At 35.4% G+C, this 72089-nt stretch overlaps 4 protein-coding genes and 1 long non-coding RNA gene across 5 annotated transcripts; 1 reads left to right on the top strand and 4 right to left on the bottom strand.

Annotated features, from left to right (window-relative positions):
* Nucleotides 1-3535: 3535 nt before the first annotated feature.
* LOC112037430 (probable galacturonosyltransferase 4) lies at nt 3536-9061 on the bottom strand. The gene is given in 13 exon segments (XM_065782925.1): nt 3536-3989; nt 4089-4424; nt 4884-5459; nt 6102-6459; nt 6623-6710; nt 6713-6846; nt 6848-6912; nt 7412-7512; nt 7591-7662; nt 7805-7925; nt 8037-8078; nt 8191-8225; nt 8344-9061. Coding segments are annotated over 12 exon segments (1974 nt in total). The 5' UTR covers nt 8450-9061; the 3' UTR covers nt 3536-3989; nt 4089-4148.
* Nucleotides 9062-20350: 11289 nt separating this feature from the next.
* On the top strand, nt 20351-31217 carry LOC136071508 (nudix hydrolase 23, chloroplastic-like). The gene is made up of 8 exons (XM_065782924.1): nt 20351-20398; nt 20639-20770; nt 28771-28847; nt 29074-29209; nt 29301-29441; nt 29539-29597; nt 30442-30509; nt 30835-31217. The coding sequence occupies exons 1-7, from the start codon at nt 20351-20353 to the stop codon at nt 30500-30502; spliced, it is 654 nt and encodes a 217-aa protein (XP_065638996.1). The 3' UTR covers nt 30503-30509; nt 30835-31217.
* An 8676-nt stretch (nt 31218-39893) lies between these two features.
* LOC112009854 (probable polygalacturonase) lies at nt 39894-43865 on the bottom strand. The gene is made up of 6 exons (XM_065782923.1): nt 43827-43865; nt 43285-43623; nt 41710-41830; nt 41432-41606; nt 41275-41345; nt 39894-40662 (listed from the first exon to the last, which is right to left on the bottom strand). Exons 1-6 carry the CDS (start codon nt 43863-43865, stop codon nt 39971-39973), a joined length of 1437 nt encoding a protein of 478 aa, XP_065638995.1. The 3' UTR covers nt 39894-39970.
* Nucleotides 43866-63527: 19662 nt separating this feature from the next.
* On the bottom strand, nt 63528-65099 carry LOC111985974 (uncharacterized). Its single transcript, XR_010632810.1, has 3 exons — nt 64969-65099; nt 64131-64236; nt 63528-63828 (listed from the first exon to the last, which is right to left on the bottom strand). It is a non-coding gene; the product is annotated as an uncharacterized LOC111985974 (long non-coding RNA).
* Nucleotides 65100-65725: 626 nt separating this feature from the next.
* On the bottom strand, nt 65726-68906 carry LOC112009853 (probable polygalacturonase). The gene is made up of 5 exons (XM_065782914.1): nt 68801-68906; nt 67839-68156; nt 67132-67252; nt 66789-67034; nt 65726-66556 (listed from the first exon to the last, which is right to left on the bottom strand). Exons 1-5 carry the CDS (start codon nt 68828-68830, stop codon nt 65862-65864), a joined length of 1410 nt encoding a protein of 469 aa, XP_065638986.1. The 5' UTR covers nt 68831-68906; the 3' UTR covers nt 65726-65861.
* Between the last annotated feature and the right edge of the window lie 3183 nt (nt 68907-72089).

Here is a 72089-nt window from a genome sequence, read left to right as displayed (position 1 = left end):
TTGATATGTTAATTTCTTATAGGTTAAAATAAAATATCATACTAAAATCATCCACAACTAAAACTAAAACTAAAGGTATTATGGAAAAAAAAAAAAAAAAAAAGTGCTACATCCACAATTTTTTTTGCAACACTTTCACAACATTGTTCATTTGGTTTTTTTTTTCCCACAAATCACAGTACGCCAGTTTTGGTTGTGCTATTTTTGTCTTTTCTTTTAAATATTTATGTGTATGTACAATTACACTGATTTAACAAATTCTTACAATATTTTCACAATTATTGACGATTTGCACTGTTCATTGGCCCTTTTTTTTTTCACAATACGCTGGTTTTGCTTGTGCTTTTAAATATTATATTATATTATATGTACATACACAATTACGCTGATGCAACAAATTTTTACAATATTTTCATAATTATATTGAGGCGTCAATTTTTTAAAGGTCAAAATAAAATAATAAAATAAGAGACTAAGAACAATCACAACTAAAAATAAATGAATTATGAAAATGTTATAACATCTTCTTATCACAATATTTTCACAATCGCGAGATCTCAGTTCCTTATAGATCAAAATAAAATAAAATTCTATGTCTACAACATTTTCATAATAATTTTGTAACAAATTTTATGTGGCAAGGTATTTTTGAAGGATAAAAAAATGATATCGGTAGTGGGTTCAATTTAAAACCAATAACAACTTGTCATTTATAATTTGTTCTAAAAATGTTATGGATGTAGCATTTCTCTCAAATAAAATAAAAATATATCTATTCGGATCCTAAAAATAAAAGTATTGTGAAAATATCTTCTTTTTTAGTATATATAGTCAAATTGGGTGAACCAAAATTCACTGTACGTTTCATGCACAATTTTCTTGTATTGTCTTTTTTTATATTCCTAAACTTCTTTTTTGTGTGACATTTTGTTGTGTTCCTAAACTTCTTTTTTTGTTTAGTCAAATTTAGTAAGCCAAAACTCATTGTTTTAGGCACAATTTTCTTCAATTGGCTTTTATTTTATTTTTAAATACACAGTTAAAAGTGATTAGCCCAATTTAAAACCAGTAGCAATTTACTACCTAAGATTTGTTATGAAAATATTATGGATGTAACATTACTCTAAATTAAAATAATAAAATATCAGACTAGGACCCGCCATAGCTAAAAATAAAGGTATTGTAAAAATATTGTGACTTCTTGTTGTGTTTCTAGACTTCTTTTTTGGTTTATTCAATTTGTTTAACTAAAATTCATTGTTTAATGCATAATTTTTTTAGATTGATTTTTTTTTTTTTTTACACATTGTTTCAAGTTTTTTTTTTTTTTTTAATAAAAATAAGAGAGATGCTTCGTTAACAATATTTTTACAATATTTTTACAATAAATCACAGGTGGTTAGTTGTTATTGGTTCAAATTTGAAACTAACACTAAGATTACTTTTTTGCCCCAACAATAACAACCAGTAACAACCTTCCACTTAGGATTTGTTGTAAAAATGTTGTAAAAATATTGTAAACATATCATTTCTCTAAAAATAAAAACACACACACACACATATTGTTTTACACACACATAACACACAAAAATTGACAAAGTAACACTTTCCTCCTTTATGTTTGGGGTAGTTGCATTCCCTCCTAAAGTAAAGTTGAATAATTTCATCATTTATATTTTGTAAATGAGCATTTCTCTCTTAGTTAAACCCTAACAAAATCTTATAATTTCTAAAATATTCCATTGTGCAACGTTTAATATACTCCTACAAAATTTTAATGTCCCAAAAAATTTCTGTGTATTTTGAATTTTATGTAGTAGACTGGTAGTCATGCTTGAAAAGTTAGAATGATAATATATGGTGTTCTATTTGTTATCTAAAAAACACTAATTTATTAGGTTTAAATCTTCTACACTTATAATTTTATCTAATAAAAACTTTAATGATATATGTCTCTTGTTATTTTATTCTTATTTTAATTTATTTTTCTACTTAAAAGGGTATTCATTAAAAATAAGTAAGCTAAATACCATAGTTAGACTCATAAAATAAGATAATAAAGAATGAAATATGAATAAAAAATCATCATGATAAATGATTGCAAATATTAATTTAATGAAGATATTCAAAAAAATTATAGCATATATTATCATTGATTGTGAAAATTTAAATATTGTAGAAAGATGATGACATTTATTATTATTCTTTGTAGTATTTTTTGATGAGTATATATTACATTTAGTAAATAAGTTTTAAGAAATTGTCATAGTACATAGATATTCAAATAGCTATTTTAACCAACGCATACCCTTGGTGAGGGGTAAAGACCGAGGTTCAAGTCTCTAAAAAGTAACTTCACACACATACACACTTAGATTTGACTACAGTAAAATTCTATCTTATATAAAAAAAGAAAAAAAAAAAAAGCTATTTTAAATTTAAGTACATAGTACTTCTTCAATAAAAAAAAACTATATATTAATTCTCTCCCTATAAGGCAGCAACCCACGCTAGTAATGATATATGAGACAATGAGTCATGTGACGTGAAAGCGAAGCTTTTTAAGCCGCGAAATGCGTTCCGACCAATATACGTGTACAGACGAAGAAAAAAGAGTGTTAAACTAGTAATATTAACTTTAGCGACCAAAACGAAATATATATAATCTTATTACCGATTGATACGGAATTGACAACCGTGTGATAATGTAAGACAGAAGCGCATGCATAGCTCAAAATTTCTTCCATGGGGACCGCGTAAGCCATTCTACCGAAATGTATTATTACTAAATAAACAATGTGTTGGGACCACACCACAGTTGAAAGTTGACAAAATATGCTCCCACCACCACGTGACTACTACGCCTCCCTCTCTCTCTCTCTCTCTCTCTCTCTCTGTACTCTACTCACTAGTTGCCTTGCCAGTTGCCATTCATTATTATTGATTAAAGTATTATTATTATTATTCATATACTAAAAAATCTTAGTAATTGTGACAGCCTGTACCTCCTTCGAGGCCAAACCAAACCAAACCATAGTCAAAATTCAATGCCATACAAGATACAACATCCAACTTTACTTGTTTATTTGGAAAACGTATTTTGCTTTGCTGTAACACTCCCATTTTCGCTCTTTTGTTTTTTCAACTTTTTTGGGTAACCACCTCTTATCAGTTATCATGCTCTCACTCACCTCTTCTTCTTTTTATTTATTATTGCTAAATGCCAATCCATTCACAACTACCACCACCACCACCATCCCAAACACTTTCCTTAAATCACACACTCTTTAAGCATTAAAAAAATAGATTCAAAGAATCAACAAATCTGTACTTGACTATACAAAATAAACATTGCAAAAGGACGGTATTAAAGTATGCAATGCGTGCCAAAGGATTGCAAATCAATACCAACCCTATATAAAGTTATTCTAGTCCCTCCCCTCTTGATTGCTAACCACCACAATATTAGATAACAATCAAGTCTTTTAAATATGATACAATATCACATAACAAGAAAAGTTTGTCAAAAAGATACTTATCGCCACGAACCAAAAAATAAAGATTTGATAGCCCAAAATAGGTTGATCGTCTTAATTACAACATAAGAAAGCAACAAGCACAGCAATTAAAAGACAGCTGCAGACCCTTGCAATGGAAACCACAGTTAGCAACAACCAACTAACACAAATGACCTGACTATATGACAATTCGTACCTGCATTTGAAATTTATCTCAACAAACTCAAAAGAAAAAAAAAATGTATATATTCTTCATTACTGATGCCAAGAGATAGCAAACTGCATGCTGCTTTCTGCGGAAGTACTGCAAATCTAAAAGAATCTAATATACATTACCATGAGACGATGACATACTCTCTAATGACAGCCAAAGATCAAGCTTCAAATCATTTACAAAAACAGCTCCAATTCTGCAGATGCATGTGACTAAAGATCCCAAAAGTAAGTACATCATCCACTGGGGCTTCCGTTCTTCTATGCCAATATTTAACAAATACAAATAATACTAATAATTAAAAGGCGTAAGAATTAAACTGAAAAAAAAAAATACTAATAGAGAAAGAAGCAGACCTGAAAATTGTGGCCACAGTGATATTGTAGAGGAAACTTTAATGATTATGAAGAGCCATTTCATGGATTAATGTTGCACTCCCGCAAATATAGATGATCATAGTCAACATATCTTGTCCAATAATTTCGATACTTGGGTATGCTTATCTCAAGCCATGGTTTCATGTTGCCATTATAGTGTATGACAGCTGCTCTATCAATTTCCTTTTGATTTACATTAGGGTTGTAACCAAGGCCTAGCACATGCCAGGATCGATGAAGTGGATAAATGCGCTTCCAAAATGTTATGAGACCAGGAGGCAGAGTTCCCAACTTCCACAACTGTCTGTCCTGATTCTGCAAGGGAAAAGATTAAAAGAATTGATTTCAAAATCTCTTGTAAAGCTTTGAATATCGACTAACTGAATGCCATATGAACAGAGCACAAGCGCATGCTATACCTATACCCAACAGTAACATGTCAAACAAAAACCATCTGCCCTTGTTGTACTTAAAGACATAAGTGGGGCCTTTGGACATCCCATTGGACTTAAGTTACATTTAGCCCTAGTTTTAGTATATTGGAGACAAAATTATGAATCCCACCCAAATGGCCATGATATATGTGGTATTAGGTTGAAATTCATGCTAGTGAACAGATAAATGGTTATAAAGCTCTAGAATTTAGACTGATGTTTTTCATTCTATGTTATGTTTAGGTGTCACATGCACCAAGATAGCTGTCAAGCAAACACAAGTATTAAAACCAGACAAGAGCATCATCCATGACAAAGGATCTAAAATTATAATCGTTACCAGCTTTTGCCATCTGTGGTACACTCCTGTGATGTTTTGCCTCTTCCATTGATCCAAATCAAAGATATTCATCCCATATGCCCATCCACATGCATGAGGGTCAAAATTCTTTGAGATAAGAGGATTTGAGAAGTTCAGATACCGATCAAAACGATGGAAGCTCTCTCCACAAGTCTCAACAGCACCATTAACATTCCCCTTCAAATCAAGTGACCAAAGGGCAGTGAGATCCTTATTTACAACAATATCATCATCCAAGAACAACACTTTGTTGAGCTTTGGGAAGATCTCTGGCAAATAAAATCGAAGATGATTGAGGATAGATAAGTATTTTGGGTTCCGGTACTTCAAATTTGAATCAGAATTGGCTCGATGAGCTCTGAAGTAATAGTCTATCATGGACTGCGAACCCAACTGCTTGAGAACTGGACTATAACTTGCATTTAGCCATGTAAATTCTTCAATGTTCTGAACCTGGATAGAAGCTTTGCCTGGTGGATTTGCCAAAAACCACATCCTCATTGCTGCATAATTTAGCCTATCAGTAACAATGTGGAAAACATGCTTCGAAGGGTCCTGCCAGGATTCCAAACAATAAATTTGAGATGTCAAACAAAAATATCAAACATTGAAATAGCAGATTATTAAATTTTTTTTTTTTTGTCACAGTAGATTTTACTACAAAATGTTAGATGCTGAAACCCATAACAAACATCAAGTCAACAAAAGAGCACCCTAAGCACGATGAGGAGCATAGAAGTATCACAGCATTTGTAATGTATGCAATTCTATTTCTAACATAAAGCAGAGCTATCAAAAAACTTTTACAAATAGGAGCAGCAGACCAGTACAAATTTGACAATCAAAAAAAAAAAAAAAAGAAGCAAGTTAAAGGGAAAAATATATGTATCATATACCATATTTTGAGTAGACATTATCTGATGACTGGTCAGCCTGGTCATCTGCATCAATTGTATCTTCCCAATGTCTTTGTGAGTGGTTGTTTCAGTATCATGCTCATTTGAGTCATTTGTTTCCTCGAGTGAATCTGTGACCTCCCTATGGGTTNAGCAGATTATTAAATTTTTTTTTTTTTGGCAGGTGGGGAAGTTCGACAAAAGAAAGAGGGTGTGGGAACAAGAGTCTTAGATTAGCCATTCCAAAATTTCTTTCTTAGTAATTAAAGGAAATAGCAAGCATATCAAGAGTGAAAATTACCTTAGCATGTGTTATAGTTGAGTTTACAACAACTGCAGCTGCTAATACGTTATCAGAGAATAATGCATAATGGAACAACTGAGGGTCTTCTAACTTCTCTTGATTTGGAAAGTCATGTTGAGAAGAATTCAAGGTATAATACTCAGTTGTAAGGCGCAATGGAAGACAATGCAAACCTTTAGGTATTGTTTTTGCTGTCAATTGAGTCAAGAATATAGTCTGCTTTTTGTGCACTCGGAGCTGCTCTTCGGTTGAGTGGAGCATAGCTCTCAGCTTCTTCACCACAGAAGCACAGTCATCTTGAAGCTGCTTTCCTTTGGCCAATGTTTGCTCCATTGCCTTCAATTTGTCGTAGGCACTGCATAAAAATAAACCATACCAACAACTTAAGGCAGAGAAAGATGGGAGAATTTAAACAATTGCAAGCCAAATAAAGAACCTAATAATAAGATCAATATTTGAGGAAAAAATCGAGAAAATTTGGTTGTCGGCATATTAATATGTTAAAAGAGAAGACTTACTTCCTTGGCAGTTCAGAATCTTTTCTCACATCCCCAAGTGCTCGCTGAACTTCCTTCATCCGACCCCGGAGCTCCCTTGTAAAGTGAGATTGTTTCTTGTGGCTGGGAGGGATAGATAAACCTTTGCCCTGATGATCTGATCTTTGAGTTGCCGCACCCGAGCATCTGGCATAGCTGTTTGGTCATTCTGTATGCTAGTGTCAGGTTTCTGCGTTCCTTTTTTTAACCTTACTTGAAGTTTGAGTGGTTTGTTGCTCATGCTTAGTTGATTGTTGCTCATGCTTTATTTCCTAGACGAAAAATGGAAAATAATTATAAAAAAAGAAGATTAAAATGCACAATAAATATTCCAATTTTCCACATGGTAGATAGGGGGAAAAGGGACAAAAAGGCCCAGAGTTTGGCATGGATGCAGTTATTCAAGATAATATGCATGAATCAGAGATAAGAAGTTTGCAAAGAAAGCATATTTCATCAAATGATTAGGATAAAATAATTCAATAACAATAGGCAACAATAATAATAATCAAAATAAATATCAAACGTAATAGTTTAACCCCTATTTCAAGGAGATATGATATAACATGGCTAAAAAAAATTCAAATACTAAGTCATAAACATTCAAGCTAGGGATGAGCAGTATCCAAGCAATACACAAGATAGTCAGAATGACCTTTTTTTTTTTTTCTTTTTTTGTGGGTTGACTGTTAGGACATACTATTTCCAACATCCGAATGACAAGTCCACCCAGATTTTACTACAAAATGTTAGATGCTGAAACCCACTAACAAACATCAAGTCAACAAAAGAGCACCCTAAGCACGATGAGGAGCATAGAAGTATCACAGCATTTGTAATGTATGCAATTCTATTTCTAACATAAAGCAGAGCTATCAAAAAACTTTTACAAATAGAGAGCAGCAGCAACCAGTACAAATTTGACAATCAAAAAAAAAAAAAAAAGAAGCAAGTTAAAGTAGTTCTTTGATCTTGTTCTTCCTCATCTGTCGTAGATAATACTCGGGTAGACCTTGATTCTACTAAATGCATATATAAATGATATAAATACCAAGCAGAAAATTATAAAGACGAGAACAATTGTGCAATTGTGCAAATATTGGTTTTAGTAATTACAAAACAGAACAGAAATTAGAACCAGAAAAATGACTTTTTAAAGAGTACCTTGACCTGAAACTGCAATGTGGGTGTCCTGCAGGTCTAAATCATCTGAATTTGGAAGAGATTTGGTTGAGGTATCTGAATAAACAATTCTAAGCGGTTCTTTAATGGTGGTTGCCGATTCCTATGCAGCAAAAATCAAACAATTTGAAGAGTAAAGATCTGAAATTTACCACTCCAAATTAACTAATATGGATGCATCATCAAAAGAAAACAAAAAAGGAACAAGTATTACCTGGGGCAGCACATTTAGACGCTCGTTATGGCCATTCAAAGTCTGTGTAGTTAACCATAGATTTAAATTTGGTTAATGAAAAATTAAAATACAAGATATACCCAAAAGAGAAGAGCCCTTGTTTTCAAATAAAAGAAAAGCATATACTACTCACAACAGTTGTAACATCTTCAACAAATTCGTCTCTAGCTGCAGAAATTGTAAACCAAAGCAAAGAATGTTCAAATCACCAAAAGAGAAAAAACCCAGAAAGAGAAAACTTGAAACAAATCTTAAAAAAAAATAAAAAATAAAAAATAAAACTTACAAGAAGAAGAGGAGGTCTTGAAAGTGCCGAGGCGGTCGGTGTACAGAACAATCGGAGCAACCACCGTCACAAACAGCAAAACCAACACCAAATTCCTCACCACCATCTCTCTCTCTCTCTCTCTCTCTCTCTCTCTCTCTCTCTCTCTTATCTCTTTTACAAAATCTAATGTTGTTATTGTATAAAGAAGAAGAAAGAAAGAAAAATTGAAAACCACTTTATTAACTTTATTCTTTGGATACTTTTTTGACAAAAATTTAAGACCGTTGCTTTACCCTTTTATCCATTGAACACAGAATGAAACAGACAGATTTGCTGTAGAAGGAAGAAGAAGAAAAAAAAAAAAGTGTGTTGCTCGCTCACATGAGACAATTTTGTGATTCTTAAAGCTTTAGAAAAACGAAGAGGCAGAGAGAAGAAGAAGTAAAAATCAGAAAGACAACCACTCGCTCTCTGACAATGTTAATTTTTTACCTACGACAACACCTTGCTAATGCTAGTCACAGTACTAACAAGAGAGAAAACAAGAAGTGAACAATATACTTACAACGCAACAAACAGAGAGATGGGAGAGCCGGATTTGATAATAGCAGAAGGCTAATGATGATTAAGAAAGAGAGAGAGAGAGAGAGAGAGAGAGAGGTCGTATAACCCCGAAAAGGATAGGTTAAAAGAATTGTGTTGTGTTGTGTTGTGGCGTGTGTGTGTGTGTGTTTCTTTTTTTTTTTTTTGAGAGAGAGAGAGAGGGAGAATTAGAGAAAGAAGTGGCGTGATTAATTATGGTATAATCAATAAATGAAACGGTTTCCTAAAAACTAAATAAATAAATGAAACACGCGGCTTATAGCCGTGTTTCGAACATTTTGAACTCTTCTCTTGAGTTTTGAGTTGTCTTTTTTCTTTTCTTTTTTTTTTTTTTTTTTTTTATGTTGTGTTGTGGCGTGTGTGTGTGTGTGTGTTTTTTTTTTTTTTTTTTTGAGAAAGAGAGAGAGAGAATTAGAGAAAGAAGTGGCGTGATTAATTATGGTATAATCAATAAATGAAACGGTTTCCTAAAAACTAAATAAATAAATGAAACACGCGGCCTGTAGCCGTGTTTCGAACATTTTGAACTCTTCTCTTGAGTTTTGAGTTGTCTTTTTTCTTTTCTTTTCTTTTTTTTTTTTTTAACTCTTTCTAGAGTTTCTAATTTTGGAATAAAGGGTATAATGGTTGGGAAATATAATGTGTCACTTATATACAATTACTTAAGTGCAGTTTAGTAGATGTACATTTTCGAGATATGTGACATTTTTTTTACTTAGAAGAGTGATTTAGATTTTATTATTAGTTTACTGCAATCATTTGTGTTTATACTATGTTAATTAACATTATTTTACCCACATTGAAAAATGAGAGTGAGTTTAAGAAATTTAAATTCTGTGTTATGTATCTAAAAGTTAGGTCATTTTGGATATACACTACTATAAGTTTCTTTAAAAAATCTTCTCTCATTTTCTCGTATGTGTGTTAAAAAAATTGTGTTATGTTGTGTTGTGTGTGACTGTGTGTGTGTGTGTTTTTTTTTTTTTTGAGTGATTTAGAGAAAGAAGTAACATGATTAATTATGTTATAATCAATAAATGAAACGGGCTTAGCTGTGTTTCAAACCTTTTGAACTCTTCTTGAGTTTTGAGTTGTCTTTTTTTAAAAAAAAAAAAAACAAACAAACAAACAAACTCTTCTAGAGTGTTAACTAACATTATTTCATACAAAAAGTAAAAACAACAACATTTTTTTATATAAAAAAAACCAAATTTTTTTTCATTAAAAATACTCCTATCAATTAACAATATTTCACTAATTATTTAAATTAATGATAATTTCAATAATTTATTTGTTGAGAATGAATAATAAAATATTAAGCTGTGTGTAATTAGATAAATCTTAGGTACAATTTGGTAATATGTCTTCAGTGCTTCAATTTAATTCAATTATCTAATGGTGGGTTCTAATTAAATCCACTTGTTAAAATTTATTTGTAATCATATAAAAGATTTAAATTCAGATTTTGACTATTATTTATTTATATATATTAATATCTTAATTTTATAATAATAAAAGGTCCTCATATTTATATATAAATATTTCAATGATGTATTTTTTTTTTTTTTTTTTTTTTTTTTTTTTTTTTTCTTTTTTTTTTTCAACTCTTTCTAGAGTTTCTAATTTTGGAATAAAGGGTATAATGGTTGGGAAATATAATGTGTCACTTTGTATACAATTACTTAAGTAAAAACAAAGTGACTTTGTATATAATGGTTTGGAGTGATTTAGAGAAAAAAGTAGCATGATTAATTATGTTATAATCAACAAATGAAACAGGCTTAGCCGTGTTTCAAACCTTTTGAACTCTTCTTGAGTTTTGAGTTGTCTTTTTAAAAAAAAAAAAACAAACAAACAAACAAACTCTTCTTGAGTGTTAACTAACATTATTTCATACAAAAAGTAAAAACAACAACATTTTTTTATATAAAAAAAAAAAAGCAAATTTTTTTTCATAAAAAATACTCCTATCAATTAACAATATTTCACTAATTATTTAAATTAATGATAATTTAAATAATTTATTTGTTGAGAATGAATAATTAAATATTAAGCTGTGTGTAATTAGATAAATCTTAGGTACAATTTGGTAATATGTCTTCAGTGCTTCAATTTAATTCAATTATCTAATGGTGGGTTCTAATTAAATCCACTTGTTAAAATTTATTTGTAATCATATAAAAGATTTAAATTCAGATTTTGACTATTATTTATTTATATATATTAATGTCTTAATTTTATAATAATAAAAGGTCCTCATATTTATATATAAAGATTTCAATGATGTAATTACATTAATAATGAATAATGATATGGTTGAATTTATAAAATAAAATAAAAAAGAATTTATTTCAATTATGTAATTACACTACATTTGGATAAATATGAAAATAAGTTGTTTAGATAATTTTAAAAAATAAAATACTTTGAAATATATTCTTTTTGGTAAGAATATAAATTTATTTGAATGATATATAAAATGATCTACTAATTTAAAATTTAAATATAAACCCAAATTACTTTGAAATCCATGAATACATTAACCAATACTGCTCAAACAATTTTTTTTTTTTTTTGGTGGGATGCAGTAATGGGAACGACTACCGATTGAACTGTAGCAGTAGAAACTGGACAGTGCACACCCGTGATTGACGGCTCTTTTTATGATGGCGTTTTACGACTATATCTTTTCCCAACCCCTGCGGTTTTACTCGCTTTTTTGCGTACTGATTTAGGGTCCACATGTGGTTGTACCCGACAGAGTGTCTCACGAGACTATGCCCCAATTGCTCACCCAGATCTCTTTCCCATCTACGACTACTACTTTTCTATTAATTTACTATATTTTCAGATTCCTACCTTCCATACACATAAAACTACCAAATAGTTTGAATCTATTTGTCACATCATTAGAGCTATCATTTTATCAAAAATATATTACCTAATTCCTACATCAATGTTGACCTCTCATGCACATAAAAGAGCGTGTTTCTATCTGGTGCCTTCAGTTTACTGGACTCACTGCGATTATGACACGTGTTTAAAAATAGACACATATCATGATTGCAACAGGTTCAGTGTTACAGGACACTGAATAGAAGCCACACCCCATATAAAAATACTCACTAATTTGAATCAATTTGTCTCATCATTAGAGTTATCTTTTTATCAAAAATAATATTTTACTGGGATCTAATAATTAACTTAACTAATAAAGTCTTTAATAATTGAATAAAATATCTGAGATTCAATTTCTATCTTTACCAACAACCAATTGATATCTTAATCTATTAATAAATAACACAATTATCATATAAACAGACACTTTTTTTTTTTTTGGGGGAAACCTAAACAGACACTTGAAACTCTAAAAAGTTATAATAATAATATTTTTGAATTATCGTCTTTCGGTCCTTTATATATATATATATATATATATATATAGGTTATCCAAAACATGAATACGAACTAAATACCTACTACCATTTCATTGCCAATTTTTTTTGAATACTTGCCACTCATTAATATATTTCATAAGCTAGCTAGCTTTATACTCATTCTAGAGTTGCTAGCAAGAATTTTCTGGATTCCTGAAATTAATTAAGCATGCATGTATAAGAACCTTATTATTCCAATAACTGAATTTAATGTAAGCACCATCCAAAAGAACGTTGTACTAGCAAGCATAGAGTTGAGGTACATTTCATTAACTTTCATGGAGCCCATATCTGTGTGTTATGGATGGAAGTCACATCAACACCACAAAAATCAGAATCTCATGGTAGCTAGCACTGGAAAACAAAACAAAAGTGTCGGCAGAATGGCTACAACCCGCTATGGACTAGGGTTTCAATACTTAACATTTTATTGTTCTTTAAGTTGTTTGTCTTCACATAAAACCCCTGTATCTATGTCGTTTTTCTATAAAACAAGGGGTGGTGATCAGAACACTTATTAGTTTCATACTTAAGTGGGAGAGTTAGAAAGCTGTAGATTACTATATTATATTCAAAGTTTGGAATTATTTTCATTTTAACTTTTTATGTCTTAAAATTTTAGTATGACCCTCCATGTTTGATCTCTTTTTTTATATTGGTCATGCGGTCAAAATTATTAAGGAAATGGTCAAAATAAAAATTTTCAAACATAAAAGACCAAAATAAAAATAACTCTAAACCTATATTGGCCAAAATTGTACTTTACTCCATTGTTTGATGAGCCAAAGATTGGCATTTGGATCCCTATATATGGTCTTGTACTAAGGTTCAATCCTCCACTCTTACCTAAATAAAAAATGCTTCACGAAATGGCAGTCAAATTCTATGAGCAACTTCTGGGTACTTTAGTAAAGAAATATTAATGCAAGTTGAGGTTACGATTGAAGAAATTCAGAAGTCCTAAATCAGCAGGGATGGTGATAAAGGCATTTGGTCCACATGGTTTTACAGCACAGTTATACAAGAAAGCGTGGTCTTTAGTTGATTAGAATGTTATTGAGGATGTGCAATCTCTCTTCTAATTTGTTATGTTCTTAGAATGTTCTTAGGGAAAGAAAGCGTGGGGATATTTTGCTTGATATCATGATATAATATCCTCTGTAAGTGTATAACTAAAATCCTAACCAATAGGTTGAAGCCAAACTTGAATGCATTGATTGGCCAATATCAAGCCACATTTGTTACAGGAAGCATTGCTAAAAATGTGTTGTTAGCATAAGAAATGGTCATAAATTATCATAAGGATAAAAGTTACTTAAATGTGTGTTTTGAAGGTAGACATTATAAAGGGATATTATTTAGTAAAATGGGATTTCATTTTGCTATATATATATATATATATATGTAAGGACACAGTTTGGGTCCTAGCCCAAAGGATAAATGAACATAGGCCTAAAAAACCCAATACAATGAAATTGTAAAGAGTAAGTTGGAAAACTGGGCTTAAATGAGTTGGACAACAAGTAAAGTAGGTTCAGATGACAAGAAAAGAAAGATAGATTGATTTAAACTAAAGAAAAACGTCACCGGCACAATCCAAGGAGATCAGTTCTTATATATTTCTCTCAAATTTGATTACAAATTCAATTCTTGATTACTACAGTGTTTATCTTTTAATTTCTCAATCACTTTCTTTCAGGGTATCTCTTTTATTTTATACTATTTTCACCTTCCATTTCCACCCTCCACGTGTAGATTAGATTGTTGGTGTTGATTTTTGTCCCATCAGCACATTCCTGAAATCTTTGGGTAATAGCTATAAGGCTAAAAGTTACTGTTTATGTATCACTTCATCATTAATGCGGCTAGAAAATTAGCTGCAGAGCATTTAATGTGGTGGTAGCCGCTTTCCCTTTAGATATTTCATGACTTTTCTATGTCCTGTTCCTTCCTGATACTTATCCTCATTCATGGAATGATCCAGAATGTTACTCCCGATGGCAAACCACACCCTCTGACCTCAGTTTTGCTCAATCGAGGAGGTATTCTTCCTCAAACCACTTTTCTGGATGGCTTTAATTGGATTTCACTTCTTCATTTACTAACACGGATACTTATGAAAGTGTTTACCCGTCCTTAGATTGTTTAACGTCCTCAGGTTGGGCCCCTGGCCCAATATACACATAAATATGGGCTCCTGGGCCTATCACCCCTACAATAGCCCCTCGAGATTCTTCTTTCTAGCTCCTCGAGAAGAAAGGAGGATTTCGATGTAATGATAGTTCCTCCGCACCCATTTTACATCACCTCTGACGGTACAAATGCCCTTTTTAACTGCCCAAGGCCCGCTTCTGACGCTTTGGCATACGAGACTTGCCCTCATTAAATTTTTACGGTTCCATGTTCCCCACGTTCTATGGTGCAATGCAAATCCAACGGCTAAGGATTTTGCTGGGGATTTTGATATAATTACTGCCTGAATCAATCACTCATCTCACTTTAGCATTCATTTCACTTTAGCATTCATTTCACTTTAGCACTCATACACTGAACCTGCAAACTTACCCAACTCACTGGTGCCCTCACAAATACCAAGAGACTGTCCGAGGAGAATTTTCTTCTTTCTGTAAGTCTTCATAAACCTTTTCACTTTATTTTTCCATATACTTTTCTTTTCTTTGTACTTTTCTTCTCCTCGGCTCCACTTTTTTCTTTCAATCTTCTTAGCCCCTTAGAATGGGTAGATTCGCCTATTTGGTAGACTCCGCAGAGAATATGGAGAATTTTAGACCCCAGTATAGGATTCCGTCTAGAGTGTCACTTAGGTATTGTAAGGAAGGAGAGTGGCATTGTGGGTGATTAGCAGTCGAAAACTTCAACTCTGAACCCATCAAACCAAACAGAACAGTCCAAAACAGATGGACAAACAAAAAGAATTAATGCTGTGTTGGAGGATTATTTAAGGCATTATATGACTACCAGCCAGAAGAATTGGGTTGACTTATTGGATTCTGCGCAGTTTGCCTACAATCTGCATAAGTCCTCTTCAACTAGAATGAGTCCATTCGAGTTGGCCATGGGGCAGCAACCTCTCACACCTCATGAGATTGCTAAACAACGTGCAGGAGGCAGGTGTCCTATAGCATATAGATTTGCTATCAACATGCAAGAGTTGATGCAGGAGGCACAAGATAGCTTGTTGAAAGCACAGAGGAGAATGAAGAAGTATGCTGATAAAGGGAGGAGGCCCCTTGAGTTCCAAGTGCGGGACAAAGTGCTGTTGAAACTAACTCCACAAATTTGGAGAAAGTTCAAAAGTGAGGCAATTTACAGAGGTTTAATTCCTAAATATGATGGTCCATTTGAGATTGTAAAGAGAGTTAGTGCTGTAGCTTACAAATTGAAGCTACCAGAAACATTGCAGATTCATCCAACGATCCATGAAAGCTTCTTAAAACCTTATCATGGAGATGCAGATAAGCCTACAAGGAATGAGGCAAGGCGTGCCCCACCTACTGTCATGGTTCAGTTTGATAGAGAAGTGGACACAATTCTTGATAAGAAGGTGACAGGTTATCAAAAGGGAGGAAATACGATAACTTTCTACTTAGTAAAGTGGAAAGGGGCGGCTAATTCAGAAGCAAGTTGGGAGAAAGCATCTACGTTATGGCAGTTCGAGAAACAGGTAAAGGAATTTGAGGATACCCTACCGACGAGGACGTCGGCTTCTTCTGGTGGGGGTGGTTTGTTAGGAGCTTTACACGTTGCTGATGATGGCATGAGGAATTGGAGTGCTTGGACAACATCAGGCCAGTCACATGGCTCAATGTTTTCTCAACACACCAATGCCTCCTCATGCCTATCTAGTGAAGCTCCTAACTGCTCATTGAGGGGGACAAGCCCAGTCTCCCTGCTAGACTCATAGTGAAGAGCATGATAAGAGGCAGCATGTGGAGGCACCTTGCTCCATATGATGCCCCAAGGCCATGGTGCAGGAGGACCATGGTGGGCAAAGACGGATTTTGATGTTGGGCAACAGCAGGTGGTGCTAACCTTACATGATGATGCATGACACTAGTGGCTTGGTTGATGGTTGCTTTGTGTGTGGGCTTGGTGGCTTGAATGCAAGGCAGTGCTGGTTGCTATGATTATGATATGCTATGCAAGGCATTGGGCTGGTTGGTGCTGGTAGAATGCATGGACTTGAGTGAGTGGGCTGATGGCAGTAACTTAGTGTGTTGCATATGGACATGTGATGTGGGCTGTGATGTTGATGAGAATGGCTTGAGCAGGGGGCCAAACCTTCTAAAACATGATGAAACAATTGGTTTGGGTTGCTAAAGCATGGGCAGAAGCCCTATGATGATGTGCTGATACATGGGCTGGCATGTGCAGAGTGTGCAGCAACAGTTATTAGCAATTATCAAGCAGTTCTTGGCTTTCTGGATGATCAGACCTGCTGTGTAGGGGCTGAAAACGTGGAAAGCAAACTAAGACAACATCAGGCAGAGGTGTCCTAAGTCAGACCACATGTGGCAGCAAGTCCTGGACAGGGGCAGTTACTTGGCAGTAACTATTGTGACAGTTTATTCTGTATATTTATCCTAAGCTATTGGGGTTGTCAATGGCAGAGAGTGTATATTTTGCTTAGAGAATTTCGTGTGTATTCTCCAAGCTTCCTTTGTACTTGATATTGAGTAATAAAGGTTGGGGTTGGTGTCCTGTAAATACTGTGTGTGCTGTGTGTGCAAATTTTCTTAATAATTCTGTTCTAAGTGATTGCTGCAGTGTGTGTGTGTGTGGAGTGTTGGCTGAGACTAAGTTAGGGGCTTAGTGCCATCACAGGCAGAAAATTTAAAAGAAAAATTTGACCCTTGTGACAATTGGTATCAGAGCTAGGTTGCAATGTCTTCGGACACCAAGGCAAGGGTGACTGTCTTGGAGACCATAGTTGGAGTTTCTGCAAAGGGGGAAGAACTTTCTGTGTGACAGACTTGATGTTGTCTCTGCAGAAACAACTGCAGTGCGAAATGATCTTGCAGAACAAAAGGAATTGGTGTTAAATCGTGTTGAAGAGTTGGCTACTGTAATGGACACCCAGAACCAGGCAGCAAGGGAGACCCAACGCCAACTTGAAACAGAAATTGCTCTGTTGAAGAGAGCAGTGAGTGGCCTGACTAGGGAAGGGGAAGTGGCCACCAAAGTAAAGGTACCTGAACCGAAGCCCTTTAATGGTGCCAGGAATGCCAAGGATTTGGAGAATTTCCTGTGGGATATGGAGCAGTATTTCAAGGCTGCTAGGGTGCCTAGTCAAGAGATGGTAACGATTACTAGTATGTATCTTTCAAGGGATGCCAAGTTATGGTGGAGAACCCGTGTGGAAGATGATGTAGATGCTGGTAAAGGGAAAATTGACTCATGGGAAGCCTTAAAGAAGGAATTGAAGGACCAGTTCTTGCCAACCAACACTGCTTTGGTTGCAAGAGACGCCTTGAAAAAGTTGAAACAGACTGGTACAGTGAGAGAATATGTTAAGATGTTTAGTTCTTTGATGCTGGATATCAAGAACATGTCGGAGGAGGACAAACTGTTCAATTTCATTTCTGGCTTGCAGCCTTGGGCACAGTTGGAATTAAAGAGGCAAGCAGTGCATGATTTGCCTTCTGCTATGTCTGCTGCAGATGCCTTAGTGGACTACAAGTTCAGTAAGCCCAGTAGGGAAGAGGGAAAACGTAAGTCCAAGGACAAAGGCAGAGACAAACAGAAGAAAGATGGCAAGAAGAAGGATAAGCAGAAGAAAACGTGGGGTAACAAGAACAAAGGAGAGAGTTCTACCTCTTAGCCAAGTAAAGAACGGCCCAAGCTTAATGCTGGCTGCTTCATTTGCAATCGCCCTCATCGTGCAAGAGACTGTCCAAAGCGTGAGAAGCTTAATGCTATGGTTACTGAAGATGGTAGTGGGCAGTCCGATGAAGAAGTTCCCAGCAGAGTGAACCCCTTGCAATTGCTGAATGCACTACGTGTAGGAGGTACTTCTAGGGGTTTGTCTTATGTTCAAGTTGAGATGAACGAGAATGGGGCTAAGGGTATGCTTGATTTTGGTGCTACCCACAATTTTGTTGCTGATCAGATGGTTCAAAGGCTTGGTCTGAAAATGAGTAAGTGTCCAAGTAAGATCAAGGCTGTAAACTCAGAAGCAAGACCTGTGTTGGGAATTGCTTATGGAGTGAAATTTAAGGTGGGCAAGTGGACAGGAAAGGTGAATTTCGTAGTTATGGAATTAGATCATTTTTATGTAATTCTGGGTGATGAGTTCCTAGTGGCTGCTAAGGCTGCATTGCTGCCATTCCTTGGAGTATTGTTAATACTTGATGAGAAGCAGCCATACTATATTCCTATGAGGCGTGGGGCAGGAAATAGCAAGACAAGTAAGGGGAAAGAACCAATGGTTTCAGCCATGCAGGTTGAGCATGGGCTGAAGAAGGGTGAGACAACTTACTTGGCTACATTGATTGAAGTGAAGCAGGACAAGTATGTCGAAGTTCCAGATGCTGTGGCTGGACTTTTGGGGGAGTTTGCTGATGTGATGCCTTCAAAACTGCCCAAGACCCTTCCACCAAGGCATGTTGTTGATCATAGAATCGAGTTGGTTCTAGGATCAAAGCTTCCTTCTAAGGCCCCGTACAGAATGTCCCCAATGGAGTTGACTGAAATGAGGAAGCAGTTGACAGAACTGCTAGATGCAGGCTATATTCAGCCCTCCAAGGCCCCTTATGGTGCCCCTGTTCTATTCCAGAAGAAGCAAGATGGTTCCTTGCGGATGTGTGTTGATTATAGAGCCTTGAACAAAGTGACTATGAAAAATAAATATCCAGTCCCTTTGATTCAAGACCTCTTTGACAGATTGAGCAAGACTATTTACTTCACAAAGCTGGACTTGAGATCAGGCTATTGGCAAGTGAGGATTGCTGAAGGGGATGAGCCTAAGACTACATGTGTGACCCGGTATGGTTCTTATGAGTTTTTAGTTATGCCTTTTGGCTTAATGAATGCCCCTGTTACATTCTGTAATTTAATGAATGATGTCTTTTTTGAGTATGTGGATCACTTTGTTGTTGTGTATTTAGATGACATAGTGATATATAGTGAGTCCTTGGAGGATCACTTGGAACACCTTAGGAAGGTGCTGTCCAAATTGAGAGAACATCAATTGTTTGTTAAGAAGGAGAAGTGTGAGTTTGCCCAACAAGAGATTTTGTTTTTAGGGCATAAGGTCAGCAAAGGTGTGGTTATGATGGATGAAAGGAAGGTGCAGGCTATCCTTGATTGGCCTCCACCAAGTAAGGTTGCTGAGTTGCGGTCTTTCCTTGGATTAGCTAACTATTACAGGAAGTTTATTCAAGGGTATTCAAAGAAGGTGACTCCTCTCACAGATTTGCTGAAAAAGGACAGAAAATGGGTGTGGACAGATGCATGTCAGAAAATGGGTGGTAATCCCGATGATTGCCTTTGTAGAAGGAGGGATGAAAATCTCTAAGGGCATTGTCACTAGGGATTACCTTAGGGCCCACAGGTTAGCCCCCACCCAATATGCCCCAAACATATTTAGGATCCTGGGGAGAATAGATGCACTCAATGAAAAAATGCGCCTAGGGCTTACCCACCGTGATATTAACTAGGTTTACAACCTTCACCATCTAAAAGGGCAGGAGTATTACCTAAAGTTTAGGTATCCTATGGTTAGGATCATCCAATGTCTCCCCGACTCCAACAAAGGGCTAAACAAGGATTACTTAATCATTTTAGAAGAATGGCACGATGGCCTCCCCTGATCAATGAGAGAGGGGAAACTAGGTAGGGCTTTAGGTCTAGGTTGATCATTTCCAAATCATCTCCTTCACCTTTTCTTTTGTTTGTATTTGCATATAAATTTTCCTTTGATTTGCTTTGNAAAAAAAAAAAAAAAAAAAAAGGTTCCTAGTGACATGGTCCTCAATGTGTCAGATGATTGTGGGTGTGTTTCTAGGTGTGAGGTTTACCTTACTTTTGAATGTTGGGACACATGATTGTGGTCAAATTATCTACAAATCCAATTTTTCTTGTTGCCAAAGATCATTGTTTACTGATATATTTAAACTCTAATCTGTCATGTGTCCTGTAAAAGTTTTCAAAATGTAAACCATAAATCCTATATTGTTGATTAACTGTCTCTTTAATTTTCTTCAGTTGTTTATTCTCTACTCTTTCTCATTCTTCTAGTTTTTGTTATGCAGGGAAATGTTCGTAAGATCAGTTTCTGTCAGTGGTGTGGTGGCCCAACAAAGCACGAGATACCTTCTGGAGAGGAGAAGATGAGGGCTATTTGCACAGTTTGTGGGAAGATTGCCTATCAGAACCCAAAAATGGTAATGCTATTCAATTACAATTACTATAGGATGAAACTCTCTTTTGATTTGTGAAATTGCTTATCCAGAAATAAATGGACTTTTTTTTTTTTGTTTTTGTGTGTGTGTGTGTGTGGATAATTTGATAGTTACAATGGAGGAGGGGGGATACGAATCCAGGATGTCTTGGAAACAACAAGAGGTGCCAATCGTTGAGCCATGAGGCTCTTGGTATAAATGGACTTTTATTTGCTTATAACTTATAATTTTTCCTTTCAAGGTGTATGGGATCCCTACTGAAATAAAATCAATTAATTTTTTTAAGCATCAAAATAAGTCTATTTTTATTGCTTTACAAAATGGCATATTAGGATCTCTGTAAATGTTGTCATAGATACATTAGTTGTTGCTTTCTTTACATGAAACTCCTAATGTTTTCATATGCAAAGTAAAATACAGTGGATTGGTGAATTCTATGCTAGATGTCCAGATACCTAGCAATTTTCCAGCAACTTTGATAACTGTTGTGAGTCCTATAATGTTTTCCCCTCCCTTTAAGCTTAAACCAGATACCGCAGTACACTTGTTGCATGAGTAATTACATTAATTTATGCTTATCAAAGAAAAGAGAAATATAAAATTGTGATTGCTTAGCTAGATTTTAGAAAGCAACTTTATGCTGTTTGCTAACACGGTGTTAGGAGCGTTACACGTTGCTGATGATGGCATGAGAAATTGGAGTGCTTGGCCAACATCAGGCCAGTCACATGGCTCAATGTTTTCTCAACACACCAATGGCTCCTCATGCCTATCTAGTGAAGCTCCTAACTGCTCATTGAGGGGGACAAGTCCAGTCTCCCTGCTGGATTCATAATGAAGAGCATGATGAGGGGCAGCATGTGGAGGCACTTTGCTCCATATGATGCCCCAAGGCCATGGTGGAGGAGGACCATGGTGGGCAGAGACAGATTTTGATGTTTGGCAGCAGCAGGTGGTGCTGACCCTACGTGATGATGCATGACATTAGTGGTTTGGTTGATGGTTGCTTTGTGTGTGGGCTTGGTGGCTTGAATGCAAGGCAGTGCTGGGCTACTGTGATTATGATATGTTGTGCAAGGCATTGGGCTGATTGGTGCTGGCAGAATGCATGGACTTGAGTGAGTGGACTGATGGCAGTAACTTAGTGTGCTGCATATGGACATGTGATGTGGGCTGTGATGCTGATGAGAAGGGCTTAGGCAGGAGGCCAAGCCTTTTAAAACGTGATGGAACAATTGGTTTGGGTTGCTGAACATGGCAGAGGCCCTATGATGATGTGCTGATACATGGGCTTGCATGTGCAAAGTGTGCAGCAGCAGTTATTGGCAGTTATCAAGCAGTTCCTGGCTTTCTGGATGATCAGACCTGCTATGTAGGGGCTGGAAACGTGGAAAGCAAACCAAGACAGCATCAGACAAAGGTGTCCTAAGTCAGACCACATGTGGTAGCAAGTCCTGGACAGGGGCAGTTACTTGGCAGTAACTGCTGTGACAGTTTATTCTGTATATTTATCCTAGGCTATTGGGGCCGTCAATGGCAGAGAGTGTATATTTTGCTTAGAGAATTTCGTGTGTATTCTTCAGGCTTCCTTTGTACTTGATATTAAGTAATAAAGGTTGGGGTTGGTGCCCTGTAAATACTGTGTGTGCTGTGTGTGCGAATTTCCTTAATAATTCTGTTCTAAGTGATTTCTGCAGTGTGTGTGTGGAGTGTTGGCTGAGACTAAGTCAGGGGCTTAGTGCCATCACAGGCAGAAAATTTAAAAGAAAAATTTGATCCTGTGACAATTGGTATCAGAGCCAGGTTGCAATGTCTTCGGACACCAAGGCAAGGGTGACTGTCTTGGAGACCATAGTTGGAGTTCCTGCAGATGGGGAACAAATTTCTTTGTGTGACAGACTTGATACTGTCTCTGCAGAAACAACTGCAGTGCGGAATGATCTTGCAGAACAGAGGGAATTGGTGTTAAATCGTGTTGAAGAGTTGGCTGTTGTAATGGACGCCCAGAACCAAGCAGCAACGGAGACCCAACGCCAACTTGAAACAGAAATTGCTCTGTTGAAGAGAGCAGTGAGTGGCCTGCCTAGGGAGGGGGAAGTGGCCACCAAAGTAAAGGTACCTGAACAGAAGCCCTTTAATGGTGCCAGGAATGCCAAGGATTTGGAGAATTTCCTGTGGGATATAGAGCAATATTTTAAGGCTGCTAGGGTGCCTAGTCAAGAGATGGTAACGATTACTAGCATGTATCTTTCAGGGGATGCCAAGTTATGATGGAGAATCCGTGTGGAAGATGATGCTGTTGCTAGTAGAGGGAAAATTGACTAGTGGGAAGCCTTAAAGAAGGAATTGAAGGAACAGTTCTTGCCAACCAACACTGCTTGGGTTGCAAGAGACGCCTTGAAGAAGTTGAAATAGACGGGTACAGTGAGAGAATATGTCAAGACGTTCAGTTCTTTAATATTGGATATCATGAACACGTCAGAGGAGGACAAACTGTTCAACTTCATGTCTGGCTTGCAGCCTTGGGCACAGTTGGAGTTAAAGAGGTAGGCAGTGCGTGATCTGCCTTCTGCTATGTCTGCTGCAGATGCCTTAGTGGACTACAAGTTCAATAAGCCCAGTGGGGAAGAGGAAAAACGTAAGTCCAAGGACAAAGGTAGAGACAAGTAGAAGAAAGATGACAAGAAAAAGGATAAGCAGAAGAAAACGTGGGGTAACAAGAACAAGGGAGAGAGTTTTACCTCTCAACCAAGCAAAGAACAGCCTAAGCTTAATGCTGGTTGCTTCATTTGCAATGGCCCTCATCGTGCAAGAGACTGTCCAAAGCGTGAGAAGCCTAATGCCATGGTTGTTGAAGATGGTAGTGGGCAGTCCGATGAAGAAGTTCCCAGCAGAGTAAACCCTTTGCAATTGCTGAATGCATTACGTGCAGGAGGTACTTCTAGGGGTTTGTCTTATGTTCAAGTCGAGATGAACGAGAATGGGGCTGAGGGTTGCTTGATTCTAGTGCTACCCACAATTTTGTTGCTGATTGGATGGTTTAAAGGCTTAGTCTGAAAATGAGTAAGTGTCCAAGTAAGATCAAGGCTGTAAACTTAGAAGTAAGACCTGTGTTGGGAATTGCTTATGGAGTGAAGTTTAAGGTGGGCGAGTGGACAGGAAAGGTTCTAGTTATGGAATTAGATGATTTTGATGTAATTCTGGGTGATGAGTTCCTAGTGGCTGCTAAGGCTACATTGCTGCCATTCCTTGGAGTATTGTTAATACTTGATGAGAAGCAGTCATGCTATATTCCTGTGAGGCGTGGGGCAGAAAATAGCAAGACAAGCAAAGGGAAAGAACCAATGGTTTCAGCCATGCAGGTTGAGCATGGGTTGAAGAAGGGTGAGACAACTTACTTGGCTACATTGATTGAAGTGAAGCAGGACAAGTATGTCGAAGTTTCAGATGCTGTGGTTGGACTTTTGGGGGAGTTTGCTGATGTGATGCCTTCAGAACTGCCCAAGACCCTTCCACCAAGGCGTGCTGTTGATCATAGGATCTAGTTGGTTCCAGGATCAAAGCCTCCTTCTAAGGCCCCATACAGAATGTCCCCAATGGAGTTGGCTGAAATGAGGAAGCAGTTGACAGAATTGCTAGATGCAGGCTATATTCAGCCCTCCAAGGCCCCTTATGGTGCTCCTGTTCTGTTCCAGAAGAAGCAAGATGGTTCATTGCGGATGTGTGTTGATTATAGAGCCTTGAACAAAGTGACTGTGAAAAATAAATATCCAGTCCCTTTGATTCAAGACCTCTTTGACAGATTGAGCAAAGCTGTTTACTTCACAAAGCTGGACTTGAGGTCAGTCTATTGGCAAGTGAGGATTGCTGAAGGGGATGAGCCTAAGACTACTTGTGTGACCCGGTATGGTTCTTATGAGTTTTTAGTTATGCCTTTTGGTTTAACGAATGCCCCTGCTACATTCTGTAATTTGATGAATGATGTCTTTTATGAGTATGTATCCGCTTTGTTGTTGTGTATTTGGATGACATAGTGATATATAGTGAGTCCTTGGAGGATCACTTGGAACACCTTAGGAAGGTGCTTTCCAAATTAAGAGAACATCAATTGTTTGTTAAGAAAGAGAAGTGTGAGTTTGCCCAACAAGAGATTTTGTTTCTAGGGCATAAGGTCAGCAAATGTGTGGTTATGATGGATGAGAGGAAGGTGCAGGCTATCCTTGATTGGCCTCCACCAAGTAAGGTTGCTGAGTTGCGGTCTTTCCTTGGATTAGCTAACTATTACAGGAAGTTTATTCAAGGGTATTCAAAGAAGGTGACTCCTCTCACAGATTTGCTGAAAAAGGACAGAAAATGGGTGTGGACAGATGCATGTCAAGAAGCTTTTGAGAAGCTGAAGGTTGCTATATCGAGTGAGTCTGCATTGCGTCTGCCAGATTTTGCATTGCTCTTTGAAGTCCATACAGATGCTTCGGACAAAGCAATTGGTGGTGTGTTGGTGCAAGAGAAACATCCTGTTGCCTATGAGAGCAAGAAGTTGAATGAGGCAGAGCAGAAATGTTCAGCTCATGAGAAAGAGATGATTGCAGTGGTATATTGTTTGTTGGCATGGCGCGTGTATCTGCTTGGGCCAAAGTTCGTGGTGAGAACAGATAATGTGGCAAACACCTTCTTTAGCACACAAAAGAAGCTGTCACCCAAGCAAGCTAGGTGGCAGGAATTGCTGCAAGAGTATGTTTTTGTATGAGAGCACAAACCAGGCAAGCACAATGAAGTAGCTGATGCACTTAGCCGCAAACAGGTACAAGAATATGTGGCTGCCTTGACTAAAGTGGAGTCAGATTTTGTGGATCGGATTAAAGAGTGTGCTAAGCTTGATGCTACCTATCAAAAGCTGGTGCAGGATGTTAATGCAGGCCTTGTGAGGCGTTGCTAGCTTGAGGATGGGTTGTTTTATGCCAAGGGTAACAAGTTGTTAGTACCAAGTGGGAAGATTCGAAGAGAGTTGCTGAAGGAAACTCATGATCCACAATGGGCAGGACATCCTGGTAAGGATAGAATGTATACATTACTGTCCCGTTCTTATTATTGGCCTAAAATGGAGTTGGATATTGAGTTGTTTGTGAAGACTTGTCTAGTTTGCCAGCAAGACAAGGGATTAACTCAAAAGGAAGCAGGTTTGCTGCAGCCTCTTCCTATACCATAAGGTTCTTGGGTTTCAATTTCCATGGATTTCATTACTGGTTTGCCAAAAGTTAAGGGGATGGGTTCAGTATTTGTGGTGATTGATCGATTCTCAAAGTATGCTATTTTTATGGCTGCATCGAGTACATGTACAGCAGAGGTGACTGCTGATTTGTTCTATAAGAATGTGGTGAAATACTTTGGGTTACCTAAGGATATTGTAAGCGATAGAGACTCAAGATTTACTGGTCGGTTTTGGACTGTTCTGTTTGGTTTGATGGGTTCAGAGTTGAAGTTTTCGACTGCTAATCACCCACAAGCAGATGGACAAACCGAAAGAATTAATGCTGTGTTAGAGGATTATTTGAGGCATTATGTGACTGCTAGCCAGAAGAATTGGATTGACTTATTGGATTCTGCGTAGTTTGCCTACAATCTGCATAAGTCCTCATCAACTGGAATGAGTCCATTCTAGTTGGCCATGGGGCAGCAACCTCTCATACCTCATGAGATTGCTAAACAGCGTGTAGGAGGCAGGTGTCCTGCAGCATACAGATTTGCTATCAACAAGCAAGAGTTGATGCAGGAGGCATAAGATAGCTTGTTGAAAGCACAGAGGAGAATGAAGAAGTATGCTGATAAAGGGAGGAGGCCTCTTGAGTTCCAAGTGGGGGACAAGGTGCTGTTGAAACTGACTCCACAGATTTGGAGAAAGTTTAGAAGTGAGGCAATTCACAAAGGTTTAATTCCTAAATATGATGGTCCATTCGAGATTGTAAAGAGAGTTGGTGCTATAGCTTACAAATTGAAGCTACCAGAAAGATTACAGATTCACCCAACGATCCATGTAAGCTTCTTAAAGCCTTATCATGAAGATGAAGATGATCCTACAAGGAATGAGGCAAGGCGTGCCCCGCCTACTGTCATGGTTCAGTTTGATAGAGAAGTGGACAGAATTCTTGACATGAAGGTGACAGGATATTGAAAGGGAGGAAATATGATAACTTTCTACTTAGCAAAGTGGAAAGGGGCGGCTGAATCGGAAGCAAGTTGGGAGAAAGCATCTACGTTGTGGCAGTTTGAGAAACAGGTAAAGGAATTTGAGGATACCCTACCGACGAGGACGTCGGCTTCTTCTGGTAGGGGTGGTTTGTTAGGAGCATTACACGTTGCTGATGATGGCATGAGGAATTGGAGTGCTTGGACAACATCAGGCCAGTCACATGGCTCAATGTTTTCTCAACACACCAATGGCTCCTCATGCCTATCTAGTGAAGTTCCTAACTGCTCATTGAAGGGGACAAGCCCAGTCTCCCTGCTGGATTCATAATGAAGAGCATGATGAGGGGCAGCATGTGGAGGCACTTTGCTCCATATGATGCCCCAAGGCCATGGTGGAGGAGGACCATGGTGGGCAGAGACAGATTTTGATGTTGGGCAGCAGCAGGTGGTGCTGACCCTACGTGATGATGCATGGCATTAGTGGTTTGGTTGATGGTTGCTTTGTGTGTGAGCTTGGTGGCTTAAATGCAAGGTAGTGCTGGGCTGCTGTGATTATGATATGCTGTGCAAGGCATTGAGCTGATTGGTGCTGGCAGAATGCATGGACTTGAGTGAGTGGACTGATAGCGATTACTTAGTGTGCTGCATATGGACATGTGATGTGGGCTGTGATGCTGATGAGAAGGGCTTGGGCAGGAGGCCAAGCCTTCTAAAATGTGATGGAACAATTGGTTTGGGTTCCTGAAGCATGGGCAGAGGCCCTATGATGATGTGCTGATACATGGGCTGGCATGTGTAGAGTGTGCAGCAGCAATTATTGGCAGTTATCAAGCAATTCCTGGTTTTCTGGATGATCAGACCTGCTATGTAGGGGCTGGAAACGTGGAAAGCAAACCAAGATAACATCAGGCAGAGGTGTCCTAAGTCAGACCACATGTGGCAGCAAGTCCTGGACAGGGGCAGTTACTTGGTAGTAACTGCTGTGACAGTTTATTCTGTATATTTATCCTAGGCTATTGGGGCTGTCAATGGCAGAGAGTGTATATTTGGCTTAGAGAATTTCGTGTGTATTCTCCAGGCTTCCTTTGTACTTGATATTGAGTAATAAAGGTTGGGGTTGGTGCCCTGTAAATACTGTGTGTGCTGTGTATGCGAATTTCCTTAATAATTCTGTTCTAAGTGATTGCTGTAGTGTGTGTGTGGGGAGTGTTGGCTGAGACTAAGTCAGGGGCTTAGTGCTATCACAGGCAGAAAATTTAAAAGAAAAATTTGACCCTGTGACACACGGGTTGGTGGACAAGAATATCTTTCATTTGTTGCTTGTAGGCACTTATTCCACAACCTAGGCCACACTGGTTGAATTTTCAAGGATTCAATCTATAGAGCAATGAATCAGTATCAAGAAATTGTACAATGATGATGAGAGTGTCTGCATTGTAAATTTAGATTTTGAGCCTCTTCATCTCTATTTCTTTTTTCAATAGAAATTGGTTTGCCTATGGATTGCTCTGCAAATTTTGTATGACATGCTCACCTATTCTTCTTGTATATCTATCCTTTATAATTTTAGTTCTTAATAAAGTCAGTTACTGATATAAAAAATGAATATGGTTGATAGTTGAGTTGGGTTATTTATTTATAGCTATAAGTATGAATGGATTGGAAAAGTTTTGCTGCTAATGCGTTTGTTATTTATGTTTGGTCCTCATTCTTATTTGTGCTCTAATCAAAGTCTAATTACCTTCTTATTAATTTGGTTTCCTTTTGCTTAATAATTGTTCAATTGATACTTATAGGTTGTGGGTTGCCTCATTGAGCATGATAACCAGGTCCTACTTTGCAAGCGGAAGATTCAACCTTCTTATGGTCTTTGGTATGTATGTACATGTTTGTAGTTTTAGTTGGGGAAGGACTAGCCTATTTGTTCATTTCGGTTCTTCTTCACAATCATTTCCTAAAACAAATAAAAAAATTATTAAAAAAAAACTTCCAAAACACAAACTGGGGTACTCACACATTTTCTGTTATGATGAAGGTTGCCTCTAGTATCATTGTTTTCAACCATAATCTTAATTGGATGATTGGGTGTTATTGAATAGGACTCTTCCTGCTGGTTACATGGAAATAGGGGAATCTGCTGCAGAAGGGGCAATCAGGGAAACCTGGGAAGAAGCAAATGCAGAAGTGGAAGGGCTGTCTCCTTTTGCTCAGTTGGATATTCCTCTTATTGGCCAAGTAAGGGATAACATCTTTTTACTTAGCTCATATGGATTTTGTGTACTTGCTAAAGATGTCTGCATGATTCATTATACCTTATTTGGAACAGACTTACATAATATTCTTGGCAAAGCTCAAGAAGCCCCAGTTCTCACCAGGTCCAGAATCGTCAGAATGCCAGCTTTTTGCCCTCAATGATATACCTTTTAATTCCCTGGCATTCTCATCAATGTTTGTTACCTTGAATTTGGTATGGACCAGTTTTGAACAATGAAACTTTATCGTTATTATTAAACTCTTCGTCAGACAAATCTTATATCCTGTTGTCATATCTTTTGTGGCTGCAGTATATTGAAGATGTTAAAGCTGGAAAACCAAAGTTCCACTATGGTACAATCAAAAAGAGGTAGAGATTTATTCAAATTTTTTGGGAGGAAACGTTTAACTCTGGTACCTTAATGCATAAGTTGGTCCCCTAAACTAATGAACAAGGAAAAAGTAATGTTACAGTCTTTTTTTTTGGGTGAAGGATAAAGTACAAATTCATGTCAATTATGTGCTATTAGATCAATGCTATACGTGTATGGTCATGCTGTTTGTTTATGTGCAAAATCAAGTTTAAGTTTCCATACATTCAGTTTTAGTTACAATTCTCATTCTTATTTTGGAGACGAATGATGGGGAAAGAATATTTATAAACTTGCTCAGACAAGGGATAAAGGGAAATGAAAACAAGAGACTTGAATGATGTCAAGTGCATTAAAGATGAAGATCAAAATGTGTTAGTATAAGAATAGATTAAAGAGATGGAAAAATTATTTTAATAAACTTCTTAATGAAAGTAATACAAAAGATTGGAGTGTATTGAGTAAACCAATTGGTGATAGAAACTTTAGGGTTATTTGAAAAATTAAGATAGCCAAGGTAAATGACGAATTGAATTGGAAGAAAAGAAGCTTAAAGAAAAAGGGGGAGTTTCAGTTCTTTGAAATTTTGATGTATGAGGGAGTGAATGAGATCAATTTGGAAATTTCATTGGAAAGTCCAATGCTTCTAATTAGAGTCCATCCTCAAGATGCTTCTTAAAATTGTTATTGAAATCCTTTTGCACGATATAAATAGTTGATGCAAGGCTTTGTTGAGTTTGATGGAATTCGACTCTTATGAATGTTTTGAACCTGGAATATCTTGAATTTTTGAATGATGTTCTTATTTCTCACATATGATTCTTTGCTAATGGTTATTGTCAGGCCTGGCACAAGTCCTTCTGATATTCATGCTTTTACTCTTGATTATCATCTGCAATCCTGACAAGATGGTGAGTCCTTTAGGAACAGGGATATATTCAATAGTTCGGTTTGAAATAGTTTTATTTTCTTGATGTTTCTGCATGTGTGACATAATTGATGTCTTGAGGCTATCAAGTGATGGGTCAATGTGTTTTTTAAATGAAATTGCAGGTGTGACCTTGTATTGGTCTTTTGTATGTGCTCTGTCTTCCATTAATAAATTAGTAAATTTTGAAATATCTAATAAAAACTGCTTTCTCGAATTCATTATTTTAACAATGTCACATATGTTTATTATAGAAAAATACCCTTAATATGTTTGGGTTGTATGATTTTATGTTTTGCTGGTTGCAGGGCCTGGTTCCCATTTGAAACTAGGAACTAAAAGAAACTTACTAGTCGAGTTGGAAAATGTTCCTGGAATCCGGTAGTCACTGTATATCTTTGGACTCTCAAAATCCATTCATCTCATGTGAATTCAACATCAAATCTTGATATCAATCCATAATGTTGGATGATCTGACACAATTGTGGAGCTGAAAATTCAGCATATTGTGGAAGAGAATGTAAATCGATGAGATTGAACTGCATGATTGGATTGTCTTTACAAGGAAGATCCAAATTTTCTTAGAATAGGATCTGGTGGGAAATCTTGTAAACATGAACTGAAATTCAAAAAGATAATTGGAATATTTTACAGCAACTTCAAATGAGCACCTGCCTAGCGTTCCGAACTACTCTGATTGTTGCTGAGCAGTTTTGAGATTCCAAAATATTAATCTCCCTGGAAGATAATTTTCTTTGAAGGGTTAGAGATGAACCTCTCAATTGAAGTTGATTTAATGGGGTGGTTACTTTCTTCCGAAAGATGAATCAAATTTACGAGTCCATTGTCAAAAGTGTTGTATTGTATCTACGTGTTTGGAATAGGTTTTTGTTTGTTTTTTTTAATAGAGAAATTAACTTGTTTATTTATGTAAAACTTTTTAAAATCTCACTTTTTCCGTATAAAATTATTTGTTTATTAATTAAAAAAATACTAATCCAAAGAGATACTAAAAACCATTTCCATTTTGTGCAAGGGCTAAAAACTTTATTTTTTATTTTTTATGTTTATTTAAATAAGTTGGTTTCATTGAAAGGAAATTCTATAAACTCAAAAAAATATCACATCTGATTGTGATGTGGTATCCTTTTTTTTTTTTTTTTTTAGGATAAGGAAGGGTCTGGTCGACTACAGGCTGCTCTGAAGCTTCTGAGAGTTCGCAAATGTCTGGGTGATAGAAAACACTCTTAGGCTGCCTCAAGTCAGCCTCTAGAGGGACCCTAGCAGCTTCAAGGGCTTTATCCCAGGTCACATCATAGTATTCCTTGCAGACCTTTGCGAACTCCTTAATGAGTCTGAGTTGGATCTCCTCCACCCCAAGAGTATATGCTGCCTGTCTCTTAACCTCCACTGCCTCTTTGGCCAGCTGAGCGTCTTTCTCGGCCAACTGAGCAGATTCCTTGGCTTTCTTTAGTTCAGCACGAAGACCTTTGATTGTCTCTCTCTCTCTCTGTCTCCAGATTGATCTCAGTCACGCGCAATTGCTTGTGTTGGTCTTCAGCCTGCTTTTCAGCGGTCTTTAGGCCAGCATCAAGATTATCCCTTTTGCTTGTCATATCTTTCAGATGCTCGGACAGCTGAGAGTAATCTTCCTTTAGACTACCCAGGGATTTTTCAACCTCAGACCAAGTGTGAGCCTCAGCCTGGGCTTCATTAAAAGTTCTTTTATTCCACTCTTCAACCACGTAAACTTGCTGGTAATCTATATAGTAGAAGAAAAAATTTCAGTACAAAGTAAAAAAAAAATTAAATTAAATTAATTAATTAATTAATTAATCAAAATTTTAATTGAAAAAAAAAATGGACTAGTTCACTTACCATGGCCAAATCCCTTTTGAGGGATAAGAAGAGTTCATACTGGCTGAAGCGCTTGTAAGACTCCATATCCTTCGGAAGGAGGAGTGGCTGCTTTAGGGTTTCAGCAACTAAACCTGCCATCTCTTCGTGGTAATTCCTGAGGGAGGTATCCCAGGGGATGGGAGCACCGTCCAGCTCCAGCTTAGGGGACTAGGTGCGTGGCCCTCGGCGCACCTCAGCGGCAAGAGCTTCGTCTTGGCTCTCAGTTGACGAAGCTCTTTTGCTCTGCTGGCCCTTAATTACTTTCTATTGCTTTGCCCCTTTTGGAGGCACCACCTGCCTCTCTTCATTATCCGTAATGGATCTCTTCTTCTTTGGATCTGGCAATGGTTTTAAGCCGAGGTCAGAGGGAATTTGAGGAGGTGGTGGAGGAAGACTAACAACTGGCTGAGACGTCCCAGTCTCCTTGGGCTCAGCTTTTTTGTTCCTATTCTTCATCAAATCTTTCAAGCTCGCCATGTCGTCTTCTTCGTCCAAAGAGTCTTCTAGAAGAGCTGTTATCAAGACAGGAGGGCGGACACTAGATTGCCTGTCAAATTTCTCCTCGACGTCCGAAACGTGTATCACTTGAACCTCTTCTGAGGCCTCTTCAAAGGTAAATTTATCAATTTGCTCTTCGAGTGAAGAAGTCGAAGAAGCAACACCCTTGCCTTTTGATGCTAGTTCGAGGGGAATCTGTTGAACCGGCTGGACAAGTAGCGGTACACCCTGCGGATTTGGATGTGGCACGGGGGAAAGATTAAACGGAGCCAAAAAGTCTTTCCGAGCAACGTCGATGTGGTTGATGGGATAATCTCTTTATCTTATCGCGTTGCCGACTGGTTGAAAATCAGACGGCTTGGGCGTGTAACCAAGAATAAGTGGAACTGACTGAAGTTGCCCGTCTTCACTTACAAATATTTTCAATCGTAGTAGATAGTTGAGCGCGACGGTGTTTGCGAGACTTAGCTGAGGGGAAACGTGGTCTTTATCTGTCAACATCACAACAGAATTTAGTCAGAAACCTAAAAATAATAACACAGAGAGGACAAAATTGTTAAAAAACGTTGATCCTAAATCTACTGTTAGCAAACCTAAATCTAGGATGCCCCTACCTGGCTCTCCTGGTTGGGTTGGGCAGTGAATACCATCATGCCACGCGCCCGAGACGATTAGATAATCGTCTTTCATCCCTTTGTTAGATTTGGGAAGACAGGAGACGAGCCTAACAGCGTTGGATCGAGATTTAAGATAATTTCCTGCTCCTTTCTGACTGTGCACTTGTACATATGTACCACATCCAGCCAGGTGAGTCCCAATCCTAGATGACGGTTCAAATCGTCAATTGCTCCTAAGATTCTAAAGACGTTAGGCGCATATTGTTCAGGACTAAGCCTATGTTTCAAAGGTAATTAGTGGTGATGGGGCTCATAGGGATAGTCATTCCTCATTCTAGGAAGGCGATGATGGGGATTATAACTTCACCCGCCTTTCGATCTGTTAGTATTTTTTTTAGAGGGCAATATCTCAAACCCACATCTTGAGGTATGCGGTATGTGGCCCTAAATTCCTCCATCTGGGCGAGGCTATCCACCAGATACTGAAATCTACCCATCTCAGATAAACCAGAAAGTGGAGACTCTAAACGCAGTGACTGGGGATTGACTACTCGAAGGTCGAGGAAGCTAGCCAAGGAGAAGATGAAAGGTTTGAGTAGATGAGAACTTACACAAACTAGATCGGGGAATGATCTTTAAACTTGTAGAGATTCTTGCAAATTCTAGGTTTGATGATTGAAGAGCTCGATGGATTTGAGTGCTTTTGTTCACTAGAAAGTTTGAGAATCTATAAAGTAAAGGAGGAAAAACCTCTTCTGGGGCTTTATATAGAGACAAACGAAGGGGTAGGAGTCATCCCGCCCAAATTCCGAGGAAGAACCACGTCCGTTGGATCAGTAGTCCACCGTTGGATAACAAAGACAAAACGTCACCTGGAGTAATTAATAGCGCTTTGGGAATATTGAAACGACAGCAGCATTTATGAAGTGCCTAAATCTATGCTCCTACACGTGTGAACTCAGATATTTTTGTACTTTTGACTTTTATTCTGTAACAAATCAAAATCCTATTTTTTCTCTTCGGATACGAGGGAAAAATTAAAATTTTGAGGGGCTATTGTGGGGGGTGGAAGCCCAAACTTATGTATTGGGCCTAAGGCCCTATTTGAAGGATACTATGTGTCCAAAGAGGTGAAGGCTGTTAAGAAGGAGTCCGTATGAAAGAAAGATACCTGGAAATGAAGGTTGAACAGTCCGAAGAGAGAACCAGTGGTCCGAAGAGGTCATTCTCCTCGGATGCAAAGATTCTTGGTCAAGCAAATATCTGGAGGATTCAAGTGATCTTCCTAGCGACTTCAGTGATCTAGATAAGCTTTGGGCATGCCTAGAGATGAGAAGAATAAAGAAATATCTAAAATGAGAAGTTGCCACCACCACATTAAATGCACTGCATCTGCTTTTCTAGCTACATTAATGTGGAGAAAACCCCTGAACAGTGTCATCTCAGTTACTACTACTCACAGAGAGCTAAAGGGGAGACCTGACGTGACATGTACTAAAGTGAACACTTAGATGAAGAACAAGTGGATGATGAAGATGATGAGGGAGTATGCTATATAAAGGAAAAAAGCCTTTGGAGATAGGGGGAGAGAAAAAAAAGGGAGGGATATAGCTCTAAGAATTGTATTCATCTTTCATTCGATAATATTCCTCCTCGGACATCAAATTGAAAAGCTTTGAAGTGTGTTTTTATGTCAATTCCTTCTTTAACACCATAGTTAACTATTGTTTAGTTCATAATCAGCCTAGCTCTTTCACCCACTCCCTACAAATTCATTGTTCTGGGTTTATTGGGCTCATAATCCAAACAATTTGGGCTTGGGCTATAAAAACAGACCCTACAGTAATTTACGCCACTTTTTTTAAGAGAGTATTATTATATATTTGATGCATCATGTTAATAGTTACCCAATTTAAACCTCACATGAAGTGGTTGTTATCTAAGAAATTGTTGTAAAAAAATTTCTTTTGTGACATAAATTATATTTATCATTTGTATAATTCAATGTGAAATCCAATTTACAATTTTTTTTTTTTTTATAATTATTAATTTACTACTCCATAAAAAATGTTACGTTCATTTTCTCAGTTTTAAGGGTAATTGATATCTTTGAAATTTAAACTTTTTTTAACTTTTGTTATGGATGCGTAGTAAGTGGCTAACTATTATTGATCCTTTTACCGTAAAATAAATATATTTGAAATTTAAACCCTTTTTCACTTTTGTTATGGATGTGTAGTAAGTGGCTAACTTTTAGGATTAGAACAGTACATGTAGTTTTTAAACTTTGAATTTGAAAAAAAAAGGTGGTTGGGTAGTTTTTAAACATGGGATAGAAAGTGAGATTTTTTTAAAATAGTACATGGATACCGGATAGAACATGAGATTTTTTTAAACGTGTGGTTTTTCTTTTTTTTGATAAACTTTTAAATAATGATAGAGTCACACCAATTTCCCACCTTAATCTTTTAAATTTCCCTAAAATTTAGCCTTTTATTTTCTTTCAAAATCAGATATGTTAGTGCCTAAATATAAGGATATGGATGGAGAAGTTATAGTAGTGGTTTTGTAGTAGGAGTCTTGTTTTTTTCCAAAATATGGAAGAGAATAAAAAAAGAAAAAAGAAACGTGAGATTTTTTTTTTTACAAAAGAAAACGTGAGTAAAGAAAGTTAAATTAAAAAAAAAAGAAAAAAAAAAAGATAAATCTTGATAAAAGAAAAAAGGAAGAGAGAGAGAGAGAGAGAGAGGTGAGTTTGCTTTGAAAACTAACAAAAAAGTCCTATTTTGTAGGGAATTAGATATGTATTTTTACCAGAAATATCCTAAAAATTAAGTTTTCTATTATATTTCTTTTTTAGGTTTTTATTTTATTTTATTTATTTTGTACTGATGAAGGTGTTTACATATTATGGGGATTGCATTTTTCACATGGTAGTGGTTATGATTTTAAAATTTTAAAATAAACATGAAAAAATGGGAAATTATTTTGTGAGAATTAAATAGTAAAAAAAAAGCAATCGGCAATTTTTTCTAAATCATGATTTTTTTTTGGGGATAATATAAAATATTGGCAAGCGGAATTTGAATTTGAATGATTATTTTTTAACAATAATTTCATAATTGGAAAGATTGATTTGAACATTGAACATCTCCATTAAAATAAAATTAATGATGTACGTTACCGTGGGATAAGGATAATGTATTTTTAAACTTTGAATTTAAAAAAAGGTAGTTGGGTTGGGTTTTCTTTGGATCAAACGTGGGATAATTTAATGATTTTTTTTTCCCCTCAAAATAGGGGTATCTTTTTTTGGATAAAATGTACGACTTAAAAAAATGTTACGAACCTTTTTCTCAGTTTTAAATGTTGTTGATATATTTGAAATTTAAACTCTTTTTAATTTGAAATTTAAACTCTTTTTAACTTTTGTTATGAATGTGTAGTAAATGGCTAACTTTTAGGACTAAAAAAGTAAATTTTTGGTTTAAACAAAAATTGATAAATGTTATTAATTTTTTTTTTAAAAGAACAACAATACCAAAAATAATGTGTATCTCTTGCCATAAAATTTTAAATTTAAGCTTTTATTTACTTATGTTATGGATGTGTAGTAAATGACTAAACTTTAGGATTAAAAAACTACATTTTAGGATTAGACAAAAAATGGTAACTGCCATACATAAAATTTGAAAAAAAGAACAACATCAACAACACCAAAAAGGAGGGGGAAAAAAAAGTGGATGGGTGTGTAAGGTTGAATTTAATCAACCATCTTGTTGGCTTTATTCCCTGCCAATTTGCTTGTAATTTAAGCACTTAGTAACCCTGTATTTAGGTGGGATTATTATAAGGGTAGTGTGTGAGAAGATGTAAAGAAAAACTCAAGTATGTGCAAGAAGGCAGAGATTCGCGGCTAGGGCTTGCGGTTGACTCGTGACTGGCAAGCCGCCAACTGCAGGTATGTGAGATGCATACATGGGAGCTGAAGGGTCGCGCCAGCTGTCGCACTACAGGACAAAAGTCTCAGGCTGGCCAGGCCGTTATCTCGCGGCTTGAACTCGTGACTCAGACTAGTCGCAAGGCCAAGCCGCCAATCAGCCCTGTTTGGGAAAAACTAACTCTTCGTATTCCTTTCTCACCCCACTATATATTGACCCTTATACCCACGAAATGTAGAGAGCTTCTAGAGAGAATTTTGTGAGAGAAACCCTAGAGCAAAACAAGATTGCCTCATCCTCAATCTTTACCTTAGAGACTCTAAAAATTCCTCTTCTCTCTTCCTTTCCATTGTTACATTCTTGAGAGGCCTTTAGCCAATCCTTATCTCACCACACCCACGTCTGTGAGAAGGCTTATTTGGTGCTGTTGGGAAGCAGTTTGGAAGGAACCAATGTACATTGGTTGATGCTATGGTATAGTAGCAGAATCTGGGAAGCTAAAGAAAAAATAGGTTCGGTGTAACCTCGTTGGAGCAAAAAGCTTGGAGGGTTTAGGTACTTGGGTAGATTAGGCTTAAAGGGTCTTCTGCTGTTCATGTATCCCAACTACATTCTTTAGTAAATTATTTACCGCTTGGAGGGCGGCGGAGAGGTTTTACGCCGATGACTTCGGTTTCCTCTTCGATAACACATTGTATGTTTTCCGTGTGTTTGCATCTTCCTTCCCTTTATCTTTGCTTTATATTTACTGCGTGGATGTGTTTATATTTGGCTTAGATTAGTTATTAATTCTGTGTTTGGCTTATATTCATGTTCTGCACCTTGATTGTTTGATTATAAGCTTGAATTGATAATTTAAAATTTAGGGTCTAAACGTTCAAGGGTATTTTATACACATATTGAACTTTCAAGGTAGTTACTAAATTTTAGGATCTTTTCAGGAGAATTTCCTTTATTAATTTAGAGCATTTATTATAATTTGGGATTACTACATTTTTCAATTACAAAAAAAAAAAAAAAAAAACAAAAAAATAAACACCTAAGGGTGTGATAAAAAATTATTTCACTGTACATAATACTCATCACACCCCTAGATTTTTTTTGTAATTGAAAAATGTAGCTCAAATTATAATAAATACTCTAAATTAACCATTTTCCAAAAATAAAAGAATCTTTGAGCATGAAATGGAGGATATTTTTATAGGGACAAAAAATGGAGGATATTTTTGGTCTATCATTTTAATTTAGGATATTTGTGAAGTAGCTAGTATCATAAAGTAAAATCAATCTTGTCATCAATCCTATCGTTTTTGGTCTATCAATATGATTATTAGGATTATTCCTCTCATAAAAGTGAATAATTTCTCTAATTCAAATTAAATTTTCTCTTCTTAAAATAATATGACGGAGGATAAGGTCCTAGATTCAAAGCAAGAAACTAAACCAAAATAAGAAAATGATCTCCTCCATTTGCTTTTGAAAATGATTAAACCACTAATAAAAAGGGGAAAAATCATACCTGTGATCCAAGAATAACCGCATCCTTATGAAGAAAAAGGGTGAAATGGCTGGTGAGATTAAAGCTTCCAGTTAACCATTTACCAGGTGGTACAGTAAGTTGTGCCCTGCCATCTGATGCATATCTGCTTAGGTTCTGAATTGCAGCATTAAAAGCCTTTGTGTTTGATGTTTTTCCATCACCAACTGGTCCAAAATCAGTCAGAACTGCACTGTGCTTTCGACAGTTTAATAAAGTTACGATCTTCCCATAAAAATAAAAGGTCTATTGTTGTTCCTTCTATTAAATTCTAGTTGTGTCACGCATATATACATGTTAATATATTATTGTGTTTATGATGTGTTGATGTAGCTTCATCAATGATCAATCAACTGCATTTTGTTGGCAAATTTCATATGGAGCGTTGTCATTTTGCCGTCCAGAGCTTTGTTGTCATGTTGTACATAGCTTTGTCAATAAGTCGTATTTGGTACCAGAGGTCAAAATCCAATAGATGACTTAGGTGCATCATTGTTTAATAATTTCCATCAATTTAAAACTGTGATTCACCAACACCAAGTCCAACAGATCCCCATTCTCAAAAAAAAAAAAAAAAAAAAAAAAAAAATGTCCAATAGATCCCATTAAATTGCAAGTTGCTGACCATAAGATAAATAACAACAAATTAGAAAGATATTGACGAATCCATATAAAGTGTGATTATAATAAGGAAAATGGTAATTATAATTATCGTTAAGAGTTAAGTAAGGCCAAAGTTGGTTCTTTTTTTTGGTAACAAAATGGATCATAGATAAAATAAAATAAAAATGCCTTGTGATGCTACTTTCGTTTCATTCATTTTATCTTTGAGCTAACATGTTTGAAACATAAAATTTTCAAGCACATTTCACTCTCTTCTCAAAAAGAAAAAGTACATTTTCACTCGAACAAGATGGCATTGGTAGCAGAACAAGTCTTCATCTGAACATCATCAAAGGGCAGCAGAACAAGTCTTCAACTGAACATCATCAATGGGCAGCCTATCGTTGGGGAAGGCACAATCCACACCTTGCTTCTCAGGCAACAACGCACACGGTGTAGGAGTCACATTGCTTGTCACTCCAGCAATATCAGTACAATTCCATTGTAATTTTTTTGGCTTCTCAGTCAAAGCAATGGTCACATTAGAAATGCATATTCCAGTGAAGGGATCACCCTGAATTCCATCAAGTTTTGCCGAATAAGTAACATTCTCTGCCAACACATCTCTATAATTAATTCCTTTAATCTCTGGAATTGCTTTTGGATCGTATTTCGGGTCTGGATGTTGATTATAATTGCCTGCCATCCAGAAAACATACTTCATAGTCTTCAAGGTCATTCTTCTTACATAGATGTCCTTGACATAACCTCCTCTTCCAACAGCAGTCTTAATTCTAACACCGGATTCAGTATCAATGGCTGTGATGTCTTCAGCTCTAACATCTTGGATTCCGCCAGACATTTCGCTGCCTAGAGCAATGGTGGCACTGTCAGGGGAAATGCAGGTAAGCCTTCTAATGATTAGGTGCTGTGTAGGCATTCCAACTTTGATTCCATATTGATCCCAACCACTTTTGACAGCAATGCAGTCATCCCCTGAAACTATGAAGCAGTCCTCGATACGAGTGTTTGTGCATGAATCTGGACACAAAGAAAGGAACATAAACTCAGCAATTGTAAATTGTGTCAATGATGTCAAGTGACAATAATGAAATATCAGTTGTAACTTGTTAACTTAGCAACTTTTGAAAAAATATGGTGAAAAAATAGGTGAATGGCAGGGGAATAAGTAATTAACCTTAAACTCATATTAATCAAAGCAATTAGGACAAGTGCCAAACATACCTGGGTCTACCCATCAGTATTAGGAGAATCAACTGGTGCAAGGAATGTGAGCCCTTTGACTAGTACATTACNCTCTTTAATGATTAGGTGCTGTGTAGGCATTCCAACTTTGATTCCATATTGATCCCAACCACTTTTGACAGCAATGCAGTCATCCCCTGAAACTATGAAGCAGTCCTCGATACGAGTGTTTGTGCATGAATCTGGACACAAAGAAAGGAACATAAACTCAGCAATTGTAAATTGTGTCAATGATGTCAAGTGACAATAATGAAATATCAGTTGTAACTTGTTAACTTAGCAACTTTTGAAAAAATATGGTGAAAAAATAGGTGAATGGCAGGGGAATAAGTAATTAACCTTAAACTACATATTAATCAAAGCAATTAGGACAAGTGCCAAACATACCTGGGTCTACCCCATCAGTATTAGGAGAATCAACTGGTGCAAGGATTGTGAGCCCTTTGACTAGTACATTACTGCAATCACAACCACAGGATTCTAATAAAAAGTGCTATGATCATATGTGCACAGGATAAACATAGTCAGAGGAGCATGGCCAAACCTGCTGTAAATGGGATGGACAAACCATGATGGAGAGTTAATTAGAGTGAGATTAGATATCTGGATTTGATCAGAGTACATAATCTCAATCATGTATGGTCGTGTCACGTTCAATTCTCCGGCACGGAACTTCTTCCACCAAGTAGAACCCTGACCATCAATTGTGCCATTGTTACCTAATACAATGCCAAAACAAATGGAATCCATTAGAAATTGTTTAAAGCCAAAAATATTTACCCAAAAAAAAAAAAAAAATGAAGAGATCTAATCTATAATTACCGGTGATTACGACGTCGGTGAGATTTGAACAAAAAATGAGAGCACTTAACCGTCCACCAGCTGCATCCCTTCCTCTCCCGTAGGAAGGCAGCACAGGAATAGCAGGCCATTCTAACTCATCCTGTCCGTATGATCATGCATGTGTATAGCAAATTATGGTAAGAAAAATATAGATTAAAAATAAAATGAGTATTATTTTGTTTATTTGTTGTGGCGTAGCATTACTTAATTACTAATTATAATTTAGGGTGTATTTGTTTAGAGGTGAAATAGAGTGAATGGAAAACTTTTGAGAGAAAATAAGGAGGGAAAACCTTTTAGAGAGTGTTTGGTTGGAAGGGCTAGAGAAAAAAAATGTGGTGAGACCTGAACCTATCAAAATGTTTTCTCTTGAAAATGGGAAGAAAACTAGGAAAGAGAGTGTGATTTGTTATATGGACAAAAATGCCCCTAGCTGCTTTCCTGGGAAATGTTAGCCTTTTTTTATTATTAATTTTTTATCTTTTACTTTCCGGGGACACTTTGCCTTTTTTTTTGGCAAACGTTGGCTTTTTTTTTTATTTTTTTTATTTTTATTTTTTTTTATTTTGATTTCTTAGGGTGTGGAGTGATAGTGATTTTTTTTTTCTTGTTTAACTAGAAGTGATTTTTTTTTTCTTGACATGATTTTTATTTTTTAATAAATTTGGGTTAATTTTTTTTTGTGCTTGTTTGTCACTTTTTTGTTTTAATTTGGCATTATTTTTTAAAGAGAACATGTGAGTAAATTTATACAAACTTTTTTTTTCCAACCATCCACTTTTCCACTTCCAACTCAACAAAAAGGAGAGAAATTAAAATATTTTCTATCTTCCCAATTTTTCACCCCTCTAACCAAACAGACCCTTAGGCTAGTGTCTTCCCTTGTTTTTAGCTTTGGATAATATCAAAGACTATGAACAAGTAATGGCCAATTCCTTTTATGGCAAGTTGATTTGGGCAGTTTCTTGCTTATCATGCTATAATTGCTTTGGTCTAATTTCTTGGTATGAGAGTATCATTTTGTTTATTTGTTGTGGGCGGAACATTACTCAATTACTAATTATAACTTAGGTTAGTATCATCTCTTGTTTTTAGTTTTGGATAATATCAAAGACTATGAACAAGTAACGGCTAATTCCTTTTATGGAAAATTGATTTGGGCAGATTCTTGCTTATCATGCCATAATTGCTTTGGTCTAATTTCTTGGTATGAGAGCAATTTCATGTTTCATGTAAAAGGAAAAATGTAAATATGGTGAAGTAGCTAGTATCATAAAGTAAAATCAATCTTGTCATCAATCCTGTCGTTTTTGGTCTATCAATATGATTATTAGGATTTTTCCTCTCATAAAAGTGAATAATTTCACTAATTCAAATTAAATTTTCTCTTCTTAAAATAATATGATGGAGGATAAGGTCCTAGATTCAAAGCAAGAAACTGAACCAAAATAAGAATTTCATCTCCTCCATTTTTAATTTTTTGGCAGTGAATGATCTCCTCCATTTGCTTTTGAAAATGATTAAACCACTAATAAAAAGGGGGAAAAATCATACCTGTGATCCAAGAATAACCGCATCCTTTTGAAGAAAAAGGGTGAAATGGCTGGTGAGATTAAAGCTTCCAGTTAACCATTTACCGGGTGGCACAATAAGCTGTGCCCCACCATCTGATGCATATGTGCTTAGTTTCTGAATCGCAGCATTTAAAGCCTTTGTGTTTGATGTTTTTCCATCACCAACTGCTCCAAAATCCGTCAAAACTGCACTGTGCTTTCGACAATTTATTGCTGGATACTCTATTTTTCCACCATTATCTCTATGATGATGATGATTGTTTCGGCATTCTGCGGCCCTTAAAGTTAGTATTCCCAAGATAATAACCGCTGAGATAACCTGTAAACATTAACAAAAGAAAATCAAATATCAGTGTATATGTCAACCTTTAATTCCCTTTAATAAGAAGGAAGAAATGCTATAAACAAAGGTACAAAACGAAGAAAACATCATATTAAAACCGAAACACAAAGCAGCAAAACCGTCTTTTTTGTGAGATTCAACTCAGAACCTAGCCCTCAGGAAAAGCAAAAATGACATACACAACGGAAAACATAGAAAACAGAACCATGTTCATTCATTTTTCAAAATAAAAATAAAAATAAGAGTGCTAGGAAAACGTACACGGGATGTTCTGAGTTTTAGACACAGCCCCATGTTCTGAGAAAATAGAAAATGTTTAAGACTGATTTTCATTGTAGAAGAAAGAATGAATTTATAGAGAAGAGTGGGAGTGAATATTTGGAAGGATATCTAACTTACATATCTATCTATGGGATTGTCCGGTATAGAAAAATAAATGTTAAAGTTTAACTACAAAACCAATTGTAGCCTAAAGCTACAAACTGCTCTAAACTGACATATGTAAAAAATAGCATGTGCATTGCATATAATTACTTAAGTAAACTTAACCCAACTAACCCTTTAACTATAACACTTATTAAAAAAATAAAAAATAAAAACTAAAAAAATAAAACCCTTGTACGTATTCTCTCTCTCTCTCTGACTTCACTGTAAAACTAGAAAGGTAGAAACCCAATCTCTTCTTTGTAGCCCAGAAACCCAATCCCTCTCTCTTTCAACTTCTCACCATAGGTCACCCCAATTCCTCTTCTCCCTCCACCACCAACCACCCCAATCCATATATTTTAAATAGAAGAGACTTACTATTGTGCAATCATAAGAGATGAGGGATTTTCTGTAAGAATTATTAAACCAAAGCACTGATTTCCTCTTCTCCCTCTCCCTTTTCTTCTATTTCCACCACCACAAGCACTAATATTGAAACAATTTCAAGGCTGATATAAAGTCATGACACAAACAAATATCTAAAGAAAATTAATTTATATATTCAAATTAATTTTAGTGCTGATATGATGTCATGACACAAACAATCTTCCTTCGATAACAATAGTTGTAGAATGGTGACTACAAAATTCCATAAGAAAGCCCGTAAATCCATTTGTGTTCCTTTAGCGTTTAATTTTGGGTGTCATGGCATCATCATACTATGTTCTTGTTCCAATTTACATATGGATCAAAGATCAAGTCGTGCCCAAAGGTCAACCAATCTGAGAGGGAATTTCTTGGCTTCTGCACCTGATTGTAATATTCTATCCACATGATTACATTTTCTTCCCTTATTTGTAAACAAGTCAGCACCCTTAATAGCCCTTTCCATGGTTCTGTTGATGCTCTTGAAAAGAAGTTTGCACTAGAGTCTAGTCTTCTATAGTTTATCATTTATGTATCTGTGTTCAGTTATTAGAAAGGGATTGGGTTTCTGGGTTGTAGAGAATACGTATAAGGGTTTTAGTTTTACAGTTTTTTTTTTTTTTTTTTTTAATAGGTGGTGTAGTTAACTAGGGTTAGTTGGGTTAAGTTTACTTAAGCACTCATGTGCAATGCACATGTCATATTTTACACATGTAAGTTTATCAGAGTAGTTTGTAGTCTTAGGCTACAATTAATTTTGTAGCTACATTTAGTCCAAAAATAAAATAGCAAACTTTTTTCATTTCTTTTGTCACTATTAATTAATTCACTTTTGGGATAAAATTTGTTATCTAGGCTACTTACTATTTAAGGGCTTTCCCTTGATCCTCAATTTTGATACACAAAATACTCTCAAATTTACACTCCTAGTTTTTTTTTTTTTTTTTTTTTTGATGATTGGAAAATGTAGTAATTTCAAATTATAATAAATGCTCTAAATTAATCCTTACCCAAAAAATAGAAGAGCCTTCTTTGAGGCTAGTACTATTTTTTAAGGGGTTTTTTCTATTTGAATTCTTCAATTTAGATGTCTAAAATACTCTAAAACTTACCAATTTGTAAAGGTTAAATATTTATAATTACTAATTTTAAAAACTCCTATATTTTAGCTAAATTTTCAAAAATAGTTTTTTCTAACCACATTTCTCCCACCTCCACATTTCTCACACACGTTAGTAGTCAAGCATAATTTTAAAAAAAAAATCAAATCCCCAGGTTTTATTTTTAAAACTCATCCAAAATTTTTGGATTTAATTTCTTAAAAACTTATCCAAACTTTATTATCTTTTCTTTACCAAAAAAAAAAACTAATTTTTTTCTCCTACCAAAATTTTCGGCTTTATTTTTTAAAAAACTTGTCCAAGCTTCAATATCTTTTCTTTTTTTCTTTTAAATCATAACTATTTTTTTTTCTCTTATTAAAATTTTCGAGTTTAATTTTTAAAAAACTTATCCAGGCACGTTTTTTACCACTTTTCCACTAACCCACAATCCCACATTTTATTTTTTATTTTTTTAATTTGTAAACAACCTCAGGTTTCCTTTCGATTTGTTCAAAATTCAAATAATGCTAATGTTCTATTTGAACTCAGCTAACTTCTTTAATTACGTCCCATGCGGTTTGAAAGAAAAAAAATTAAAAAAAAAAAAAAACTATACATCTTCTTTTTTTTTCTTTTTCTTTTTTTCTTTTTTTAAGAACACTATACATCCTTATCCATAAAGATATGCTCACCTCACTCTCTCTCTCTCTCTCTCTCTCTCTCTCTCTCTCTCTCTCTCATCTTTTATCAAGATTTATCTTTTCTTTTTCTTTTTTTTTTCTTTTTTAACTTCACTTTACTTACTCACGTTTTTGTTTTTGGGTAAAAAAAAAAAAAATCATACGTTTTCCTCTTTTTTTTCTTTTAAATTTCTTCCATATTTTGGAAAAAAAAAAAAAAAAAAAACTCCTACTATAAAACTACTGTTATAACTTCTCCATTCATATCCTTATATTTAGGCACTAACATATTTGATTTTAAAAGAAATTAAAATGCTAAATTTTAGGGAAATTTAAAAAATTAACGTGGAAAATTGGTGTGACCCTATCTTACTTAAAAGTTTATCAAAAAAAGAAAAATTACACGTTTAAAAAAATCCCATGTTCTATTCATGTACTTTGTAAAAAAATCCCACATTTAAAAAAAAATCACACGTTCAAATATATTTATTTTATGGTAAAGGGATCAATAATAGTTAGCCACTTACTGCACATTCATAAAAAAATTTAAAAAGAGTTTAAATTTCAAAGATATCAATCATCCTTAAAATTGAGAAAATGTACGTAACATTTTTTATGAAGTAGTAAATTAATAATTATAAAAAAAAATGTAAATTTAATTTCACAAAGAATTATACAAATGATAAATATAATTTATGTTACAAAAAAAAAATTACAACAATTTCTTAGATAACGACCACTTCATGTGAGGTTTAAATTGGGTAATTATTAACATGATACATCAAATATATAATAATACCCTCTAAAAAAAGTAGCATAAATTACATTTTTTTAAAATAGCGTAAATTACATGGAAAAACTTGTTTACATAATATCCTCTAAAAAAATATAGCGTAAATTACATAAAAAAAAAAAAAAAAAAGTAGCGTAAATTACTACTTCAAGTAGCTTAATTCCCTTAAAACCCAACACCAAATTGACCAATCATGCTCACATTCACTCTAGTCTACAATGCCTCCATAAATTCCTTGGTCCCAGACCTCACAATTGTACCCAAATTGTTCACCAAATCTATAACCCAAAAACTAGAAAAAGTGTTAGCAATCTAAGTTCTTGGACCAAAATAGAGAAGAATAATATATAAGTACCTGCACGCATAAATAGAGAGAGAGTCTTGTTGAATCGAATCTTATCCAATGCGTACATGCATAAATACAAAACCAATCAGTCTTAATTCTCATCCAAGTAGCTTAATTTCCTTAATAAAAATACCATAAATTCCAAAAAAAAAAAAAAAAAACCTCAAAAAAGGAGTCTACCAATATTCTTTTTCAAGTAGCTAATTCAAGCACAAACCCTCCTATTTAAAATCTCAAAGTCAACCACAATAATAAGCCACCGTGAAAAGATAGAGCCTAAAAATTTGTCGGAGCCTCTAACAGTAAATATCTTCAATCTCAAGAAAAATAAGGGAGGATGTAGAGTTAAATTAAATGTCTTCAATCTGAAGAAGAATAAGAGATAGAAACTGAGATAGAAACTGACAGCGTATGTGAGTTTGTGGGTCTTAAAGTGTAGGACTTTTAATTTACATATTTATTCTCGTTAGTTGAAAACTTGTTGGTGGGTATGATGAGAGTATTTTGGGCAATGTATTAGTGAGAGTTAGAGTTGCATTTTTACTGGATTGTCATTTAGTTTTATCTCTACTTAAACATATGGTGTAGGGGCATTTTTGAACTAAAAAATGAGGAATCCAAACAGTGGAAGCTCCTTAAATAATAGTATAGATACTACTATTTAAGTGGCTTTCCTATTTGGAATTCTCAATAATCATGCCCAAAATACCCTCAAAATTTACCCATTTGTAAAGCTTAAATAATCTATAGTCTATACTACTATTTAAGGAATTTTCCCGATTTAATATCCTTAATTTTGATGCTTAAAATACCCTTAAGTTTACTGTAAAACTTAAATAATAGAGAGAGAGAGAGAGAGAGAGAGAGAGAGAGATATATATATATATATATATAATATATGTAAAATAGCTAATTTAAAAACTTCTAAATTAAAAAAAAAAAAAAAAAAAAAAAAAAAAAGTTGCACTTTGCACCTTACTCCCTCACGTCTCTTTGCTTTTTTTCTTTTTCCACCTTTTTCTACCGTGAAGGATAAAGCCACTCCTAAATTTCTCCCTTTAAGTTTTTTTTTTTTTTTTTTTTTTTTAAAAAAAAAAACTTGAATGGATAAAATTGCTTTATATATACTAGCCTCTGAGCACGCGCTCAGGCCCGTGCTCAGAGACTTTTCTATTTTTTGGGTGAATTTTAATAATTTACATCCATTATAATTTGGGATTATTACATTTTTGAATTACAAAATAAAAAATAAAAACCCAGGGGTGTGATGAAAATCTGATGAGTATTATGCGTTTGTTGTTAATGTGCAACTAACAAAAAATCTATTTCAATTAGGAATAATATGTGGCGAAGTTTTATTGTACACGATGCTTTTTTATGAGAAATTCTATGAAGAAAATGTGGGGAAGGTAAATACATGGGGAGTTTTGTAAGCTATTGAGTAGAAGTAGAAATTTATTAGAAGTAGACGTAGGAATTTATTAGTTTTGTCAATTTACTATTTTAACCCCATTTTTAAGTTGTTGGTTAATTAATTTAGGAGTATTTTTTACAGTAAAAAAAGCAATAACTAACTTTCTGAATCCTCTTAATATATATATATATATATATTCTTTCAAATAGCTTTTTTTTTTATTGGGTCCAAAATACCCCTACACCCTAGGGTTAAGTAGGAGCAAAATTTAGTAAAAATGCTTCTTTAACTACCACAAAATAGGACCACACTCGTTGGTTTTCAAACTTAGTTTGTTTCTTCCTCAGTTCTCCCAATTCTATCAATTATGTTGTGCATACCCAAATTATGGCTATTGGGCTTAACCTCTACTTGGGCTCACAATCTATTTATTTTGTGGGCTTTTGGGTTTCTTACTGTGAGTGGTCCTATGCTCGGCAAACCCAAATATGCTTCTGTTTCCTCAAGTATTTCTTTGTTCCTCACATAGTTACTCATTTACTCTCTTAGATTGATAGTTCTTTCTCTAATGACTCTCCCCTTCTAGAATTGCCAACCCCTCTTCCTCCCTTGATTCTCCTATTTATAGCCTTGGATAAGTGGAGGTGTTATGACTACTCTATATTATTAGTGGGCAAGGGGGTCCAATTCCATCGCTTCTAAGTGTGTGTTTAGGTGGGAATGGTAGTAGTGGCTTTGGAATTGGTTTCCACTTCAATAGGGATGCTTGGCAGCGATATTCCCTAAGGTAAAACCGAGCAGTTGAGGTATAGCATCCCTGAGCAACCAAGTTCTTGTTTGAGATGTAGTTAACCAGGCAAGTTTGGGATGTTAATTTAATCATGATGTGTATAGATTAAGATTACATGTCCATTGAGACTTCGGTCAAGCATAGCAGCATGAGGCTTGGGCTCATGACCTTAGCAAGCCTAGGGCCTAGTTTTGGATGGAGAGGTTGGGGTCATGGGCCACACTGCAGGGTTGAAGTTCAAGGCCCAAGTGGGCCTGGGGACCAGTGCTGTACATATGTGATAATCTTATTTCCACCATTATCATCATCTTTTCTATTTGCTCTTGCTTAATGGTATGTGTATGTCAATGTATATTGCTTTTTTATATTTTGGTTTTTTTATTTAAAAATATATAAATCAAAAGCATTTTAAAACTTTTTAATCATAGCCATGGCAACTTGCTTATTGTTGAGATTTTCGCAATTGGTTTATTTTCAATTTGGTACATTACTACTTTGCCTTTTTTTCATTGTTTCTAAAAGCTTAGTATTTCGTTTGTTTTTCTTTACTGCAAGGAGGGAGCCTACAGACATTTGCTTTTATTTTTATGTGTTGCTCTTTCGTATTTGCTTTCTTGTATTTGATTTTGTAAGGTTGAAATTTATCAGTCATCTTGTTGGCTTTATTCCGTGTCAATTTGCGTAATTTAAGCACTTAGTAACCTTGTATTTAGGTGGGATTATTGTAAGGGTAGTGTGTGAGAAGATGTGAAGAAAAGCTCAAGTACGTGCAAAGAAGCAGAGTTTCGCGGCTAGGACTCGCGGGTGGCTCGCGGTTGCAAATCGCCAACTTCAGGCACGTGAGATACACGCAGGGAAGCTGAAGGGTCGCGCCAACTGTCGCACTACAGGACAAAAGTCCCAGGCTGGCCAAACCGTTATGTCGCGACTTGATTTTGGACAAGCCACGAGACCAAGTCGCCAATTTACCCTGTTTGGCAAAAATCTGTCTCTTAGTATTCTCATCTCACCTCACTATATATAGACCCTTATACCCACTAAATGGAGAGAGCTTCCAGAGAGAATTTTGTGAGAGAAAACCCTAGAGAAAAACAAGATTGCCTCATCCCCAATCTTCATCTAAGAAACTCTATAAATTCTTCTACTCTTTTCCTCTCCATTGTCATACCCTTGAGAGGTCTTTTACCAAATCCTTATCTCACCACACCCACGTCTGTGAGAAGGTTTATTTAGTGCTGAGGGAAGCAGTTTGGAAGGAACTAATATATATTGGTTGATGCTATGGTCAAGTAGCAGAATCCGGGAAGCTAAAGAAGAAATAGGTTCAGCGTAACCTCGTTGGAATAAGAAGCTTGGAGGGCTTAGGTGCCTGGGTAGATTAGGTTTGGAGGGTCTTCTGCTGTTCATGTATCCCAACTATATTCTTTAGTGGATTTTATCACCGCTTGGAGGGCGGCAGAGAGGTTTTATGCCGAGGACTTCAGTTTCCTCTCCGATAACACATCGTGTGTTGTCCGTGTGTTTGCATCTTTCTTCCCTTTATCTTTGCCTTATATTTACTGCTGTGGATGTGTTTATATTTGGCTTAGATTTTCTATCAATTCTGTTATAAGCTTATTATCATGTTCCGCACATTAATTGTTTGATATAAAGCTTGAATTGGTATTTTTGTAATTTAGGGTCTAAACGTTCAAGGGCATTTCGTACTCATATTGAACTTTCAGTTGGTATCAGAGCGGGTACACTTGTTGTGGTTTTAATACCTAAGTGTGATCCTTGACCCCTTGTTGAGATGGATAGGTCTCAATCTCTCACTATTCCACCATTTTTTTATGGTAATAATTATGCATTTTGGAAAGTCCGAATGAAGGCCTTTTTTTGTTCTATGGATGAGGTTGTGTGGAATGCTGTTGAAATAGGTTGGACAAAGCCGAAGAATGCCAAATCCACTTGGGACAAGGCAGCTCTTGCGGCGGCTAATGCAAACAGTAAAGCATTGAACGCCATTTTCTGTGGTATCTCTCTAAAAGAATTTCATAGGATTTCACATATTACCGTTACTAAGGAAGCATGGGAGATTCTAGAGACAACTTATGAAGGAACCAAGAAGGTGAAAGACACCAAACTTCAGATGTTAATCACTCGCTTTGAGCAGCTAAAGATGGATGAGGATGAGTCCTTTGACTCTTTTTACAGTAAGCTAAACGAGGTGGTCGTTGGCAAATTTAATTTGGGGGAAAAGACGGAGGAGTCTAAAGTTGTAAGGAAGATCCTTCGGTCACTACCAGAAAGTTTTTGTGCCAAAGTTACAGCCATTGAAGAGAGCAAAGATCTTGACGACATCAAGGTTCAAGAGCTGGTTGGTTCTCTGCAGATGAGTTGTCCCCTGCCGTTTCAGAAGAAGAGCAAATCACTTGCTCTTAAAACAATTGATGAGAGAGTGGCATCACATGACCCTTCGGAAGAAGATGCAGTAGATAAAGATGTGACGTATCTTGTAAAAAACTTCCGAAAATTCTTGAAATTCAAGAATGGTGGGAAATTTGGTGACAAAGGAAAATTTCAGAGTTCCGGGAGGGAGAAGAAAGAATTCCGAAGGAAGGATGATAGAGATTCCCAATCATCTCAAGGAATTACTTGCTTTGAGTGTAATGGACACGGACACTTCAAAAAGGAATGTCCTAACTATTTGAAGTCCAAAGGAAAGGTCTATGCCACTACTCTGAGTGACTTAGATTCATCAAACTTTGACTCGGAAGAGAGCTGTGACGGAGAAAGAAATTACTCCGTATTCATGACCATTGCTCATGTGGAGACCTCAGAGGATTTGGATATTCTTGTAAAGGAGCTTGGTGAGCATTTTGATTTGGAGTCTATGGGGATTGTTGAAGAATCAGAAGATGAAGAGGAGGAAGATTCAACTGATCTTCAAAAGAATTACGCCTCACTTCTGGAGAAATCAGGTAAGTATGCAAGAGTGGCAAAGGCAGCTGTGAAGAAGATGAAGAAAGCTGAGGAAGATTACAAAAGTCTCTTGGCACGATACAAGGAGGCAAAATGTAAGATTGAAGCACTTAGTGGTGAGCTATCAGAAGCTTACACAAAAGTGAGATTCCTTGAGCAAAAGGTAATGGAAGCTCATGCCAAGATAGATAGGGTCCCCTCCAGGAAGTTAGATGATGTTATTTCATCTCAAAAACATGCCTTAGACAAATTCGGATTGGTATACACCAGAGGAAGAAGCTCATCAGCAAATATCACCAAAGAAGTGAAGTTTGTAAAGGCTAAGGAGACAACTGTGGATAGGTCCAGTCCTGAGAAAATTAAAGCTGAAAAGAAGAAGAATGTGGCTAATCAATGGGTATTACATAAGTCCAGTAATCAATCAGAATCCAGATATGGAACTAGAGGAAGATCACTCCCAAGACAGCAACAGGGTCCTAGAACGGAGTATGTTTGTCATTATTGTGGATTGAAAGGACATACCAGACCCAACTGTCAAAAGCTGAGAACAGACAACAATGCAAGTGCACCTCGGTCACAAGGAAGAAGAAATGATATGAGGACTTGGGGTGGTGAGCAACCAAGAAGCCAAAAACGTGATCCAGGAATGATGGACGTGATGAAGATGATCGGTGCGTTCACCAATTGCTTGGAAAGCTTCACTCGAAGGTTTGATAGTCCTAACTCTCGTACCCGATCTGTCAAGGATATCACCTTAAATGCACGTGACGTGTGGGTGACAAAGGGTACTCAAGCATAAGCATTATAACATGTCCATGCATCAAATTCTTCCTATACTTTGTGGATATGATTGGTTATATGCTTTGTGTTTTTGAGTATTGATTTTTAATTTGTGTTCTGTTTGTGTTTAAAATGCTTCTACATTTTCTTCGTTCTGATCAATCTTTTACTGTTTTTGTGTCAAAAATCCAAAAACACATAAAAAGTAGAAAATCCAAAAAGTTTGATCACTTTGTTGAGTTTTGTCTCAAAGCATGTTTTGCCTTGTACCTTTATACTTATGACTTTGTGCACTTAACGAGCTTAGCTTGTCTCTCATGCACTCATATCATTGTGGAAGAAATTCTGAAATCTATGTGACTGTTGTAAAAAGATCTTCAACATTGTCATGAATGATTAGTGAATGGTTTTGTTGATCTTGAGACATGCATAGACTCATGCCTATATATCTTCCCACTTTTTTTTTTTTTTTTTTTTTTTAAAAGAGCTCTCTAAATGTAAATCTCCAAATGAAAAGAGATATAGAGCTGCAAAAGTCTGTCGCACAAACTAGTATTCGACTAGGAAAAAGGGAAAGCGACCAAAATAAAATGTATGATGCCCAAAAAGCCAAAGGCTAACTTATCAATTGAAATATCAAAAATTTCAAGCATCTATCTCTCAATGAGATTTTTTTTTGCTCAAAAGTTGCAAATGATATGTTGAATATGGAGCCAAATGAAAAGCTTCAAAGAATTGTTATCAATTATTTGTGGGAGGTCATATATGCATGTTTCTATAATTGAGATAGATCACATTATCTAGTGCTAGTTGTGTATTCCTTGATTAAATTGATCATTGAAACTTCACATTGGACTAAGGACTATCTCATTTTTTATATCCACACACAACACACAAGTCTATGTTCAATGAATGTCATATTCATTTGTGTGATTGTACTTGATTAAATGTGTTTTCACATGCTCAATCTTTGTTGGTCAAACACAAAAATATTTTTGAGTGTTTTGATTTGTTTTTGGAAATTACTTTGTTTTTACAAAAATGTCAAAAATTTCTAAAACAGTGTTGCTCTGTTTTGGAGACTAAGTCGCGGGTTGGCCTAGTCGCATGTCCCAGTCGCAAGATCACTCAGAGATTTTTTGCAGCTAACTGGCGAGTAAATGCTCTAATCGCGAAAAAGACTTAGAAAATTTTTCCAAAATTTGAGTTTTCTAGTTTTCGCGGGTTAGTGTGGCGACTGGTTCACAGGTGAAAGGTCGAGTCGCGAGAGGTACTCAGAGAATTTCGCGGCTCATATCATGACTATCTCGCGAGTAGACCTTCCAGTCGCGAAAAACACTTAGAGAAAATTTTCAAGTTTTTTCTCTTCACAGTGTTTTGCGGCTTAACCTAGCGACTTACTGGCGACTTGATCCAGTCGCGAAAAACACGTGTTTTGCGTTTTAAAGACAAATTTTAAAACTGTTTTTCAGTTTTTCCCTCGAAGTTCAGTGTCTGTTCATTTTCTCCTCAAAATCTCTTTCTCGACACTCCGTGTTTCTTTGAAAAAGCTCTAAAATTCTGCATCATGTCTTCATCAAACATCAAGAAAAAGGTATGGGCTTTCTTGTCTTCACTTTATTCATCATGATTTCATTATTGTTCTCTTGAATCTATGTGTTGTGTTGTTGGGTTGTGATTTTGAGAGGCTCGACCATGGGTTTGCATATATTGTTGAGTTTGGGTGTGTGATGCTATTTGTTCTTGTTGCATTGACTGTTTTGGATTCTTTGCTTACATCAGGTCACTTATCCTTAGTCTGAGCATTGACATTTGTCAGTTTGTTTTTGGGCATATGAATGTGGGGTTTTCTACAATTTTTACTGTGGTTCTAAATTTATCTGTTTGGTTGTGGTTTTGGTGATTATGGCTATCATTTGTTTTTGACTTTTAAGTCACCATATCGTGTAGGTGTTGCTACATTTTTTTTTGCACTGTTCATACCAAATGGGTCATTTGTCTATGGTTCTGTAGTCTTTAGAGAGTTTGTGCTCCATGGGATGTTTCTGTGCTTTAGTGTGGAGTGTGTATCATTTTAACCATTTGTTCTCTTAATGTTAATCTGATTCTTGTGTTTGTGATTAAGTAAAAATTTTCCCCACATTCTTAACTGAATCTAATCAAGTTGATGTTGGTTCCCTGAGGTATTGCATCTGGCACTTTGTTGTGTGTTTGCTCTCTTACAGATGTCTTGACAATCCTCTAAAGGAAAAGAAGGACACATTACCTGTTGCAAAAAGAACACAGTCTTCCTCACAGCCATCTATTGAACTCAATATTGAGTTGTTCAGAACTCCTCAACACCTAGATGCTTACTCAAGCATTTTTGACCGAGGAACTCCTATAGTGGAACGGGAGGTCAGATTTGACACTTTGGACACCACTTTTGTCCCTCGGATCTTCAAGGCAAAAGATTAGGCAGCATTATTTGGAAATTTTGTTAATCCAATGATTGACTAGTGAAGGAGTGTTTTGCCAACACAGTTGATCTTGAGAGTGAACTACATTGTCTGGTAAGAGAAACAGAGTTCATCATTAGTTCAGACACCATAGCTGAACTTCTCAAAATCACACAACCCGCGGATGCCGATCTAACTCCGTATGATGATCGTACTCCAGTGATTCAGGACATTCTCCAAGTTCTTGGTCCTAACAATGACATTTCCAGTGCCGGCACATCCATTAGTACTACCAAGTTTTCACATGATTTGACAACATTGAAGCTGATTATGTTTTCAAACCTCTATCCATTGACCAACACGGTGTATATAAACCTTGGAAGGGCACAATTTCTATGTGATCTCATAACAGGCACCACTATTGACATTTGTGCCCATATTTTCACATCATAAGAAAGACAACAACCCAAAAAGTAGCACGAGGGTGCCTTCCATTCTGTAGTCTTATTATGAAATTCGTTCTAAGTGAAGGTGTTACTCCTCCCTTAGTTGGGAACATGATTGCTCGTCCTCGACCAATCTCTATGTTCATTGTACAAGCCAGCAGGAGTCATTCATCCAAAACTCCAAAGAGTGCACATCTATTTTCTGCTACTTCTTCTACTCCTAAGCCAGATTCACCTGTCCATGCCATCCATGCTTCACAGCAACCAAGCACTACACAACCACAGTCTGCTCCTCAGCCTGACAAGTTGAAAATGTTCTTTGATAACCTCCATAAACATCTTAAGGAAGTGGAGAAGACCCTCAGAGATGGCTAGAGAGAGCAGTCGGAGAGATTGGCCGCTATGCAGGACCAAATTGATGTATTGGCAGCTCAAGTTGATGGCATTTTCACAAAATTGCAACACTGACCCTTTGGCCATTCGTGTCAAAAAGGGGGAGAACTTGGCAGCTCTTGAGGGGGAGTGCTCATTTTGAGGGGGAGATTTCTTCATCATTTCTTTTTCATTTGATTTTTTGTATATAAAACCTTGATAACTCAAAATATTGTGGTGATAGTTGTTTATTTCAGCATATATATAGTATGATGTTATTCAGCTTCAGTTCTTTATGTTGTTGGTTTGTACCCATTTTGCTTCTGTAAGTTTTAAGGGTTTGTTCTTATGCACAGTTTGTAGGCCTTTGTGGTTTGTGTCGTGCTTTATGCAGCCTTTGTGCTTTGTTAAATCAGTACTTCCAACTAAATGTCTTGCATTTTCCTCTATATACTGTCACTCTTGTGCACTTGTAGGATTTTTCCTAGATGCACATACTTCATGTACTGTCTATTGGTTGAGTGTTGGTCATTCAAGCGATTTACCTTGTGTTTATTATCTTGAATGTCTAGATGTTCATTTCAAGTGTGAATGAGCATTGTGATCACTTGGCTATAGTGATTACCTGTTTTGGTCTTGCCATGGTTTATTGCTTTATTCCATTGTGCATGATCACATTGTGCTTGCTCCATATGCATTACAAGTTTTTGTATACAATGAACTTATTATGTTGTTGTGTTTCAAGAGTTACTTGTTCTTATGGTTCTAAAGCTTCGCAGATTCTAGAGTTAGGTGTGTGTGAGTTTTTCANCCCAATCTTCATCTAAGAAACTCTACAAATTCCTCTACTCTCTTCCTCTCCATTGTCATACCCTTGAGAGGTCTTTTACCAAATCCTTATCTCACCACACCCACGTCTGTGAGAAGGTTTATTTGGTGCTGAGGGAAGCAGTTTGGAAGGAACTAATATAATTGGTTGATGCTATGGTCAAGTAGCAGAATCCGGGAAGCTAAAGAAGAAATAGGTTCGAGCTAACCTCGTTGGAAAGAAGCTTGGAGGGCTTAGGTACCTGGGTAGATTAGGTTTGAGGGTCTTCTGCTGTTCATGTATCCCAACTATATTCTTTAGTGGATTTTATCACCGCTTGGAGGGCGGCGGAGAGGTTTTAGCCGAGGACTTGGTTTCCTCTCGATAACACATCGTGTGTTGTCCGTGTGTTTGCATCTTTCTTCCCTTTATCTTTGCCTTATATTTACTGCTGTGGATGTGTTTATATTTTTAGATTTTCTATCAATTCTGTTATAAGCTTATTATCATGTTCCGCACATTAATTGTTTGATATAAAGCTTGAATTGTATTTTTGTAATTTGGGGTCTAAACGTTCAAGGGTATTTCTACCCATATTGAACTTTTAGATTTATAATTGGTTTCCTTACTTTGTATCATTATCCTATTCATATCATTATCTTATCTTATCTTCTTTTTTTTTTTTTTTTTTTTTTTGGTTCGTTTGATGAGTAATTAATTAAAGTAGTGAATAATTTGAATAATGAATTGTGAAAGCAAGTTAAAGGGCGTGTAGTGGTAGACAATAGACACTAATGGAGAGATAGAAATACAATTCATTATGGTTGGTTTGATGAGTAATAATTGTGCAATAATCTAAATAAGTAATTATTTCAATTACTATCGCATACCCTTGGTGCGATCGTTACTTTACAAGTATAAGTGCTTGTGGGGTGTGGAGGGCAAGGATCAAGGTTCATGTCTTTAGGAAGGAGCTTCACACACATATACACTTAGATTATATTAGAGTAGAATTTCTATCTTAGGTCAAAAAAAAAAAAGTTTTATTATTTCTTTTTCTCCATTGTCACTTTAATTAATTACTCCAAGTATTACATAATCTGAAATTTCCATGAATAAACCATTAATTCAACCTCTTTTTATGTATGTTTTTGTTTTAGTATTCTTTGTGATTAGAATTGCGTTTATGAATTTTACAGTCTTTGAATGTATTCTTAGTGGTGCTCTCTTTTCCATCTATTCTTTTTCTTTTTGATGTTTGTTGTTTTTCTTATATTTAAGCCTTACTATTATTTTTTGTCCTTTTTTAAAGGGTGACATATCAACAATTATTGTATGATTCAAGGTTCACATAAAGTGGTAGTCAATCTATCAAGTGGTTGTTAAAGACCTTTTTTTTTTTTTTTGGTAAATATCCTACCAATGCCTATATTTATTAGCGTAACACTATGTTTTCAATTAATTGAAACTGTTAAACTTTGGCTTCATTTTTCTCAATCTCATCTCTTTTATATGAAATTTAATGTTGTCTTTTGTTGTGCCTTTCACAACAATTTTTTTAAAAAGAAAATACATTTTTTAAATTAAAAGATTTATTGGTGATTTAATAGTAGATGCTAATGTAAGTTTTTAGCATTTTAAACTTTAGTTTGGTTGTGCACTAAGTAGTTAACATTAAATATAACCTCACAACTACCTTTTGAAAAAAAAAAAAAAAAATTTGACAATGTGACAACCTTTAGTATTTGAAAATTTTGTTCCCAAATTATAATATATGTAAATTATTAACTTTTATCCTAAAAAGTAGTAAAGTTCCTGAGCGCGTGCTACCCAAAAAATAAAAAAGCCTCTGAACACATACTACTCAAATTCTTTTTAGGACTCTCTCACTTCCCTAAAAAAATTTGTGATTAAAAAATGCAAAAACTCCGAATTATGATGAATAAAAATTATTCTTTACAAAAAAAAAAAAAAAAAAATAAGAGCCTTTGCCAGCAGAGAATTAGTAATTTACTTTCTATGTTGAAATCTTTCAAGATACCATATATAAAGGTAAGAAATAAGTGTATGACGTTGCGTTTGCATCTAACTTTCTTTGGAAATGGAATTTATATTGAATTAAAGTCATCCATCTCAAAAAAAAAAAAAAAAAAAGGGTCGTCCATCTCAAATTTATGGGCCCACATGCATTTGGTCATCAGGTGGGGTTCAAGAAAAAGAAAAAATCGTCAATTTAAAAGTCTGAAGTATAAACTTTAGGTTTCACTTTTTAGATGTGAGATATATTAGATTTTTTAATGAAATTTAATTGTTATAATTAATTATTTATTTTGAGCAATTCAGTACTAAAATTTTATATTAAAAAAAAATAATTATATTCAATGGTGTGATTTCTGTCGTTTCAATAATTTAAAAAAAATTAACTATGTAATTTATTGGTTAATGTGATTATTTAATTAAATGTAATTAAGTAATTTAAGAAATTGTATATAAATTTTTTACTTTTATTAGTATTCGACCTAGAATCTTATTAATTTTCATCACACCATGATTAATTTAGAACAGGGATGAATGATTCATTTCAATGATGAATGCATTAAATATTGCATTGATTTTTATTTATTTATTTATTTAGAGAAGAGGATTGCGTTGCTTTGATTGTTGAGAAATTATCAATTTCATTACTATTATTTTTTTATTCCATAATTTTTTTATCCACATATAATTTATGACTATTATAGTAATGAGAAGTTAAATTTTTTTCTAAAAGGATAGTGTTTGTTACACACAACTTGTTACACATAAGTTTGTGTGTACAATATGTGTATAAGAGTATTTATCCATCCTAAAATTTTGATAAGTTTACAACTTCCATTATTTTGCTATTTCATGGAAACAAAATATTCGAAAATTTGAAAATATTCCCACAGTTTGGTGATAATGAACAATTATTTACCACCTTCCACCCCACCCCCCCCCNTCTTTAGTTTCACTTTTTAGATGTGAGATATATTAGATTTTTTAATGAAATTTAATTGTTATAATTAATTATTTATTTTGAGCAATTCAGTACTAAAATTTTATATTAAAAAAAAATAATTATATTCAATGGTGTGATTTCTGTCGTTTCAATAATTTAAAAAAAATTAACTATGTAATTTATTGGTTAATGTGATTATTTAATTAAATGTAATTAAGTAATTTAAGAAATTGTATATAAATTTTTTACTTTTATTAGTATTCGACCTAGAATCTTATTAATTTTCATCACACCATGATTAATTTAGAACAGGGATGAATGATTCATTTCAATGATGAATGCATTAAATATTGCATTGATTTTTATTTATTTATTTATTTAGAGAAGAGGATTGCGTTGCTTTGATTGTTGAGAAATTATCAATTTCATTACTATTATTTTTTTATTCCATAATTTTTTTATCCACATATAATTTATGACTATTATAGTAATGAGAAGTTAAATTTTTTCTAAAAGGATAGTGTTTGTTACACACAACTTGTTACACATAAGTTTGTGTGTACAATATGTGTATAAGAGTATTTATCCATCCTAAAATTTTGATAAGTTTACAACTTCCATTATTTTGCTATTTCATGGAAACAAAATATTCGAAAATTTGAAAATATTCCCACAGTTTGGTGATAATGAACAATTTTTTACCACCTTCCACCCCACCCCCCCCCCCCCCCAACAAAAAAAGGAAAACAATGATTAGGATTTGGTTAAGGGATTTTTTTTTTTTATTTGAAATATTCTATTACTACTTTTAACATAAGGACTAATGTGTATTTTTCTTTAAATTTCAACAGAGGGGAATGTTATCTGCCTAAAGATTGGGATTGAGTGTCATTTCCCTCGACACTGGCAAAAACATAATTTTTTTTCGGGGGGCCAATAAGAAAAATTATTATACTTTTATTTTTTGTAAAAATTAAAAGAGGAATGAGGAGAATGTTTAAAACCCATGCCCCCATCCCTCCTTTAGTGCCCCCCATATCTCAAGGGAGGTTTGTATAATTTATTGTAGGGATAAAAGGCTCAAGAGTCTATATTGGGCCGTGGGCCTTGTCTGAGGATGATTAGTGGTCGGAGGATAGCTAGACGATAGGGAAGATGTAAGAATCAAGCGCCATGAGCAAACTACAACTGCAAAGGTTTGGGAAGGTAGTCCAAGGAGGGATGCCGCCTCGGCTAAGCAAGGTAGAGGTCAGAAGGATTGGTACGCCCTTACAGACGACACTTAATTTGAAAGGTTCTACTGATAAGGATAAACCTCATGGAAACAAAGGACAAAGGGAAGCTAAGAAATATCTAAGGAAAAACTGCTACCACTACATTGAATGCTCTGCAGCTAACCCTTTGACCGCATTAATGTAGAGGTGATACCTGAACAGTGGTAAGCACCCTTATTGCTACTCCCAAAGACTTCAAGAAGGTGTTAATGGAAAAGGTGCCAAAGCCAACAACTTGACCTACACGTGGACGGTGGAGATGAAGAAGAGAGGGGTATATAATAGAGAAAGAAGCCCCACGGTAACAACTATAGCCATAACACTGTAGCCATAACAACTGAACTTACAATCAAAGCAAAAAGAAACGTATACAAGAACTAATCCCCTCAGATTGTGCCGAGGACGTTTTTCTTTCGATAAAACCAGTTCATCTTTGTTTCCTCGTCACTTGGACTCACTATAATTGTTATCCAATTCATTAGATCCTAGTTTTTTGACCCACTTTCTACAAATTTATTGTATTGGGCTCTTTAGGCCTAGATTTTTTTGATTCTTGGGATTAGGAACCAAATTGTGGCCTTACATTTATCTTAAACTAATCACAAACACATGTAATTGATGGAAAACTTTGAAATATATATACACACTATAGTGTTAATAATAAACTATAAATGTCATTGATAATACACTAATTGTGTGAATTTATCACGATATTCATTTTTCATGAACCAAGTTCACTATTCCTTCAATTAATTTCTTGTTGTGTCATATTTACATATTAATAGTATGTTGAATTTATGATGTGTTAATGGAGCTTCATCAAAGATCAATCAACTACATTGTGTTTCCAAACTTCATATGGATCTTTGTCATCTTGCCCTCCAGGGCTTTGTTAATTGGTTCTCTATCTTTTTTGGGGGTAATTAAATGGATCATAGACGAAATGACAAAAAAAGCCTTATTTTTTATTCACTTAGGGCACGTTTGGTAGATTATAATAGATACTGTAATGTAATAGATATTTCTATGACATAACTCACTACAAAAAAAAAAAAAAAAAAAGACCTATTGCGGCGGGCCAAAAAGCGCCACTGAAGCCCAAAAAAGGGCCACTAAAGGTACATTTGACCTTTAGTGGCGGGTGCTATTGCGGCGGTTCTTCCTGCCACCATTGCGGTGTCGCTATAGATTTATTGCAACGGTCACGAAAAGCGCCGCTATATATGTACCTTTTAGCGGCGGGTGAAGGTTTACTGTGGCGGGCATAAAACCGCCACCATACATGTTTAGAATTTGTGGCATTGACTTTTAGCGGCGGGTCATGCCCGCCGCTATTGGTGTCTACCTTTAGCGACGGGCAGCTGGCGCCGCTATAGGCAATCAGTTAAAACAAACTAATTGCACTTGTAGCAGCAAGTAGAAACGCCGCTATATGTTTCAACCTTTAGCGGCAGGCAATAAGCGCTGCTATAGGGAATCATTTAAAACATAAAATGTGAACCTTTAGCAGCAGTTTTTGCCCGCCGCTATAGGTCTTTTTTTTTTCCCCTTTTCTAGTGGGTTTTAAAACCACATTTCTATTACAAATAATCCTGTAATAATTTTACCTCCACTAAGACAATACCACAAATTTAACCAGATAACACCACAATTGTCTTAAAACTAACATTATCTTAACATAAATATATTATTAAATACATAACATTGTCTATAACCATCATCATAAAATTAACAAAAGAAAAGATGTGGTCATTTGTACACAAAAGGAGTGCCATCACACATTGCGTGATACAAGGAGTGCCTTCAATCCACAAGGTAGGCAGATTCAATGAAATCATAATTTAAAAAAAGTTCCTCATTTTATTCCTTAAGAATTCTCATGGACATCCACACAACCAAGAGTAATATTTTGATAAATATCATTAAGCAACCAACACATATTTAAGTGTTTGCCAATGATACATTGCACTCAATGCTTGTTATAAAACCACATTAACAACTATGTTGAATTTAGGATACCTCATCAACACGACACAACAATTCTAGAAGAAAATTAATATTCACATTAAATTGAAGAAACCAGTGATTCTAAACTCACATTTTGCATATAGGCAGTCCATCATTCCCTTCTCCAAGTCTAGCTACACAACAATGAAAGAAATTGCATAAGTTAGGATTATAATGCAAAGCTACCAAGTCAAAATACATAAAGTTATTATTTTTATCCATGCTTCCAGAACATATCCTTCAATGCATTAATGGGAAGAGAACGAGCTCTAGAATTGAATAAGGATTTCTATCTCATTCTTAGATTTTTTTCCTTCTCAATTGGTAATTACACACATTCAGTAAGTCATGAACAATAAAAATTTCTCTCAAACTATGCATTATTTTGAACCAAACCCATTTAAAATAAAATGGAATAAAACTACCAATCACTCACTTTATTCTGGATAGAGAAATTGATGAAATTGGTATCTACCAAAACCCGATATGGTGGTCCCATTGAGGTGTTGTAATTGAAGAAAAGTGCCGATGAAACCTTCAGCCTATATTGCACAAAATTAAACACGTTACAACACAATATAAACCCTTACAAATCCCAAAGCTCCTATACCCAAAATTTAACACCAAAAATCTATATATATATATATATATATAATATATATTTTTTTTTTGGATAAATAAAAAAAAAAATCTATCTATATATAGGCTTTTATAAATACTTAAAAAATTCAAAGGAAAACTAGATAACTAACAATGGTAAGTTACATATGTTTTTGAGGGTCAAAACATAGTTGCAGAAGCACCCTAAGTATGTCTTACAACCATAGTACCATACCTATTTCCTTTTTGAAACAAACACCAAAAACAAACAAACAAAAAAAAGCATTTTACCATATGGTTAACAAGAACTATAAATGAGTAATCGTTGCCTTGAATCATTGGGATATAACTCAGAGTAGAATGTCACCCAGCCATCAAGTCTAGATTTTCTAATATAGCCACAGCACATGCTCCTCACCCCCACCCCCCCAATATCCAATATATATATATATATATAATGTATAAGAATCATGCATCTTCAAATGACAATCAATAGCAACTACAAGTACATATTTTAATCTAATAAACTAAGAATTATTACAAACACTTCTAGAACATTTTCATCTATTAAAAACCCAAGAGAACTACTTCCATGTTTTTTTTTGGGGGGGGGGGGTAAGGAAATGAGCATTCAAATTAATCATAACCAAACATAAACCTATGCTTTAACTTACCAATAAATTATCAGTTCCTTCGTTATGCCCAAAAATCTCCCCAATAAATTGTTCTCGTTCTATGGGGCCACCATACTCCAAACATTTCTTAATAACGTTTAATGCAAATTTATGCTGGCTCAGTTGTACAATATGTCCTAACACCTTGCTTATAATCTAGCTTCTTTCATGAGGCTTTCCCCTCTCCAGTACATGCTGATGTCTGGTTATATTTTATTACAATGAATAGTTATTCCTTACGAATAGCTATTTTTCAAAATAAGGAATAACTATTCCTTATCAAAAGTATTGAATATCTATTCCTTCACCTTATGTAATAATTTTTTTTTTTAAATTCCTAAAAAGCCATTAGTTACCACATCTTCAAAAGGAAAGAAAACAAAATTTTCTTGTTGTTAATTATTAGCTCTATTTTGAATACCCTAAAATAAGTATATTTTAGGAAATTTGACTTAAAAATAATTTAATTAGACCTTCTTTTTATACTTTACTAAATTGTGGATGCATATTTGGAATTTTATTCCTAAATGATCACCAAACTAATAAATAGTAATATTTATTACATTCCAACTTAATGTATTCCTTATAATACTTATTTCTATTCCCATGTAATAATTATTATAGTGTACCAAACGTACCCTTAATTTCCCGGTGAACCAACATGTTTGAAACATAAATTTAGAGTATATTTTACTCTCTGCTACCAAAAAAAAAAATACATTTCACTCTTAAAAAAATCAAGTCTTCAACTGATCATTAGAAAATAATCTTCCAACAAAGAATAGATTTTGTGTCGTCAACATGCATGTACACAGTACATATATGGTGTTGTGACTTATTAGGAAGCTTTTCCTCAAAACAAAAAAAAAACAAAAAAAATTATTAGGAAGCTATTACTTCCAGACGGAAGAACAAGTCTTCAACTGAACATCTTCAATGGGCAGCTTATCAGTGGGGAAGGCACAATTCACACCTTGCTTCTCATACAACGAAGCACATGGCTTAGGAGTCACTTTGCTTGTCACTCCAGCAATATCAGTACAATTCCATGGCAATTCATTTTCCTTCAGATTCATAGTCATGGTCACATTAGAAATGCATATTCCAGTGAAGGGATCACCCGTAATTCCGTCAAGTCTTCCTGCAAAAGTAACGTTGGTCGCCACCACATCTCGATAATTAATTCCGTTAATCTCTGGAATTGCTTTCAAGTCGAAGTTAGGGTCTGGATGTTGCTTATAATTGCCAGCCATCCAGAAAGCATACTTCATGTTCTTCAAGGTCATTCTTCTTACATAGATGTCCTTGACATAACCTCCTCTTCCAACAGCAGTCTTAACTCTGACAGCTGATTCGGTATCAATGGCTGTGATGTCTTCAGCTCTAACATCTTGGATTCCACCAGACATTTCGCTGCCTAGGGCAATAAGAGCACTGAAAGGAGAAATGCAGGTAACCCTTCTAATGATTAGGTGCTGTGTAGGAATTCCAAGTTTGTATCCATATTGATCCCAACCACTTTTCACGGCAATGCAGTCATCCCCGGAGACAATGTAGCAATCCTCGATACGAACGTTTGAGCATGAATCTGGAAACAAAACGGGAACATAGACTCAGCAATAGTAAATTGTGTCAATGATCGATGTCATGTGAAAATGATGATATATCAATCGTAAATTGTTACCTTTGGTGAAAAATATGGAGAAAAAAATGTTGTGTTTCTATCATTAGTCCTTAAAATAGGTGAATGGCAAGGGAATAAGTAATTAACCTTTCAACCTCACATTAATCAAAGCAATTAGGACATGTGCCAAACATACCTGGGTCTACCCCATCGGTATTAGCTGAATAAATTGATGCAATGATTGTGAGCCCTTTGACTATTATATTGCTGCTGTAGATGGGATGGACAAACCATGATGGAGAGTCAAGTAGAGTGAGATCAGATATCTGGATTTGATTGGAGTACATGAGCTCAATCAAGTATGGTCGCGTCACATTGTATTCCTTGGCACGGTACTTCTTCCACCAAGTAGCACCCTGGCCATCAATCGTGCCATTGTTACCTAATATAATACCATTAAAAATGGTATCCATTAGACATTGTTAAAGCCAAAAATAATTATTAAAAAAAAAAAAGAGTTTTGATTAATATATAATTACCCGTGATTACGACATCAGTGAGATTTGTACCAAAAATTAGAGCGCTTAACCGTCCACCAGGTGCATCCCTTCCTCTTCCATAAGAAGGCAACACAGGAAGAGGAGGCCATTGTGACTCATCCTAACCATTTGATCACGCATGAGTATAGCAAACGATGGTTAGAGAAACAAATAATCAAAGAAAATAGTTTTACTTTTTTATAATTAGTGTATACCTAAAATCTATTTGTGGTAATTAATTACAGACTATATATACGGATAATTGGCTAGTTAAAACTGAAATGAAGATTTGAAATCTAGATATATTTGCTAAAAACAAAAAGAAACTGGTTAATAGTTGAGCTACAAGGCTCTTGTCAGCTACAGATAATAACTTAAGTTAGTGTTTTCCTTTGTTTTCAGCCTTGGATGAAGTAAAGGCTAATACATTTTATGACAAGTTGATTTTCGCAGTTCCTTGCTTTTCAATTCTCATGCTATAATGGTTTTGGTTTAATTTCATGGCCAAAATGTGGGTCTGTTTTCAAATTTCATGTAAAAGGAAAAATGTAAATGGGCCCCTCAAGTATTAGTGTGTTTGAAATAGCTTATTTTCTTTTAATTATTTTTCTCAAAACAAGTTTGCAACCAAACTTTTTTCATCTAATAAAACGATTAAACTGTAAAAATAAAAATAAAAACAAACAAATAAACAACAAACTTTATACCTGTGATCCAAGAATAACAGCACCTTTTTCAATAAAAAGGGTGAAATGGCTGGTGAGATTAAAGCTTCCAGTTAACCATCTTCCAGGTGGTACAATAAGTTGTGCCCCACCATCCAATGCATATCTGCTTAGATTACGAATTGCAGCATTAAAAACCTTTGTGTTTAATGTTTTTCCATCACCAACTGCTCCAAAATCAGTCAAAATTGCAGTATGCTTTCGACAATTTATTGCCTGATATGCTAATTTTTTGTTGTGTAAACTGCATTCTGCAACTCTTAAACTTAGCATTCCCAAGATCACAATCGCTGAGAGAACCTGTACAATTGTTATTAATTTTCGTGTCAGCTTTTATTTCCCTTTAATAAGAAGGAAGAAATGCTTAGATCCATATCACTTTCACAACAAATTATAAGCGGTAAGTTGTTACTGGTTTTAATTTGAACTCCATCACTAAAATTATTTTTTTACCCACTATAACAGTAAGTAACAATTTGCCACCTAATATTTGTTATTAAAATGTTATGAATTATCATTTATCTTATAAAAATCATAAAAAAAAAAATCAATTTTGTAAATAAAAGTAAAAAGAGAAGTATTACTTTCATAACATTTTCATAAAACGTTCACAGCAAATCATATATGGTATATAAATTGTCATTGTTTTTAATTTGAACTTATCATTGAAATTACTTTTTTGCCCACTCAACCTATAACAAACTGACACCTATGATTTATTATAAAAGTGTTGTGAAAATGTTGTGTATGTAACACCCTTGGTGCGATAGTCACTTCACAAGTATAAGAGCTTGTAGGGTGTGGGGGGTAAAGGCCGAGGTTCAAGTCTTTAAAAGAGAGTTTTACACAAATATACACTTGAATTAGGTTGGAGTAGAATTTTTATCTTGTAAAAAGAACCCAAACACAAAGCAAGAAAAGCTAGGAGTTTGGGGAAAACTTACATTGGTTTTGAACTTTAGAGATAGCCCCATGTCGTGAGAAGACTAAAGGGCGAAGAGAATGTTTAAGATTGATTTTCATTGTAGAAGATATTAAGAGGGAATTTATAGAGTTGTGGGAGTGAATTTTGGAAGGATATCTGCGTCACATCTGTCTTTGGGATGGTCATATATAGAAAATGTGTATTTTGTTTCTATTTTTTCGCAGAGAATTAACTTAATTTATATATAAATTAATTCACTTTTTTTTTTTTTTTTTTATATACTTAATTTATATATAAATTAATTCACTTTTTTTTTTTTTTTTATAATTTGATATAGAGATTTTTTTTTTTAAAGGAAAATATTAATAGAGAGTCAGGTTAAAAGTTAGGCACCACTTTTCAGGCGTTATATATTAGATGTTTGCTGTTATCTTTAGTAAAAAATTTAAATTAAGAAAAGAAGAAGTTAAATTTAGTTATGTAATTTCTGTCGTTTCAGTTATATAGTTGGTCAATGTTGTTATATAATTAAATTAAATTTACTTGAGTAATTTAAGGAATTGTATATATATTTTTCCTTTCATTAGTAGGATATTTGAGAAATATGTGCAAAAAAGACAAGAATTGTTCTGTTAATCTTGACTTAGTTGAGTTTTTTTTGGTAGGGGTAGTTAGTTTGCTAATTGTTCGGTGGGTTCCATGCTTTCAGTTAATTCAACGGGTAAAGTCTTTAATAGTTGAATAAGAGATTTGGAGTTCAATCTCCAATGACAGCAAAAACCTATTGGTGTTGCCTATGGGTAGGAGCGTATTGTGGGTGGGAATTTGGTTTTGTTGTCCCTTTTTGGTAGTTCAGTTGAACTGTTTTCTTACTATTTTTTAGTTGACGAGTGTAAGGTTGAATTTAATCAACCATCTAATTGGCTTTATTCCGTGACCAATTTACTTGTAATTTAGCACTTAGTAACCCTGTATTTAGGTGGGAAAATTGTAAGGGTAGTGTGTGAGAAGATGTGAAGAAAAGCTCAAGAGTGTGCAAGAAAAACAGAGGTTTGCGGCTAGGGCTTGCGGGTGGATCGCGACTGTCAAGCCGCCAAAAGCTGGCACGTGAGAGGTACACTAGGAAGCTGAAGGGTCACGCCAGCTGTCACGCTACAGGACAAAAGTCCCAAGCTGGCTAGGCCGTTACATCGCGACTTGAACTCACGACTTGGACAAGCCGCGAGACCAAGTCGCCAATTTTCCCTGTTTGGCAAAAACTGACGTTTTGCATTCCCTTCTTACCCTACTATATATATACCCTTATACCCATCATATTGAGAGAGCTTCCAGAGAGAATTTTGTGAGAGAAAATCCTAGAGAAAAACAAGATTGCCTCATCCTCAATCTTCATCCAAGAGACTCTACAAATTCCTCTACTCTCTTCCTCTCCATTGTCATACCCTTGAGAGGTTATTTACCAAACCCTTATCTCACCACACCCACGTCTGTGAGAAGGTCCATTTGGTGCTTAAGGAAGCAGTTTGGGAAGGAACCAATAGACATTAGTTGATGCTATGGTCAAGTAGCGGAATCCGGGAAGCTAAAGAAGAAATAGGTTCGGCGTAACCTCGTTGGAGCAAGAAACTTGGAGGGCTTAGGTACTTGGGTAGATTAGGCTTGGAGGGTCTTTTGCTGTTCATGTATCCCAACTATATTCTTTAGTGGATTTTATCACCGCTTGGAAGGCGGTGGAGAGGTTTTACGCCGAGGACTTCGGTTTCCTCTTCAATAACATATCGTGTGTTGTCCGTGTGTTTGCATCTCTTTTTCCTTTATCTTTGCCTTATATTTACTTTTGTGGATGTGTTTATATTTGGCTTAGATTGTTTTATCAATTCTGTTATAAGCTTGTTATCATATTCCGCACATTAATTGTTTGATATAAAGCTTGAATTGGTATTTTTGTAATTTGGGGGTCTAAACGTTCAAGGGTGTTTCATACCCATTTTGAACTTTCAACGAGATCTACTTATTCAAAAACTAAAAAAGATTTATGATTTTTATTATTGGACCCTTTTTTTGAAAAGTTTAAATATTTGACCTAAAATCTTATTTTCATCGCCCCATGATTAATCTTGAACAAGGATGGTTGATTGATTTCAATGACAAGTGCATCAAAGATTTCGCTTGATTGTTGAGAAATTATTAATTTATTACTATCATAGTAAAGAGAGTTTAACCCCTCCTAAAACCCTGATAAGTTTACAAGTAACAACTTATGTTATTCTTCATTTTTAAAGTTTCAAAATATTTTTAAAAATTTGAAAAAATTCGCTTGACTAAATCCTATTCATGATTTGGTGATCAGGAATGACGCTTAACCAAAAAAAAAAAATTTCTCCTATTAAAACAAAAATTAAACAAAACAAAAAAAAATAAAAAAATAAAAAAACTTCCACTAACTATGGTTAGGATTTGGTCAAGGGAATTTTTTTTTTTCCAAAATTCGAAATATTCTACTAGTTAATAATAAAGAAATTCTACGTCCACAACACTTTCATTGCAAGTCTTAGATAGCAGGTTGTTATAGGTTTTTAATTTGAATTCACTACTGAAATTAATTTTTTGAACAGTAACAACAACAACCTGCCACCTGGGATTTGTTATGAACATAGCATTTCTCGTTAAGCCCTTAACATTAGATTAAAAAAAAAAAAAATTAGCAATGTTTTTATCCAACTTGGATTGCATAAATTTTTATGCAACTCACTATAGAATGGTTAAAAAAAACGAACAAACACATGGATGGTGTGGCAGCGTGGCCCAAAAAAAACTGGTGATTTGGGCCTAAACCCTCAATTTATTTGTTATCTAGTGATGTTCTTGGCTTAGAATGGGAGATCCCAAAAATAGTTGGCTACTATGATTGATCTGGCCTTTAAGTTAATCCTTGTTGGTTCACTAGAGGTCAAGCCAAGGATATTATTCTCTTATCGAGCTCACTCTTCTAGGTCCCAAGCAAGGCCTTAGCTCCCTAGTGTTTTAATCTTTCCTTTCTCTCATGTTTCACACCCCAATTTTTCCAACCTCTCTCACCTTGACATCCTTTTCCTTTTACACTCTCACATTGGTGGAGTCCTCATGATGATAAAATTGCTCACTAGCGTGTAGGACCTACCAAATCAGGGGTTCAAATAGCTATCTGGGTATGTGACATTGTTCCCACCTATAAAATCAATTATCAGCGGTGGGACCCATCCTTTTGACGTTGGGGGATTGCTTAGTAACTTGTGCCTAACGTCAATTTAGGTGATCGAACGCATGTT

The sequence above is a fragment of the Quercus suber genome, unplaced genomic scaffold (assembly GCF_002906115.3).
Source record: "Quercus suber isolate HL8 unplaced genomic scaffold, Cork oak 2.0 scaffold_320, whole genome shotgun sequence".
In the NCBI taxonomy this organism is placed as follows: Eukaryota; Viridiplantae; Streptophyta; class Magnoliopsida; order Fagales; family Fagaceae; genus Quercus; species Quercus suber.
The sequence above is the reverse complement of the archived record's forward strand: the minus strand, read 5'-3'. Positions and strand labels throughout refer to the sequence as shown.

Bases quoted from the DNA above. Each gene is read 5' to 3' on its own strand.
- LOC112009854 (XM_065782923.1), bottom strand. From the start codon at position 43,865: ATGAATGAACATGGTTCTGTTTTCTATGTTTTCCGTTGT. The intron at 41,831-43,284 runs GTATGATTTTTC...TCATACGGACAG, and splicing joins CGGTTATTCTTGGATCACAG to GATGAGTTAGAATGGCCTGC. The intron at 40,663-41,274 runs GTATGTTTGGCA...CTTTGTGTCCAG, and splicing joins TACTGATGGGGTAGACCCAG to ATTCATGCACAAACACTCGT.
- LOC112009853 (XM_065782914.1), bottom strand. From the start codon at position 68,830: ATGGGGCTATCTCTAAAGTTCAAAACCAAT. The intron at 67,253-67,838 runs GTATAAAGTTTG...TCAAATGGTTAG, and splicing joins CTGTTATTCTTGGATCACAG to GATGAGTCACAATGGCCTCC. The intron at 66,557-66,788 runs GTATGTTTGGCA...TTTTGTTTCCAG, and splicing joins TACCGATGGGGTAGACCCAG to ATTCATGCTCAAACGTTCGT.
- LOC136071508 (XM_065782924.1), top strand. From the start codon at position 20,351: ATGGTCCTCAATGTGTCAGATGATTGTGGGTGTGTTTCTAGGTGTGAG. The intron at 28,848-29,073 runs GTATGTATGTAC...GTTATTGAATAG, and splicing joins CAACCTTCTTATGGTCTTTG to GACTCTTCCTGCTGGTTACA. The intron at 29,598-30,441 runs GTAGAGATTTAT...GGTTATTGTCAG, and splicing joins TATGGTACAATCAAAAAGAG to GCCTGGCACAAGTCCTTCTG.